General features: G+C 43.7%; 1 protein-coding gene across 1 annotated transcript; it reads right to left on the reverse strand.

Annotated features, from left to right (window-relative positions):
* Positions 1-12,196: 12,196 nt before the first annotated feature.
* DNAJA2 (DnaJ heat shock protein family (Hsp40) member A2) lies at positions 12,197-29,520 on the reverse strand. Its single transcript, XM_054452894.2, has 9 exons — positions 29,284-29,520; positions 27,686-27,745; positions 27,147-27,370; positions 23,871-23,951; positions 23,301-23,434; positions 20,431-20,627; positions 15,059-15,203; positions 14,798-14,925; positions 12,197-13,049 (listed from the first exon to the last, which is right to left on the reverse strand). The coding sequence occupies exons 1-9, from the start codon at positions 29,359-29,361 to the stop codon at positions 12,858-12,860; spliced, it is 1,239 nt and encodes a 412-aa protein (XP_054308869.1). The 5' UTR covers positions 29,362-29,520; the 3' UTR covers positions 12,197-12,857.
* Positions 29,521-69,830: the final 40,310 nt, after the last annotated feature.

The raw sequence follows: 69,830 nt of genomic DNA on the forward strand, positions 1-69,830 counted from the left end.
GAAATAATCTAAGTAGTGCGGAATACGAAAGGTTTATTGTTTATTTTGTTGTATTATAATGACATCAGAAACACATAAGAAATGTCCTTCAAAAAGTTGCATGTTGACAATATGTAGGGATAAAAATCAGTGAGGTGTAGCATTTGCTTTAAAATACTTGCAAGCCAGGGCAGTGGCTCACTCCTGTAATCCCAGTGCTTTGGGAGGCCGACACGGGAGGATTGCTTGAACCCAGGAGTTTGAGAACATCCTGGGCAACATGGTGAAACCCCATCTCTACAAAAAAAAATACAAAAATTAGCCAGTGTGGTGGCCCACACCTGTAATGTCAACAACGTGGGAGGCTGAGGTGGGAGAATCCCTTGAGCCCAGGAGTTTGAGGCTGCAGTGAGCCAAGATTGTGCTACTGTACTGTAGCCTGGGCGACAGGTGAGACCTTGTCTCTAAATAAATAACATACTTCAGGAGAGAGGGGTCAGTTTGCAAAAATAATAATAATAATAATAATAATAATAAGTAAAACAAGTGTGGCAAAATAAAAAATAATTAATGAATCAGTTGGGGCAATGGGCATATAGAGGTTCATTATATTATTCTCTCTACTTTTGTGTATAATTTTTTTGTTTTTTTTTTTTATGTTTGAGACTGAGTCTTACTCTGTAATCTGAGCTGGAGTACAGTGGCATGATCTCAGCTCACTGCAACCTCCATCTCCCCATTCAAGCAATTCTCCTGCCTCAGCCTCTCGAGTAGCTGGGGACCACAGGCACACTGCACCACACCCAGCTAATTTTTCTATTTGTAGTAGAGACAGGGTTTCACCATGTTGGCCAGGCTGGTCTCAAACTCCTGACTTCAAGTGGTCTGCCTGCCTCGGCCTCCCAGAATGCTGGGATTGCAGGCGTGAGCCACCGTGCCCAGCCTGTGTATAATTTTATAATAAATTTTTATAATAAAAATGTTTTTAAACACCCATAATCCTCAAACCAAACCCAGAGAAAATCATTACTTTCGACTTTGTGCATATCCCATCAGAAGAGTTATGAAGGCATTTTTTTTTTTTTTGAGACGGAGTCTCACTCTGTCGCCCAGGCTGGAGTGCAGTGGCACGATCTCTGCTCACTGCAAGTTCCGCCTACCGGGTTCACGCCATTCTCCTGCCTCAGCCTCCGGAGTAGCCGGGACTACAGGTGTGCACCACCACATCCAGCTAAGATTTTTTATTTTTTATAGAGACAGGATCTTGCCATGTTGCCCAGGCTGGCCTCAAACTCCTGGCCTCAAGTGATCCTCCTGCCTCAGCCTCACAAAGTGCTGGGATTACAGTCATAAGCCACCATTCTAGGCCACTGGTCTTTTCTTTCCACTAGAAAAGTTTGAATAAATAGGCCGGGTGTGATGGCTCACGCCTGTAATCCCGGCACTTTGGGAGGCCGAGGCAGGTGGATTATGAGGTCAGAAGTTCGAGACTAGCCTGGCCAACATGGTAAAACCCCATCTCTACTAAAAATACAAAAATTACCTGAGCGTGGTGGCAGGCGCCTGTAATCCCAGCTACTCGGGAGGCTGAGGCAGGAGAATCACTTGAACCCGGGAGGTGGAGGTTGCAGTGAGCCAAGATCGTGCCATTGCTCTCCAGCTTGGATGACAAGAGCAAGTCTCTGTCTCAAAAAAAAAAAAAAAAAAAGAAAGAAAAAAGAAAAGTTTGAATTTTGAATTATTTTCTTTTAGCTGTCTTGAAATATATCTCCTGGGTTCAAGTGATTCTCCTGCCTCAGCCTCCTGAGTAGCTGGGATTACAGGCATGTGCCACCACACCGGGCTAATTTTTTGTATCTTTAGTAGAGGCAGGGTTTTACCATGTTGGCCAGGCTGGTCTTGAACTCTTGACCTCAAGTGATCCCCCCGCCTCGGCCTCCCAAAGTGCTGGGATTACAGGCATGAGCCACCGCGCCCGGCCCTCCTTGTGGTTTTGATTTGCCTTTCCTTGATGACTAGTAATTAGCATTTTTTCATACACCCGTAGGCCATTTGTAGGTTTCTTTTGAGAAATGTCTATTCAGATCTTTCGCCCTTCTTAAATAATTTTTTTTTGCAATTGAGTTATTTGTGTTCCTTATACACTCTGGTTATTAATTCTTTGTCAGATGGACGGTCTGCAATATTTTCTTCCACTCTGAGTTGTCTCTTCACTTATATCTTTATCCATTCAGCCACTCTATGCCTTTTTGTGTTTTTTTCACACAGGGTCTCAACGTTGCTTTTTAATAACTACACATTATGCATTGAATGGACATAACAAAATTTAGCAGGAGATGTTCAGGTTATTTCCAACTTCTCCCCATTATTGACAATATTTCAATAACCATTCTTGTGTTCAATCTTGTTGCACAGCCATACTTCCCCATGATAAAAGTCTAAAAAGGAAACTTCTGGATGAAAAACTGTTTAAGCACCAGGGGGAGCTGGTCACCTATGTGATCCCCACCTGCAGTGCTGTGGGGTTAAAAAAAATTTTTTTTTGAGACAGGGTCTCACTCTGCCCAGGCTGGAGTGCACTGGCACGATCTCTGCTCACTGCAACCTCTGCTTCCTGGGTTCAAGCGAACCTCCCGCCTCAGCCTCCCAAGTAGCTGAAACTATAGGTGTGTGCCACCACATCTGGCTAATTTTTGTGTTTTTAATAGAGACAGGGTTTCACCATGTTGGCCAGGCTGATCTGGAACTCCTGGCCTCAAGTCATCTGCCTGCCTCGGCCTCCCAAAGAGCTGAGATTATAGGCATGAGCCACTGCGCCCAGCTTGTTTTGTTTTTAAGCAAACCCTAGTCCTCTACCTTAGCAGTTTCCGCTTCCCAAGATGAAAGTGCAAAATGTCTGGGGCACACAGCTCGTAAACAGTATCTGGCATCTAGGAATGCTCAACAGAGCCTTTCGTCTTTGAAACCCTACCCCTCCTTGCTGTATTCTTTAATGTGGACAATAGATGTTTCTCCAATGCATAAATTGCTGTGTCCTTCAAGTCCCAAACCCCTTTTACATGGAAAGGCTGGCACTGCCACTGTCAGATCATTTAGAAGAGAATAGGCCCACCTCAGCCTCATGGTTGGGCATGTGACCCAGGCCCTGCTGTTCAATGCATGATGTGCACCTTAACCACAGTGATTGGTGCAAGGGTGGCACAAAACCCACACCAGACCAATAAGACCCTACCCAGGACCTTTGCTGAAGTGTAGAGAAAAGAGTTGCTACTTCTTCGGGGTTTGTTGACTTGGTTGTAAAGCATCGTGTTGAAGCACATGAGCTTTGGAGTTTGGGCTTGAATTGGAATCCCCTCTTGATCACTTCCTGGCCATGTGACCTTTCTGAAATTCCTCAATATCTCAGATATTTGGTGTTTGTTTGTTTGTTGTGAGACGGAGTCTCGCTCTGTCTTGCCCAGGCTGGAGTACCAGTGGCATGATCTCATTGCAGCCTCTGCCTCCCTGGCTCAGCCTCCCAAGTAGCTGGGACTACAGGCATGCGCCACCACACCCGGCTAATTTTGTATTTTTAGTAGAGATGGGGTTTCACCATGTTGGCCAGGCTGGTCTCAAACTCCTGACCTCAAGTGATCCACCCACCTCAGCCTCCCAAAGTGCTGGGATTATAGGCATGAGCCACCGCCCAGCCAATATATCAGATATTTGGCTTCCTCATCCGTAAACCGGGGCAGTAATAATTTCTACCTTACAAGGTTGTTGTGGGTTTTGTGTGGTGTAACACGTGTAAAACACTAAGTGCTGAGCCTGCTACAGACAAAGTATTCCATGATGCTGGGTGGCTGTTGTGACACAGTCCATACCCCGAGATGTGGAGGCGGCCAGTATCCATCTCTTGCTCCACCTATTAGTCAATAGTGCTACTGCTCCCTCACCAAACACACACACTTGTCATTTTCCGCTGTCAGTACATAAATGAGGCATCACCAGATGGTGACCATAACCTGGCATTTTCTGGGAAACTCCCTATTTCAAATATTTGATTGCTTTAGCAGAAAACAAGTTGCAGCTTCTGGGGAAAGGAAGATAATTCCTGCCCGTCTATGATGCCATTTCTCTGGGCGGGTGTTTTTTTAAGCCAGGCCAGGAGAAAGAGTGATTTCTGCTCAGCCAACCTTGTATCAGGTAGGACTCAACTGGTTGCCAAGTGACAGAAAACCCTACTCAAACAGAAGAGGAAATTTATTAGTGGATAAATTACAGGTTAGTTCTGATTCACAAGGATTGAGAGTCAGTGAGGTTGTGGTCCCCGAGAGCAGAAGTGTTAAACCTTTCCTTATAAAGAGCCAGATAGCAAATATTTTAGGCTTTGCAGAATATATGGTCTTTGTTGCAGCCGCTCGACCCTGCTATCATAGTATGCAAGCATCATAGTAAATATGTAAAAGAATGAGCATGGCTGTTTTCCAATACAATTTATTTACAGAAGCAGGGGGTAGGCTGCATTTGGCCCCTGGACTGTGGTTTGCTGACCCCTGACTTTAGAGGAAAATCAGAATGTAATTACCCAAAGAAAGGGAATTGAATACAGGTGGCAAAAATACAAAAATAACGCCCATGTTAAGCTCCAAATTCTCCTGGCATAATCTTTTCTGTCCTCTTAAAGCAAACAAAGGGAAATGAGGTGACCAGCCTGGTCTGAGGATCCAGTTTATTTGGGTGGAACAAAGTTCTTTCTCTCTGTGGATCTATTTAGTATATCAGGGGTTTAAGCCCAGGACCTTAAAGATAAGTATGGTACATGCTGGGGAACTTATGTGCTGAGGTTTTACTTCTTCTGTGCCCACTCTAATTTCTTAGGCCAACCTCTGGATTTTTTTTTTTTTTTTTTTTTTTTGAGATGGAATCTCACTCTTATCACCCAGACTGGAGTATGATGGTGCGATCTCGGCTCACTGCAACCTCTGCCTCCTGAGTTCAAGCGATTTTCTTGCCTCAGCCTCCTGAGTAGCTGGGATTACAGGTGTGTGCCACCATGCCCAGCTAACTTTTTATATTTTTAGTAGAGAAGGGGTTTCACCATGTTGGCCAGGCTGGTCTCGATCTCCTGTCCTCGTGATCTGACCGCCTCAGCCTCCCAAAGTGCTGGGATTACAGGCGTGAGCCACCACGCCCGGCCCTAACTCTGGATTTATGATTGTCCATGGATCAAGATCCTTGGACTTTCAGTGATACAAGATAATGCATTACGGATTCCTCATCTTCCAGATGTGCCTCGCTGCTGTTATGATGGGCGTGCTTTTATTCACTGGATTCACAAGATGTCTTAGATGTAAGTATGTACTGATCAATGTTAGCAGAATGTTAATGAGCCATTATATACTCATGTTTTAGAATGTCTTGGTCAGATAAAAACTTTGCCAATATAGCACTGGCAAAGGAATTCTAAAGATTCTATGCTGATCAAATATTAAATAGTTTGAGGGATCTTGTGTTGGGCAAATGTAGTCAGTGGTCCTCTGTGAGTCAATATAAGGAAGATAAGGAAACAATGTGGACAAAGTCTTTGAGATCTAAGCCACCCTAAAGGTGAGGAGTCAGAGGATTTCATTTTATCTTTTTTTTTGTTTTGAAATGGAATCTCACTCTGTTGCCCAGGCTGGAGTACAGTGGCGTGATCTCAACTCACTGCAACCTCTGACTCCCTGGTTCAATGATTCTCCTGCCTCAGCCTCCCAAGTAGCTGGGATTACAGGCACATGACACCATGCCCGGCTAATTTTTTTTTTAGTGGAGATGGGGTTTCACCATGTTGGCCAGGATGGTCTCGATCTCCTGACCTCATGATCCACTCCACATGCCTCCCAAAGTGCTGGGATTCCAGCAGGCATGAGCCACCACGCCCAGCCGTCTTCTTTTTTTTTTTTTTTTTGAGACAAAGTCTCACTCTGTTGCCCAAGCTGGAGTGCAGTCACGTGATCTCAGCTCACTGCAACCTCCACCTCCCGGGTTCAAGCAATTCTCCTGCCTCAGCCTCCTGAGTAGCTGGGATTACAGGCACGTGCCACTATGTCCGGCTAATTTTGTATTTTTAGTAGAGATGGGGTTTCATTATGTTGGCCAGGCTGGTTTTGAACTCCTGACCTCCTGATCCACCCGCCTTGGCCTCCAAAAGTCCTAGGATACCAGGCGTGAGTCACCACGCCCGGCTGAGTCAGAGGGTTTCTAAAGGAGGCTGGGCACGGTGGCTCATGCCTGGAATCCCAGCACTTTGGGAGGCTGAGGTAGGATGATTGCTTGAGTCCAGAAGGTGAGACCAGCCTGGGTGACATACTGAAACCCCATCTTTATAAAAAAATAGAAAAATTAGCCAGGTGGTGGTGTGCACCTGTGGTCCCAGCTATTCAGGAGGCTGAGGTGGTAGGATTGCTTAAGCCTGGGAAGCGGAGGCTGCAGTGAACCAACATCAAGCCTCTGCACTCCACAGCGGAGGCTGCAGTGAGCCCAGGAGGTCGAGCCTCTGCACTTGGCCTGGGCAACAGAGCAAGAGTGGTAGTTCATGCCTGTAATCCCAACATTTTGGGAGGCCAAGGCGGGCAGATCCCCTGAGGTCAGGAGTTTGAGACCAGCCTGGCCAACATGGTGAAACCTTGTCTCTACAAAAAAATACAAAAATTAGCTGGGCATGGTGGCGGGTGCCTGTAATCCCAGCTACTTGGGAGGCTGAGGCTGGAGAATCACGTGAACACAGGAGGCAGAGGTTGCAGTGACAGGAGATCGTGCCATTGCACTCCAGCTTGGGTTACAAGAGCAGAACTCCATCTCAATCAATCAACCAATCATTAATAAAAATTTTTAAAAATGTTGAATCTCCTTTCTTTGATAGCCAGTAATGAAGCATTCAAAGCCTAAACTTCTGTAGTGAAGCCATTGTCATGAACATCTCTAAACTGTCAGGATACACATGGAAGATCCAACACTGTTTCTCTGTTATTCCTGGGAGGATGATTCTGGGTATCCAGCTACTGACTGATGTCCAGGTTCATGCTAGACCTCTCTAGCTCAGAGGTCTCTGGTCCTAAGGTCAGATCTTAGGACCTAGAACCTAGCGACTCTCAGCCATAAGACATGTCCCTGAGCCAATGAGGTGAGAAAAGAATTGGATGGAGTTTCACCGTGTCGTTCTGTCATGCCACTGCTACCCACATTAACAGGCTTGTTTGGAAAGCCTGGGAATCAGGAGGGCTTGGGGCTAGGGACAGGCTATACCTTCAGAGGGAACAGCTCAACTCTCCCAGTGAGCTCTTTGGAATCGAGCTTTAGATGCCTGGGCAAGGCCAGAACACTGTAGATGAGTCCAGCTGGAATCAGTTGCCAACAGGGGAACCCAGCTTCCCAATGACATCAGGATTAGCACATAAAGCTTGGTACTGGGCTGTCTTCGGGTGGATGTTTCTCTACAAGAATACCTGTATTTTTTCAGGAGGTGTCTATACAGGCATTCTCCTTCACTGAATCTTGCGTTCTCTAAAATTAAGTAGATCCCCTTTTAAACATAGCTCCCCATTTTATAGGCTTGATTTTGCTGTGAGTCACATCATAGCTTTCAGGACTTAAAATTGTGCCTAAATAGGTAAAAACATTAGCCGGGCATGGCAGCACGTACCTGTGGTCACAGTGACACAGGAGGCTGAGGCAGGGGGATCACCGGAGCCCAGGAGGTCCAGGCTGCAACAAGCTTTGTTTGTGTCACTGCACTCCAGTCCGGTGAGCATGAGACCCTGTCTCCATTAAAAGAAAAAAAAAAAAGTAAAAATGTAGGTAATCACTACTTGTTTGCCAAGCAAAATATTCCTGCATGAGGTCCTTGTGGTGAAGAAGTTAAGAAATCAGTGCCCAACCGTGTTGCACTATATTCTTGTAAAATATATTTTGGTTCTGTCCTCTAATCCTCATGTGCTAACAGGGATGTATTGTTTTTTCTAGAGCTCCTTTGCAGGGATTTAGATCATTATTTCAGATCTTCCAGATCTTAGATTTGGTTCAAGAGGTCAAGAAGCACTTCCTTCATTCATAAATATTTATTTAGGTTCTACTATATGCCAGCGTTCTATGCACTAGAAGCTTAACTTTGTAATCTGGTTTGAAGCATTGTGTACAAATGCACTAAGACATATGTATGAAGCTGTTATCCACAGCATTGTTTGTAATAACTGGAAACAATTTGAACATCTATCAATAGGTAGGAAATGGTTCATTCAAACAACAGAACTTTAAAATCATTAAAAATAGATCTTTATGTTATTAGTAAGCAAATATGCCAAAAGAATAATAAGACCAAAAGTTGTAAAAATAAGTTATTTTATCCCATTTTTGCATACACACACATGAGAAATTGGTAAAAGTGATTGCATCTGGAAACAGGTTGGAAAATTTAGTTCTATATGTATTTAAAAAAAAAAAAAAAAAGACCGAGGCCGGGCATGGTGGCTCACACCTGTAATCCAGCACTTTGGGAGGCCAAGGCGGGAAGATCACTCGAGGTCAGGAATTAAAGACCAGCCTGGCCAACATAGTGAAAACCCGTCTCTACAAAAACACAAAAATCTAGCCAGCCGTGGTGGCGCATGCCTGTAGTCCCAGCGACTCAGGAGGCTGAGGCAGGAGAATCGCTTGGACCCAGAAGGCAGAGGTTGCAGTGAGCCAAGATGGCACCACTGCACTCCAGCCTGGGGGACAGAGGGAGACTGTCTCAAGAAAAAAACAAAATGAAACAAAACAAAAACAAAAACAAAAAACCAACTTTGTGTTGATAGTCTCATGAGCATGTGATTTGGATTGGGGCGAGATTCATTTTTTAAAGTCGATAGTTCTATGTTTTTTTAACGATCATGTATTGCCTTCCTAACAGAAAAAAATAATTTGTATACTATTTGTAGGTATGGAAGGGGATACCTATTCACACATAGAATGGTAAGCTTCATCACTGAAGATTCTCAACCCACTGCTGGTGTAAGCTTTCTCAGGTTCTTTTCTTCCTATAGCTGGGAAGTCAGGTTTTCTTTTTTCTTTTCTTGGGACAAAGTCTCGCTCTGTTGCCCAGGCTGGAGTGCAGGGGCGTAATCTCGGCTCACCGCAAACTCCGCCTCCTGGGTTCAAGCTTCTCCTGCCTCAGCCTCCCAAGTAGCTGGGACCACGGGCGCATGCCACCATGCCCGGCTAATTTTTTGTATTTTTAGTAGAGACAAGGTTTCACTGTGTTAGCCAGGATGGTCTCGATCTCCTGTCCTCGTGATCCGCCTGCCTTGTCCTCCCAAAGTGCTGGGATTACAGGCGTGAGCCACTGCGCCCAGCAGAAGTCAGGTTTTCTAACGTGTTTAGCTTGACTCACAGTGGCACTGGCTATTGGTTCACTTTGAAAAGAGATTTAACTGAACTTTTGGAAATTAAAAATAACCAACCATACTTAAAATGTTCCCTAGAAGTCTGTGCCAGGTGATGTGGGCTTCCTAATTTTACCAAATCTTTTGTAACTGAAGATTAATTACAAGACTTTTGATGGCCGAGCACAGTGGCTCATGCCTGTAATCCCAGCATTTTGAGAGGCCAAGGCAGGCAGATAACCTGAGGTCAGTAGATCAAGGCCATGCTAGCTAACACGGTGAAACCCCGTCTCTACTAAAAAATACAAAAATTAGCCGGGCGTGGTGGCACGTGCCTGTAATCCCAGCTACTTGGGAGGCTGAGGCAGGAGAATCATTTGAACCTGGGAGGTGGAGGTTGCAGTGAGCTGAGATTGCGCCACTGCCTCAAGCCTGGGCAACAGAGCAAGACTCCATCTCAAAAAAAAAAAAAATTATGAGATGGGATCTCTGTGTTTCCCAGGCTGGTCTTGAACTCCTCTTGGGCTCAAGCTGTCCTTCTGCCTGGGCCTCCCAAAGTGCTAGGATTACAGGCACGAGCTACCATGCCTGGCCTCAATTATTATTTTAGAAAAAGGTTTTACAAATGTAGTGTATCCTAAGTGTACAGTGCTTACAATCTCTACAGTAATGGCCTAGGCCTTCACATTCACTCACTGACTCAACCGAATCAGGACTTCCAGTCCTGCCAGCTCTATTCATGGTAAGAGCCTTATCCAAGTGTACCATTTTTTATTTTTTTTTCTTTTGAGACGGAATCTCACTCTGTTGCCCAGGCTGGAGTACAGTGGCGTGATCTCGGCTCACTGCAACCTCTGCCTCCGGGGTTCAAGTGATTCTCTGGCCTCAGCCTCCGAGTAGCTGGGATTACAGGCACATGCCACCACACCCGGCAAATTTTTGTATTTTTAGTAGAGATAGGGCTTCACCATGTTGGCCAGGCTGGTCTTGAACTCCTGACCTCAGGTGATCCATGCACCTCGACCTGCCAAAGTGTTGGGATTATAGGTGTGAGCCACCATGCCAGGCCCTTTTCTCATATAAGGTACTTTTACTGTACCAAATGGTAAACAAAACTGTTTACTTACCATTGTGTTACAACTGCCTATGTTAACAAGCTGTACAGGTGTCTAGGAACAATACACTACACCATACAGGTGTAGTCGGCTACACCACCTAGGTTCATGCAAGTGCACTCTGTTTGCATGATGAAACCGCCTAACCATGCACTTCTCAGAATAGGTCCCTGCTGTTACTGTGCTGATCCATGCTGCCGACAAGGATAAACCCTGAAAACATTATGCTAAATGAATGCACCACTAAAGGCCATGTATTTTGATCTCATTTATACAAAATGTCCAAAATAGGCAAATATTTAGAAGCAGAATTAGCCATTAGTGATTACACCAGGAGTTGAGGAGAGAATGGAACAGAAAGTGACTTAATGGATAGAGAGTTTCTTCTTTGATGAAAATGTTCTGAAATTAGTGGAGATGGCTGAATATACTGAAATCAACTGAATTGTGGCAAATTTTTTAAAGTGGTAAATTTTATGGTATGTAAATCATATCTTGAATAAAGCTGTTACAAAAAATTATCTGTGCTGGTGACACTGTATGGGTGGTTCCCTAGACAGGTGCTTTACAAACTAGAGCAAGGAGAGCAAGTGAAATAACACACCTTAACAGAAACTCTCTTCCAATAGTTTTCTTGCCTATAGTCAAAACACCTGGGTAGAAATGAAAGACAGACTACACTCAACAACTGTTTTATAAACCTTTATTGGAAAGGCTACAAACTTTGTATTGCCACCACATTTCTTATGTTTAAAGTGGTTGTGGGGAAGTAAACTTGGATACAAAACTACTATGCTGTTGAATCTTGCCCAGGCTTGTTGTAAAATATTTTTTGTACAATGGAGGTAGAGTGGATAGGTCAATAATTTAAACCTCACAGGACTTGATTAGTGTCAGCACGCCTTTTTTCATTCAGGTTTTCAGGTTCTAGCAGACCTAGAAATAAACTACAAATACTAGATTTAGGCTCAGGGATGGCATTTAATACATTTAAAATTTTTAGTTTTCAGTTTTCCCCATTTGTTCCTTTATAAATGTAAAATTGTGCATCTGATGTCTCTTCCCTCAAATAAGTGTGTTCTAAAAATACCTACTGAGAGTGAAATGGTAAATACCAGATGATGGAAAGAGAAACACATCATCCTTTTCATCAATTTTACCTGATTTTTCTCAAACCAGCTTTTTTTTTTTTTTTTGCTTATTTTCTTTAGTTTGAAATATAAATAACTACAATGCATATTTCAGTTGGCTTCATTCTTAAATTCTGAATAAGCATCTTACTTTTCTATAAAACATTATAGAAACTCAAAATAATAATCAATGGCTTCTCCAATTCCAAATATTCAACTTAATGGAGACAGCATCTTTTACTTTTACATTTAATGAAAACAGAGGATTTGAACACGTTCTGTGCACACATGGTTTTACTACAGATTTGCTGTTACCTTATTTTTTTAAGGGGGTGGTGGTAGGGAGATACAGAAGTCAGGCTAACCCAGTGCTCGGGAGTTACAGCACTCAAGACACCCTGGCCTCTACAGAGCATCACTGAAGCCACTGAAGACTGTCTCTACCAGCCTTTTGCCTTCCAAGACTATAAGATGGGCACAGGCCTGAGATACAAGCTTCAGGCCAATGGGTTTTTTATGGGCTGTTTAAGAACCAGTACTAAGGATACATTCTTTATGTTTTTCCTTCTAAAAATGTGACACAAAAGAATAATTTACACCAACCGCTTTTTATTATCGAGTTTCAGAAACCTTTCACAAGATGGTAAAAAAAAAAAAAAAAAGAAAAAAGAAAAAAAAACGAAAAAAAAAAACAAAACCAAAAACAAAATAACTTTACAACCACAGCTAATGTAATTTTTTCCATTGTTCCCAGTCAGCTCCAAACCCATTGTGTGCAAAGCCCATTTTTTTCCATGCATCTAAATGATAGATACAGGCTATGAAATTCTTTATTCTATTTGTAGCAGCTTATGCAGGTGCAGCCAAACACAAAGCTTCAGGACAAATTGTACAAACTTTACAATGTGGGATTTAAATTTAAAATATGAAACATAAAAATCTACACAAAACTGATAAAAATCAAGCACAGATACCAGGATTGAAACTTATAATAATCCATGTGTGAAAGGGAGTCTTGTTTCCTTTCAAGTGCTTTATTCTGCTATGGAACAGTCGAAATGAAGATGTAAAGCCTTGTGGTTAGTTTAAATTATACACTCTGTAGATACTATACCAATTTTAAAAGTTATACATAGACCAACAGATGTCCCTCAGTTCATCTGGATTGATAAGACACTCCAGCTGGATTGCTGAGAACAAATCAGGCAAATGTGGAAAGAAAATCCACCTGTGCAATTTGTTTGCAGAGTTTACTGATGGGCACACTGCACTCCAGGTCCATGATGGCTGCTGCTTTCTTCATCAGAGCTATCATTATAGGCTTCACGCCTCTGACCACCTCCTGAGCCTCGAGTGCTATCAAATTCCTGAAGCTCCACCTCCTCTGTTTCTCCAATTATGTTAGGAACTTCCGGTCTAGATGGCAGAAGATCTTCTAGTTCCTTTATTAAAACAAACAAAAACCAGGTTGGTTGTAACATTTTCATCAACTTTCCTTTTGATACATAGAATCCAGTGTCTAAGAGTTAAAAAAGGGGCTGGGTGTGGTGGTTCATGCTTATAATCCCACCCAGCACTTTGGGAGGCTGAGGCGGGCGGGCAGTGAGGTCAGGAGATGAGACCAGCCTGGACAACATGGTGAAGCCTCGTCTCTACTAAAAATACAAAAAATTAGCCGGGCATGGTGGTGGGTACCTGTAATCCTAGCTAGTCGGAAGGCTGAGGCAGGAGAATCGCTTGAACCCGGGAGGTGGAGGTTGCAGTAAGCTGAGATTGTGCCACTGCACTCCAGCCTGGGTGACAGAGCAAGACTCCATCTCAAAAACAAAAAAGTTAAAAAAAAAAGGAATGTGGACTGGACTTTGAACTCTAACTAAGAGATCACAAACTCATCACTCACAGGCCAAATCTGCAGACATCTTTTGTGCAACCCATCTATTGCTTTAAGAACCAAAAAAAGAGGTCATTATCTGCCAATACTTAAACATTAGAAAGTTTCTACAGGAGACACGCCTTCCTGCATCCGGCACGTGCCGGACACCAGCTGACGAGAAGGGGGTAGTGGTCCTGCCCTCTGCAGATGAGGAATCTGCTCTCTCCAGGGAGTGCTACTCCTCACCACCACCCACACCGGGTCTACTTTACTCCTCTACAATTCCCTGCTTGGCCCCATCAACATTTACACCAGCAATACCCCATTTCCTAACAACTAGGAAAGCCTACCAATCACACAAATATACTTTAAAATTGAAAGTAACATGACTATTGAGAAACTTGAAGTTGGTTGGGTGCAGTGGCTCACGACTGCAATCCCAGAACTTCGGGAGGCAGGAAGATTGCTTGAGACCAGTCTGGACAACAAAGCAAGACTCCATCTCTATAAAAAGTTTTAAAAAGCATTAGCCGGTGTGGTGGTGCACACCTGTAGCAAGCCATGATCATGCCACTGCACGCCAGCCTGGGCAACAGAGCGAGACTCTCTTAAAGAAGAAACTTGGCTGGGTGCAGCGGCTCACGCCTGTAATCCCAGCACTTTGGGAGGCCGAGGCAGGTGGATCACGAGGTCAGGAGATCGAGGCCATCCATCTAACATGGCTAACATGGTGAAACCCTGTCTCTAACTAAAAATACAAAAAATTAGTGGGGCGTGGTGGCGGGTGCCTACAGTCCCAACTACTTGGGAGGCTGAGGCAGGAGAATGGCATGAACCCGGGAGGTGGAGCTTGCAGTGAGCTGAGATTGCGCCACTGCACTCAAGCCTGGGCAACAGAGCAAGACTCCGTCTCAAAAAACAACAACAACAAAAAACTTACCAGGCATCGTGGCTCATGCCTGTAATCCCAGCTACTTGGGTGGCTAAGGCATGAGAATCACTTGAACCTGGGAGGCGGGGGGTACAGTGAGCCGAGACTGCACCACTGCACTCCAGCTTGGGTGACACAGTGAGACTGTGTTTCAAAAAAATTTTTTTTAAATTAGCCAGGCATGGCAGCACACACCTGTAGCCCCAGCTCCTTGGGGGCTGAGGTGAGAGGCTTGCTTGAGCCCAGGAGGTCGAGGCTGCAGTGAGCCACGATCACACCACTGCACCCCAGCCTTTTAGATAGGGCGACAGAGACCCTATCTAAAAAACCAAAAACCAAACCCCAAACGTGGAAGTCAACTGTTGTTTAATTTAAAGAACACTTACAGAAAGCTTGTCTGGGTTGATCCAGTTGTTTTCAGGAAACTGCACATCAAACTTTATGTAAAGATCACCTTTTTCAAAGGGATTACGATACTGCGGCATCCCTTCACCTCGAACTACACGAACACATCCTATTATTTAACAGGAAATGATTAATAATTTTACCCAAAAGAGGTGTTCAATTTTTTTAGAGTTATGCAGTATAAAAAAATTACAAATTGTAAGAATACTTGAAAACCAGAATCGGACAAAATCAAGACTTACCTGGTTCAATTACTTTGCCAGGGGGGTATTTCACCACAATCTGACGTCCATCAAGGTGCTTAAATGTGAACTGAAATCCACATAGAGCTTCAACAAGTCCTATTTTATATGTCATGTGCAAATCATTCCCATCTCTCTGAAATACCTATAAATAAAGCACAAAAGAAATACATTTTCTTAAAAATTATGGAGCTACACCCTGCAGCATTATGTTCCTTGACTTAATTTCAAAACCTTATTTCTACCACTCACTGCAAATCCAAAGTGCCACTGTCCCTAGTGCCCTAAACTGCATTAGGAAAGCTAGCTATTCCCAAGTAGTATGTGAGAAACTTCCATGAGGAAGGTGTATTGGAACTGGTAAACAATGGCATATATAAGAGCAATAGAACTGAGGCCCCCAAAACAGTGCCAGGTATATTCTGCAATTATTGCCCACTTTCAGACTGCCTCTGGTGAAAAAGGTATAGAATGCCCAGAGGGCTTCTATAGAACAGGCTCATCCTGGAGTGCTCCCCAGACATGATCATAACAGGGAAGGGGGGAGGGTCCAAGATCAACATAAAAAACCTCAACCCGTAACACCCAGCCAGCAAAGTCAATTGCTTTGCTCAATTCCGTGCTTCACACACATACCAACAAGTCTCACATCTCACTAAAATGCAAAACTGGCTCATTCAATATTACACTATAAGCCCATGGACTAGGTAATGCAAAAGGTATTGAGAATAAGCACAAAGAACGTTTCTGAGCCTTCAATGTGTAGGAAAAACACATCCAATTTCACATGCCCAACCTGCAATTTTTGCTTAGATTTTACAATGGTCACTCTTCTTGTAAAGAACAATCCTGGCTGGTTCACTTATAGAAAATCTGGTAGACAGGTTCTTTTCCTATGTTACTCTCCTAAATTTACCCATTAAACAAAGTTAAACCATTACCTTAACCAATGATTCTCTAAGTGTGGTTCTGGACCAGCAGTTTCAGGAAACTTGTTAGGAACACATATTCTCGGGCCCCACTTCCATTCCTGCCAGAAACAAGGCAGGCAGGACCCAGCATCTGTAGTCCTAACAAGCCCTCCAGGCAATTCTTGTGTGTGCTAAAGTTTGAAATCCAAGAAGGTATGTTATCTATGCACATTTATTCAAATGTTCCTCACAACGGGACCAATAATTTCTTTAATGCAGGATTTTTCAACGCATTAAAAATGCTAAGTAGGCCAGGCGCAGTGGCTCACACCTGTAATCCCGGCACTTTGGGAGGCCAAGGCAGGCGGATCACAAGGTCAGGAGTTCAAGACCAGCCTGGCCAATATGATGAAACCCCATCTTTACTAAAAATACAAAAATTAGCCAGGTGTGGTGGTGCGCGCCTGTAGTCTCAGCTACTTAGGAGGCTGCAGCAGGAGAATCACTTGAACCTGGGAGGCAGAGGCTGCAGTGAACCAAGATCACGCCACTGCACTCCAGCCTGGGCGACAAGCGAGACTCCATCTTAATAAGAAAAAAATTAAAAAATTTTTAAAAAGCTAAATATAGGGTCAGAGCTTTGGAAGGCCAGTTCAAAACAGCAACATACGGAGACAAAAAATTAAAACATAAAATTGGCTAGTTGAGGCAGGACGATCCCTTGGCCCAGGAGTTGGAGCCTGCAGTTGCAGTCCCTCCTCATTAATGATCCAGCCACTGCACTCCAGCCTGGGTGACAAGGACCTCCTGTCTCTTAAAAATAATAATAATAAATTTAAAATAAAATGCTAAGTATACTGTAAAATGCCAGTGTTCTAAGAACCATCTTACCAAACATCCTTTGTTAAAGTCATATTACTTTAGGACGCATGCAGTGGCTCATGCCTATAATCCCAGCACTTTGGGAGGCTGAGGCAGGTGGATCACCTGAGGTCCTGGTCAACATGGCGAAATTCTGTCTCTACTAAAAATACAAAAACTAGCTGGGTATGGTGGCATGAGCCTGTAGTCCCAGCTACTTGGGAGGCTGAGGCAGGAGAATCGCTTGAACCCGGGAGGTGAAGGTTGCAGTGAACAGAGATTGCGCCACTGCACTCTAGCCTGGGTGACAGAGTGAGACTCCATCTCAAAAAAAATAAAATAAAAATAAAAAGTGGGGCAGGGCATGGTGGCTCACACCTATAATCCTAGCACTTTGGGAGGCCGAGGTAGGCAGATCACTTGAGGTCAGGAGTTTGAGACCAGCCTGGCCAACATGGTGAAACCCTGTCTCTACTAAAAATACAATTGCGCCACTGCACTCCAGTCTGGGCGACACGGAGAGACTGTCTCAAAAAAAAAAAAAAATAAAATAAAATAAATAAATAAATAAATAAAGAATAAGGAACAGGAAGAGATACGCATCATGTTCTTGTACAGGAGAGTTCAACTGAAAGTGATTTCAATAAAAAATGATTATCAGGATGGTTGTTGCAGTGGAGGGGGGAAGCTAAACAATTTGATGTTAAAAGTTTAAACAGAATAAACAACCAAGAATGCCAGAGTTTCTGAAAAACAAGATTAATGAGGAGGGACCACCAAGCACTAGACCAGAAAACACTTAAAAGTCATAATTTCTGAATAACAAAAGCACAGGTTATAAAGGCGTGATTAACATCACCAGGTTCTGTGGTTTGATGCTGTACAAATGCACTATGGTAACCAGACCACCAAGACACACAAACAGGCACACTGACAAGTGACATGGCAACATGATGACGATAGATGATACAGCACTCCCAAGAAGGAACGAGACAAACTTCCATTCTAACCTTTACCACCTTCTATTTTCTACTTTAGACAACTAGTTACATCTGCCTTCTGTTGAAAATTCCATGCCAATTCCACTGCTGCCAACAATTTTCAGAGATGAGTTACTTCCCAACACCTCCCCACAGGCCCCAAGAAAGAAGCTTATTCATAATCTCATTTGACTCTTTAAAATATCCAAAAAGTCCAGGGAAGCCAAAGCTAGTAAACGGGGCCCAGACCTTAAGTCCTTTGCCTCCAAATCCAATGATCTACTTTTAAAAACCCAATTTAATTATGCAGCAACATTAAAAACTAAACTTAGGGATAAAAAAAGGTTTTACCAACAGTTTGACATGCCTCAAACCAAAAAAAATCCTCTTTCCTCTGCAAATAAGCATTCCTTCTTCACTTCCTATCATGCTGCTGCACTGCCAGACATCATTTGACAATGAACCCCAAACTACTCCAAGGATTCTATCAATGAAAATGCCCAGGCACTGTCTGTACCATTTTACAACACAGTCTAACCTCCAAGCAGAATTTCCAATTATTTAGCTGTCTTGCTAACTTTCTCCCTCATATTCCTGGTATGGTGGTGTGCACAGCAGCAAGACTGAATGAATAAGGAAGTAGCTAAAATGTTAACAAATAGCAAATCTTGTAAATATTTCATCCTACAAGACCCAAAGGCAGAATTCTAAAAACTACTCTTACTTTTTGACAACCTAGGAGACGTTTGCTATTTGTAGGGTTGGCAATTTCCACAAAAAGCCAAAATACATAATTAGTAGCTTTGCTGAGTCATGAAAGCTGACTAGCACGCCCTGATTGTCCAGGAGATCAAGTCTGACCTTGTGAGGGATTACAATCAAATTCCTAAAACGTGCATCTCAATATGGCTTTGTTGTTCTCTATTGGATTCTTAAAGTGATTTTTAAAATTTACTCTATTTGAAGAAATGAGCACCACAGAAGGATGATCTCCTTCTTTATCAAATATAACCTTTAAATTATAAACGGATAAATAATCAGCTTGCCCACCTTTTTAGAATTAAAAAGAATAACCTTTCACTGAACATAATACAAATTTACCATTTCTCTGTGTTCATTGGGCTTATGCATAGGAGAAAATTTTAGGGCAAACTAAAAAGGTGGTTAACCTGTGATGTAATGACTTTCAGAGGAACACATGAGTAAATGTGATCAAGTACAAAGCTAGAGTCCTATTAAGTGCTTCTAACATTCAAGAATTTAGGTGATTACTGGAGGGGTGTTTCATGAATAGTTCCAGATATATTCTTTGAGCAAGGTCTACAGTATACAATATGGACATTAAAAATATACAAGTGCAATGTTAAAATCAAAATAACATACACTAGGCTGGGCACTGTGGCTCACAACTGTAATCCCAGCACTTCGGGAGGTCGAGACAGGAGGATCGCTTGAGCTCAGAAGTTCAAGACCAGCCTGGGCAATATGGCAAGACCCTGTCTCTACTAAAAATACAAAAAAAAAAAAACCCAAAAAACAAACAAACAAAAAAAACAGATGGGCATGATGGTGCACCAGTTGTCCCAGCTACTTAGGAGGCTGAGATGGGAGATTGCTTGGGCCCAGGGGTGAAGGTTGCAGTGATCCCAGATCACACCACTGTACTCCAGCCAGGGCGACAGAGCAAGACCAGCTCAAAAACAAAAGCCCCCCAAAACATACACTAGTGACCACATTCTTCAGAAACTTCTAAAAAAAAAATTTTTTTTTGTGAAAATCCCAGAACCCTTTCAAGTATAGCTCACTTGGCTACCCAATAAGTAAAAACCAAATCAACAGAGCAGCAGAGTTTCACAGTGAAAAAACAGGCTGCCTTAGACCAACTGGTCCAACGCCAAATTCCCTTATTTTCATAAACAAAGAAACTGAGACAGTAAGATTACCTACGGTTAAACTGTTAGTCAATGACCAGGCTAGAGGAGAATCACTTGAACTTGGGAGGCGGAGGCTGCAGTGAGCCAAGATCGTGCCACTGCACTCCAGCCTGGGTAACAGAGCAAGACTCCGTCACAAAAAATAAAAAAAAGACCAACGTCAGGTGCAGTGGCTCCCGCTTTTAATCCCAGCACTTTGGGAGGCTGAGGCAAGTGGATCACCTGAGGTCGGGAGCTCAAGACCAGCCTGACCAACATGGAGAAAGCCTGTCTCTACTAAAAATAAAAATTAGCCAGGAGTGATGAAGCATGCCTGTAGTCCCAACTACTCGGGAGGCTGAGGCAGGAGAATCACTTGAACCCGGGAGGCAGAGGTTGTAGTGAGCCAAGATCATGCCATTGCACTCCAGCTTGGGCAACAAGAGTGAAACTCCATCTTGGGCGGGGGGTTGGGCGGGGGGAAACCAAGCCAGGACTAAAACTGACTCTTACAGTGCTTCTAACTGCACCTGCCTTGTTAGTCTTTCTTACACAAGCCTGTCTTAGGAACTCGCCATGATGCCCTTAACTTCACCAATGTTCAGTGTTGCTCCAGGGACTCCAAACGGATCTAACCTATTTCTCACAAGCAAGAAAGTACTTCTGAATAAAACAAAATACAAAAAAACGTAAAAAACGAAAATCACCTCATGTTCTTTCTCCTGTAGCAAAAGAACAATGTCTCCGGGTTCCACTCCTGGGGCCTGGTCTGCTTCCCCAGTGAATGTAATTCTCTGTCCATGTTTCATGCCTTTGTCTACGTGGACTTCAAGAATCTTGACTTCTTTAATCACCTTCTTCCCTTCACATTTTTTACAGCGGTCTTTTTCATTAATTACCTCTCCTGGAAAGATAAGTCATTGAAACTTTCAGCAAGAGTACTATACTGTACTCTTAATACACTTATTCTTTAAATATACTTTCTGACCTTCTTTTAATTGCTACCTAAATTTTTATTCAAAGCAGCATTCTGAGGCCAAGCACAGTGGCTCAAGCCTGCAATCCCAGCATTTTGCAAGGTCAGGGTGGTAGGATCACTTGAGCTCAGGATCTGAGACCAGCCTAGCAACACAGTGAGACCTTGCCTCTACTACAAATAAAAAAAGTTAGCCAGCGTGGTAGTGCACACCTGTTAATCCTGGCTACTGGGGAGGCTGAGGAGGGAGGACTGCTGGAGTTCAAGGCTGCAGTTAGTTATAATCATGCCACTGCACCCCAGTCTGGGTGACAGTGTGAGGCCATGTCTCAAAACAAAACAAAAAAAAGCACTATTCTGAATAACAAAAACTTACATCTTACTACTGCAGATTGCCTGAAGGACTCAGCTTCCCACTATTTCAGAATGTAATGTATCCATACCATGTTTAGGGCAACACAGCTTTTCTAAGTATGGTATTAAAAAGCAAAACCGTGATTATACATAGTATAGTGTGAAAAAACTGCGTCACTTTCTAATGGCTAATTACTGGCACATTTGAAAGCTTAGAAAGATGTGTATAACTGATTATTTAGGGACTGTTTCTGTAACAGTACTTTTGCAAAGTATGTTCTGCAAAACACGTTCTTCAAAATGGTAATGGTGGCAGGGCATGATGGCTCACACCTGTAATCCCAGCCCTTTGGGAGGCGAAGACGGGAAGATCGCCTGAGGTCAGGAGTTTGAGACCAGCCTAGCCAACATGGCGAAACCCCGTCTCCACTGAAAATACAAAAATCAGCCGGGCGTGGTGGCAGGCACCTGTAATCCCAGCTACTCAGGAGGCTGAGGCAGCAGAATCACTTGAACCAGGGAGGCAGAGGCTGTGGTGAGCTGAGATCACGCAACTGCACTCTAGCCTGAGCAACACAGCAAGACTCTGTCTCACTAAAAAAGAAAAAAGAAAAATGTAATGGTATATGAGAAAGATTTCAGTTAACTCTGATTTCTTGATAGTGGGAGTTAGCAATTTTAATAAAATAAAAGGAGGCCAAGAGTGGTGGCTAACACCTGTAATCCCAGCCCTTTGGGAGGCTGGCGCATAATTACTTGAACCCAGGAGTTCGAGACCAGCCTGGGCAACGTGGCAAAACCCCATCTCTACAAGAAATACAAAAATCAGCCAGGCGTGGTGGCAAGCACCTGTGGTCTCAGCTAATTGTGGGGTGAGGGGCTGAGGTGGAAGGATTGCTTAAGCGTGGGCGGTGGAGGCTGCGGTGAGCCGAGAGTGCGCCATTGCACTCCAGCCCAGGCGACAGCAAGACCCTGTCTCCAAAAATAGTAATAATTTTAAAAAATAAAGTAAAATGCCAGGACTCTGCAGGAAGGAAATATCGTATGTAACTTCTCATAATTATCTCATCACTTCCGACAGCAATTTGGAAAAGGATGCTATTGAACTATACTGTCTAATATGGTAGCCACTATCTACCTGTAGCTACTTATGTTTAAATTAATTCAAATTTAAAATAGTTCCCCAGTCACACTAGCCACATGTGAAGTATGCAGTAGTCACAGGTGATTAATGGCTACTGTACTGGACACTGCAGATACAGAACATTTCCATCACCACAGAAAAAAATTCTATTGGATAGCACTGCTCTAGAATGGCAGGGGTGGGAGGAGCTGTGTGTTTTTATAATTAAAATTTTAATCAGAACACAGCCATACCCATCTGTCTGTGGCTATAAAAGCACTAAAAGGTCAGAGATGAGTAGCTGTGACAAAAACTATTTGGCCCACAAAGATTAAATTATTTACTTCTGTGAGGACAGCTTCAATCTCAATTCTGAAAAGCTAACTAAAGGTTACAGTGAAATCTTCCACTTATCAGAATAACTAAACAATTACTTGTTTAGTTATTTATTATTTGATTATTTGTCCCTTTGTAGTTTAAAAGGTTCTATGTGATAAAGGAGATAGTCCTCCTATGGTGGTCATTCCTACAAAGAGTAAATAAAAGGTTATATTTGATAAAGAAGGAAATAGCAAAAGGACAAATAATCACCTTGCTCCTCTTTTCGGAATTAAAAAGAGTCACATTTCACTAACACAATACAAATCTACTGTTTCTCTATGTTCACTGGGCTTAGGCATAATGGAGTAATTACTTTCACACTTTTATCTTTTATTTTTTGCAACAGGGTCTTGTTCTGTCACCCTGGCTGGAGTGCACTGGTATGATCATGGCTCACTGCTCCCTCGAACTCCTGGGCTCAAGCAATCCTCCCGCCTCAGCCTCCCAGGCAGCTGGGACCACAGACATGCCCTGAGCCCCTCATTACATATTTTTCTACACTTTTTTTCCTATAGTAATGAGGTCTCCCTATATTGCCCAAGCTGGCCTCGAACTCCTGGGCTCAAGCAATCCACCTCTGTCTCCCAAAGTGCTGGAATTATAGGAATGAGCTAACGCATCCGGCCTTTTTCTTTAATAAGATGTATACAAATACCCTTTGAAATAAAAAATTGTAAACCTCTCCAATAGCTGCATTCTCAATCCATTCCAACATAAAAGCAGAGAAGTACTGGCACACATACCTTCTCCATTACAATCAGAGCACACAGACTGCATCTGTTGTACCATCCCTGGAGCCAGCTGTCTGATCATGATGCGCACACCTCGACCTCGACAAGCACTACACTTCTGGACAGCTCCAGACTTTCCACCTTGGCTAAAGCAAGCACAAGTTATGCATTAGGTTTTTGTCCACAGACCACTCCAATAAGCTATGACACACAGAAATTGTGCTTTTACCTTCATCTTCAACCCCAATAACTTGTATTTAAATTGCCTTCCAGAAGTATCAGAAAACGTTCCACTAAGATTTATTTATTTATTTATTGAGATGGAGTCTCACTCTGTCACCCAGGCTGGAGTGCAGTGGCGCAATCTTGGTTCACTGCAACCTTCACCTCCCGGGTTCAAGCGATTATCCTACCTCAGGTGATCCACCCGCCTTGGCCTCCCAAAGTGCTGGGATTACAGGTGTAAGCCACTGCACCTGGCCGTAAGTTTTAACTTATAACAATTTTTACGTGGTACAGACATTCAGTGTGATACTTAAAGAACAGACAAAATGTACCCAATAAACCAGAGAACACACTTACCCACTGCATGCACTACAGAGTACATTCTTGCTAAGTTGTAGTTTGGTTGTCTTGCCATTATACAGATCTTCTAAAGATACTCTGGAAAGAAAAGAATCAGCTTCAATCAAATTTTGCCACATTTTCTCAAATACAAGATATAAGCAACAGCTGATACAGCAAATTCGTTATCAACTTTTAAAACAGAATCCAAAAACACCTCATAATCTCACATTAAATCAATTAAACTGAGGTTTAATTTATGGCTCAAATTAACAGAAATATTTTATGACTACAGACAGTATATATGAGATACCCAAAGCCAGAGCCTATAGCATCAGGCCAACAATTTGCCGTGGTGGAATTTCTGATAAAGCTGATGACTTCGCAAACTCAAACATCACAACCTTCTGTTCTGAGGCATAAGCCCTCCACCTAACTCCTAATAAAAACCCTTCAGAAGAGGTACAATTATTATTCCCATTTTATGTGATAAAACTGAGGCACAGAACAGTCAAGTAACTTGCCCAAGATCACATAGGTGTCTGGCTCCAGAGTCCCGGTTTCCTCCATGGACAATTTAGAAAGGCTACAAAGTTATATTTCGGCTTAAGGGAGTCACTTAGATGGCACATGTCTTAAAAAAAATAAAAGTGGCCCTACCTATAGTATGACAGAAAGGAGGGAAAGAATAGTTTTTCATGCCAGGTGCAGTGACTCATGCCTATAATCCCAGCACTTCGGGAGACTGAGGAGGGAGGATTGCTTGAGCCCAGAGTTCAAGACCAGCCTGAGAAACTTAGAGAGACCTCATCTTTACCAAAATAAATAAATAAATAAATAAATAGCCAGGTGTAGTGGCATGTCTGAAGTCCCAGCTACCCAGGAGGCTGAGGCAGGGGAATTGCTTAAGCCCTGGAGATTGAGGCTGCAGTGAGCTGAGATCGCACCACTGCACTCCAGCCTGGGGGACAGAGTGAGACAAGTACTTATGTATGGAGTTTTCTACTTGTGGCATCATGATGGTGCTCAAAAAGTTTCATATTTTGGAGCATTTCAGATTTCAGATTAGGAATGGTCATCACGTAATGATTTACTTTAAAATCCTGGGAGTTAGAGGAACAAAAAAATAGTTTAAAGTATTTTACAAAGCACCTATACTATTTTGTGATATTCAAACTTTCTTAAAATTGTTATTCTCAGAAACTTAAAACTGTTGTAGGCAGGATAAGAATACCACACATATGGACAAAACATTACCAACAACACTGTCAAATAATGACCTATCAACAGTTGAGCTTAGACAAAAACACTTGTTGCATCTTGTATACTCTCCTAACAAATCATTTAAAGAAAATCGGCTTTCTTCCCCTACATATTAAATTACAATTGGTATGCACAACCAGTATCCTAAGCCAGAAAAAAAACCACATTTCAACATAGAAGGCCAAGGAAGGAAAAATGCAGGTAATGGTTTGGCAAGGCTGGGACTCTCCACTAGTGGGGCCTAAACTGGCACAATCCCTCTGCAAGGCAATTTAGTTGTATTTATCAGCCTCAAAACACTCATGCCTGCCTGGGAATCTCTGCCAAGGAGAAACAAAGCTCTACATAAAGATAGTCATAGCAGCAGTATCTATTACAGAAAAAAAACCTGGCAATACCCTATATAAAAGGTAAATAAATCATAGAATACAGTATTATAAACATAGTATTTGTAATAACAGGAAAATTTGAAATGTTAAAACAGCAGAAAACTGTTTCACTAAACAGCATAACTTTTTTTTAAACATGAAGAACTATAAAGTACAGAGAGCACTCTTTCGATCCTATTTTCTTTTTAGACCATTTCTATATTAAAGAAAAATACAAACCAATTAACCTGCACTGCACAAATATTACCATTGGAATGGTATCCAAATGTTAATTTCTAAGGGTAAATTCTTTTAAAAAACCAATTTAAGGATTCAATGAGACTCAAGTTAACAGATAACATGACTTCCTCTAATTTACTCAAGTGTATAAACTAGGATATTATGAAATATTTTAAATAAGTACCTGAACTTCAGCCACTGACATTTGCTAATAAAATCATTTATCGGCCCATGAAAAAAAGAATGGGAAAAAAGACCTCCCAGATTTTGCAAAGTGAAACAGCTATTTTCATACTGGAGAGGGCTTGTGGATTCACAGTCTAAGACCAAGGTCAGGCACCATTCATGTGTTGGCAGGTTAAGGTCAGGCTGGAAGCCAGCAAGCTCCATGGAAACCAACTTAGAAGAGTTCACACTGAGGATCAAGTAATGAGTGACTCTAACATGTACACAAAGTAGGCAGACAGTCACTCATTTTTAGTTTTTAAATAAAAGGTAACTTGGAAGATTCATATATTCAAAGAAAATAGGCTGGGCGCAGTGGCTTATGCCTGTAATCCCAGCACTTTGGGAGGATGAGGCAGGAAGATCACCTGAGTTCAAGACCAGCTTGGCCAACATGGTGAAACCCTGTCTCTACTAAAAAATACAAAAACTAGCCGGGCATGGTGGCGGGTGCCTGCAATCCCAGCTACTTGGGAGGCTGAGGCAGGAGAACTGCTTGAACCTGAGAGGAGGAGGATGCAGTGAGCCTAGATGGTGCCACTGCACTCCAACCTGGGCAACAGAGTGAGACTCCATTTCAAAAAAAAAAAAAAAAAAAAAAAAAAAGGTCGGGCACAGTGGCTCACGCCTGTAATCCCAGCACTTTGGGAGGCCGAGGCAGGCAGATCACCTGAGGTTGGGAGTTCGAGACCAGCATGACCAACATGGAGAAACCCCATCTCTTCTAAAAATACAAAATTAGATGGGTGTGGTGGCACATGCCTGTAATCCCAGCTACTCGGGAGGCTGAGGCAGGAGAATCGCTTGAACCCAGGAGGCAGAGGTTGCAGTGAGCTGAGATTGTGCCACTGCACTCCAGCCTGGACAACAAGAGCAAAACTCGGTCTCAAAAAAAAAAAAGAGAGAGAAAATGATCTTCACGCTTGAAATTGTGAGTCCTATAATAACAAGCAGCCTCAGAACCGTATAAAACCACCTTCCTCTCATTAAAAAATATCGACTGTCCTTTTAAGAGCTACAGTGAAACAGAAACATTCAGATAATCAAATTCAATTTAGTCACCAAAAGAAGACAAGGCAAATGGAAGTTTTTCTAATGAAGGACAGAACATTCTATGAGTTTTTTTTCTTCTACTGAGTCATTATCCCACTTGACAAAAAGTACTTAATTTTTTAAAACAACAAAACAAGATATTCACTTGAGTGGATGCATCATGTCCTCTCCTCTTCTTCTGCCATTTCGACTTCTACTCTGATTGCCCATGAAGCCGAACAATCCCCCACCAAAAATGTGAGAGAAAATATCATCCATGCCACCACCTCCGCCGCTGCCTTCCCGAAGACCTTGCTCTCCGTATCTGTCATATAACTCACGCTTCTCAGGATTTGATAGTACTTCATATGCAAAACTTATTTCTTTAAACTATAAAGAAAAGGTAAAAATAAAAATAATTGCATTTTCAAGTAGAAGAGTGGGGAGAAGCTACAGGAATCCAGAATCCATTTAATTCTAAAAAAAGGGACAAGTTACCTTTGACTTGATTCTGGTTCTATTTACCACCCACCACTCCTCAGAATGGTAGTACTCTTATTCTAAAACTAAAATACTCTTGACATTATGAAAATGTGGCTGTGTGGGCATAGCTGGATTTTTTTCCTGCAACATTCCTTTTTTTCAAGGAGGGCAATTTAAGTTAAAGCTAAAACCCCCGGAATAAAAAAGTTGCAAATAACTTACTTTGTCTCCTGCATTTGGATTCTTATCAGGATGATATTCCTTGGCTAACTTTCTGTATGCCTTTGAAAATGGATAAAAACAAAAAAGGTTATAACTAAACACCAGTTTAAAGTTTTGTAATAACTTAATATCCACTTTTCTGAGAAGTAATGTTCTAGAGTTATAACCTTCCAAAAATATTTTCTATTCGTAGGGATTCTTTGGCACTTTCTTGCGATACTGTTTACTAATGTAATATAACCAAGTAGACAGTAGCTATACTTGAAAACAGGTTACAGTGATGTGAAAACCAGATAAAACAATGAAGCAATGCCACAGGGAAAAACAAAACGTTGAAACATTATCCATATTTTCCCTATTGTCAAGTGTCTTTGATGGCCAAGTAACCAGACCAAGACGACCCTAATAAATTCGAGATAAATGACTGTTAAGCTTTACGGACTGCAAAACATTACTATAAATCAAGCTAAAGTCACAATTCCTGCTCCCGATGGCTCATGCCTTCCTTCTAACTGTAACATCATGAAAAAGTAAAGGTGGTCCTAGGTAGCATCTTTAGGTGTTTTATTTGCACGTGGTGGTTAACCGGGGTCGTGGTGGCAACTTCGGTGGTAGAGAAGTTACACACACTCTCAACGAGGTGTTTGGGTCCTACAGCACTTAAATCTTCATTCACGGAGGCTCGTGAATTATATAATACAGACTAGCATTTCCGGTAAGGTAACAGGAAGTCCACTGTACTCTTCTCACTGCCTAAGGAGCATTCTCGTTTTTCTCGGCTTACAAATCCGGATGCTCTTAGCCTGGTGAGGATGCTGTGGGGCTTAAATGCCTCGTGTGCTTTGAAATCCTGAGATGAAAGATATCGCTGCATTGCAAACAGCGATAATAAGGCCTTCTATTTATGTTTACTGTACACTCAGGCGTTTGGCTGGGACCCCAGCTTATTCCTAAGCAGGTACAGGACATTAGCATTACCTGCCCAAAGAACAATGCATCCTAACACAGACCCAGCTACCTCCGGGTCAATGGGCGAGGGAGGAAGAGAGGGAGGAGCTCCCGCAGCCGGCGGCCGCGGAACCCAGGAAACAACTCCATCTGCCCGAGGCGCTCTGTGGGGTCGGCCTCGACCTCCCCGCCGTTCCTCCCCGCGGAGAACCAGACCCGGGGCCGACGGCCGCGGGGCGGACAGCTTCTCTCCCGGGGCCGGGATGCGCTGAGCACCTCGGTCCAACCTGTTTTTCCGGGGTGGTGACCTCGACGCGGAGGACCGGGAGAGCTGCTGCCTCCCGGGGGATACCGGCCCCCGGCGCTCGCCAGAGGAGGGAGGAAGGAAGGGTTCCCATCGTGTTTGCGCAGGAGTGAGTTTTATTTGCTGCATCTGCGGGCAGGCGGGGCCGGCGGCCCAAGGTCAGCCGAGGCCGGAGTGCGCGGCTCGCGGCAAGGCCGGTCCCGCCGCCGCCGCCAATTCCCAGCCCGGGCCAGTCACGGCCGGCGCCGGCTCGCGGGCAGCCCAGTAGCGCGGCCTGGCTGAGGAAGATATCCCTGGCCGCGCAGGCCCCGCGCCCCTCACACCCGCCCGGCCCGCTCCCGGATACCTTCTTCAGCTCGTTCTCGCTGGCGCCGGGCGGGACGCCCAGGATGTCGTACAGCTTCGTGTCAGCCACGTTAGCCATGGCGGCCGGCCGGGCAGTGCTCGGGAAGAAGGTGGCGGAGCAGACGGAGCGGAGTCGGGCCCACAAGCGGCGTCGGCGGCGGCACAGGCCGAGGGAGACAGCGAGGGGGAAGCGGGGGCGGGGCTGAACTTTGACCCAGCGCACGGTGCGCCGTGACGTCGCTGTGCGGAGCCCGCCCCCGAGCGCCCGAGGCGCGGCCACTGGGGTCGAAGTAGTGAAGAGTGGGCCAGGTGCTCTTTTCTCCAGGTCCAGGCTGCTGGGCAGGGCCAACGTAGGAAATGAAGAACTCTGCACGGCGCACCCCAGGAATTCAGCTTCCTCTCAAAAGCCATGGTTGCGAGGTCGCGTGTTTAACCTCGCACTGGGTGCTGAGGGAATTAACAGGCCTGCGCAGCAGCTTCGTTAGCTTCGAAAGAAAATGGGCCCCGGCTCCCGCAGGAGGCCCGCTTGGCGCGCAGAGGTCATTATTAGAATCCGGGACGTCGGTGGACCCTCTGGGTCTGGCTCCCTCGGGGCTTACGATGAAAAAAACTGGGGGGGAGTGTCTGTGTGTATGTTGTGTTTTATATTATGAGAATTCTGAAACATTCAGCAAAAGCAGTATATTACTCCCCATAGTGCAGTTAGCTACATTTTACCTGTTTCATTCGCTCCCCCATACATTTCTAGTGTTTTAAGGGAAACCGTTTCATTCATAAATACCCTGTGTATATATTTAATATCTAAGATACAACTTCTAAAGGCATAACGATGTAATCTCATCTAATGAAATTAACAATTCCTTAATCTAATTCCCAGTCCATATTTAGGTTTTTCAAAAGATCTCATGTCCTTTTACAATTGGTTTGTGGCATCCGGGTCCAAACCAAGGTCCACATGTTGCATCGACCACGTGTTTAAGCCTCTTACTTGATAGCTTTAAAATTAGCTAACACCAGAGGTTTAGATGGTGTAAGGCAAGTCTGGCCACCAGGTGACTTGATTTACATTCGTTTTAGTTTCGCTCAGAAAGTGTATGCTGTGCATCTACCAAGTGCTATGATGTACAGAGGCCTGGTCGGGGGAGAGGAGTGTTACAAAAGTGCCTGCCTTCAACCCATTTACGGTTTATGGAGACAGAAAAGATTTTCTGATCCCTTGGAACCTGAACTGATAGCAAAGGCTTCAGCATAAGCATCTCACTCAGGATAATGTTTCTTCCTTGGCGTTCCCTTTGACCTAGTTGTGGAGGGCCTGAATGCCATGACAAGGACTCTGAAATTTAGCCTGAAAACCCTAAGAGTAATCAGTGATAAGTCATTAATAGTCCTTAAACCCTTTTCCTCAAATCCCATCTGAAATCCTGCTCCCTCTGTGAAGTCTTCCTTTATTGGACACTGGTGAACACTGCTATCTCATTCGAGTTCCCACCACCCTTCGTTTGTACCTTTTGTGGTACAAAAAATGTGGTAGGATCTCGAACTCTTTTTTTTTTTTTTTTTGAAACAGCATCTCGTTCTGTCGCTCAGGCTGGAGTGCAGTGGCACGATCTCAGCTCACTGTAACCTCCACCTCCCGGGTTCAAGTGATTCTCCCACCTCAGCCTCTCGAGTAGCTGGGATTACAGGCGCCCACCACCATGCCCGGCTAATTTTTGTATTTTTAGTAGAGGTGGAGCTTCACCACGTTGACCAGGCTAGTCTGAAACTCCTGATCTCAAATCATCCACCCACCTTGGCCTCCCAAAGTGCTGGGATTGCAGGCCTGAGCCACTGCCTCTGCCAACCACCATTGCCGTGTAAATGCTGACGTCATCCTCATGCACGGCTGTGAAATCCAAGTCTCTACTTTTCACATTTTGAGATGTTCATAAGAGACGGTGTAAAGTTATGGTGAGGTTAGACTGTGTGGGTTGGTAGTCTGACTCTGCCATTTAGGAACAATGTGACCTTCAGCAAGTTACTTAACTTTTCTGAGGTTGTTTCCTCAGGTGTAAGATGGGGCTTATTTTTTTTTTATATCATTGGTTTAAAAGAGTTAATACATTTCTATTACTTAGGGCTGGGCATAGTGGCCTGTAATCCCAGAACTTTGGGAGGCTGAGGCGGACGGATCACTTGAGGTCAGGAGTTCGAGACCAGCCTGGCCAACATGGCAAGACCCTGTCTCTATTAAAAATACAAAAATTAGCTGGGGGTGGTTGCACACGCCTGTAGTCCCAGCTACTCGGGAGGCTGAGGTGGGAGAATCCCCTGAGCCCAGGAGGTGGGGGTTGCAGTGAGCCAAGATCACAACACTGCACTCCAGCCTGGGTGACACAGTGAGACCCTGTCTCAAAATAATAATAAATAATTAAGATTTAAAAAATTACTTAGAAGCTAAAAGAAATTAAGTATTAACTATTGTTTTTGGCCCATTTGCTTACATTGTCTTTACTCATTTAAATTTCTGGCTTTTCTGCTGGGATTCCCTGACTTCCTCCATTACCTATGGGGAATGCCCCTCCATCCCTTTTCATGACCTCATCTTCCCAGATCTCCTTGCTTGTCAGTTATCATTTTTCTCGTCTCATTTCTCTGTTAGTTGCTGCTCCACGTGAGAATATGAACTGAAAATCTGTCTTTATTGCAACCTTCATATTAATTTATCTTATTTGTTTCATATTGTTTTATCTTATTTTCCTTCTGCCCATGAACAGTTTAAAAGGGCTGGAGTTTCCTATTTGTTTCAGTTTTACTCAGTTTTTTTTTTTTTTTTTTTTTTTTTGCAAGAGGAAAAAATTCTCTCTGGATGCCATTTTAGCTGCTGATATTGTAATGAAGAGTAGCTGGGTAAATTCCCTCTTTTGTTCTTGTTATTATTTTTTTTTTTTATCTGACTAGACCAGTAACCACAGTAACTATTTTTGAATTTCATTTTCATTTCTTTGCAATGTTTTCTCCATTTCTGAGTATTAATTGTAGTCAGCATAATTTGCTAATTTTATAGCTTGAGTTATTTCAGAAGAACTTTGTGTGCTTAAACTGACACAGGCTCTCCTCCCAAGGATCACAGACTGAGATAAACCTGTGTCAGCGTGAGCACTGAAATGTTTCAGCCACTAACTGTTTTGAGGTAGCATATTTATTTTGGCTTCATATTTAGCCAATGCTATGAAGGGAAAAGGACCTTTATCTCATTTCATGTCTCAGGCACTGTAAAATGCTGAGTCACAGTACACCTGAGCGCTGCAGTGATCTAAAGTTTGAGGTGGCAGTGATTTCAGATTTCTGCCAGGCTTATATTGGTGTTCAATTCCTTTGCTTTGATTTAGTATACTTGTGTAACTATGAGGGGTTGGGGTGGAGAGGAGGTGGATATGGACTGGGATGGGGGGTATAGGAACTGTAGTATTTTTGAAGACCATTGATACTGTTCACAAGTAATTGGGAACTGTGTAATCCATTACTTAGACAACTCCAGATATATCATTCAGGCAGTTCAGAAAGTAGTTTTGCTTTCTGCTTTAACTAGGTTTGAATGTATAGAGTAAGTGATGCAGGTTAAAATATTTTGGGGGAATACAGAAGAAGGTACTGATGGTTCTTGTTATGAGAGTGTCAGGACATGTAATTTGATGATTGTTGGTACTCTGGAAAGAAAAAATTATGGGACTTGGATCACTGAATAATCTCTGAATTTCTTTCAGTGCTTAAAGTAGATTATTCAGTGATGGGGCAGCACAGTTGTATGTGGTATTTCTAGCCCCACTGCTGGCCTTTCAAACGCAGTTGTGTCAAACCCTGCCTTATTAATTAGCATTTTCCAAAGGTTCAGTTTGCTTATATAATTGCAATGGTATAGTAAGCAGAGAAATTGACCCAATAAACTTGGCCATCTAACAATTAGTGTGGGAAAAATAGTGGAGAAGATATGTCTATTGTGATAATATGAGATATGAATATGAATTATATATGTTCTCCACATATATGTGTATATACACACACACACACACACCTCATATTACCACTGTAATATATATATAATATATACATAATATACATAAAGGCCAGGCGCGGTGGCTTATGCCTGTAATCCCAGAACTTTGGGAGGCCGAGGTGGGTGGATCACGAGGTCAGGAGATCGAGACCATCCTGGCTAACATGGTGAAACCCCGTCTCTACTAGAAATACAAAAAATTAGCCGGGTGTGGTGGTGGGCACCTATAGTCCCAGCTACTTGGGAGGCTGGGGCAGGAGAATGGCATGAACCCGGGAGGCCGAGCTTGCAGTGAGCGGAGATCGTACCACTGCACTCCAGCTTGGGCAACAGAGTGAGACTCCGTCTCAAAAAAAAAAAATTTCAGTTAGCCTGGACAACATAGCAAGACCCGTCTCTACAAAATTTTTTTTAAATTAGCTGGGGCTGGGGAGTGGTGGCTCATACCTGTAATCCCAGCACTTCAAGAGGCTGAGGTGGTAGGATAATTTGAGAACAGCCTGGGCAACATAGCGAGTTGTTTTTTTGTTTTTGTTTTTGTTTTGAGACAGAATCTCACTCTGTCACCCAGGCTGGAGTGCAGTGGCACGATCTTGGCTTACTGCAATCTCTGCCTCCCAGGTTCAAGTGATTTTCCTGCCTCAGCCTCCCGAGTAGCTGGAACTACAGGTGTTTGCCACCATGCTGGGCAAATTTTTGTATTTCTAGTAGAGATGGGGTTTCACCATGTTGGCCAGGCTGGTCTCGAACTCCTGACTTCAAGTGATCTGCCCGCCTCGGCCTCCCAAAGTGCTGGGATTACAGGTGTGAGCCACTGTGCCCGGCCCGCAAGATCTTATCTCTAAAAAAAAGAAGAAAGAAAAAATTAGCTGGGTGTTGTGCACCTGTCATCCTAGCTATTCGAGAGGCTCAGGTGGGAGAATCACTTGAGCTCAAGATTTCAAAGTTACAGTGAACTATGATTGTGCCACTGCCCTCCATCCTGGGTGACAGAGTGAGACCCTGTCTTTAAAAATATATATTTTTAATTATGAGAAGTAATTCTCTGACCTATCTTGTCTGATTGTAGGTCATGAGACTTCCATTTCTGAAGGGGTCCTGTTCCGTATCCTCAAGAAGGGAGTGCTGCACAGAGAGGCCATGAGGAATCTAAGCAGACAGGCCTTGCTGGGTTTCCCCACTCAATCTGTCAATATTAGATCATACCTTTTTGTCCAGTCACATTTTTACGTGGTTGTCAATTATGCCTGTCCAGTAAAGTCTCCATAAAAGGCCCAAGAAGACAGAGTTGGAGTTCCTGGATAGCTGAACATGTGGAGGTTCCTGGAGGGTGGGGCACCTGGGCATAAAAGCTCCAAGCCCCTTCCCTCATACCTTGCTCTGTGCATCCCTCCATCTATATCCCTTGTAACATTCCTTATAATAAATTGGTAAATGTGTTTCCCAGAGTCCTGTGAGCCACTGTAGCAAAATTAATCAAACCCAAGGAAGGGTTCATGGGAACCCTAATTTCAGCTGGTCAGAGACACAGGTGAAACAACCTGGGGCTTGCTATTGGTATCAGAAGTGAGGGGACTGAGTCCTCAACCTGTGGGATCTGATGCTACTGAGTAGATAGTGTCAGAATTGAGTTGGAGGTCACCTACCTGGCATCTACTGTATAATTGATTGCTTGCTTGTTGGTGGGGAGAAATCCCCACATATTTGGTCACAGGAGTCTTCTGTGTTAATTGTTGAGTGCGAGAATCTGAGTTTTTTCCACTTATCTATAGATTCATTCATTCAACAAATGTGTGTTGTGGACCCTCCTATGTGGCAGGCACTGTTTGGTAGGATAGGGGACAGCCATAAACGAAACAAAATCGCTGCCTTTACAGAATGTACATCTAGTGGGGAAGGCAGGCAGTAAATGAGTAAATACATAGCGTATCAGATGGTAGTGTGTGCTGTGGAGAAAAAGAGAGTATTGGGGTTGGGAACCATTTTTATTTAAGGTGTTTGAGGAAGGTGACCTTTGAACAGGGATCTAGAAGAAGCAGGGCCATGAGGATATGTGAGAAAAGAATTGCCGAGGCCGTGGGCCTGCAAAGGCCCTAAGGCAGAGCATGCCTGGTTTGTTAGAGGAAGGAGGCCAGTATGGCTGGGTAGCAGCAAGGTAGGGAGATCTTGGAAAGAGCTCACATCAGAGAGGTTGTCGGGGACTCAATCAGGTCCACTATAAAGACTTTGATGTTTGCTCTGAGTGAGCCGGGAAGCAGTTAAAGGATTTTGATTTTTTTTTTTTTTTTGAGATAGAGTCTTGCTCTGTCACCCAGATTGGAGTGCAATGGCGCCATCTCCGCTCATTGCACCCTCCACTTCCCAGGCTCAAGTGATTCTCCAGCCTCAGCCTCCTGAGTAGCTGGGACTATAGGCATGTGCCACCAATGCCTGGCTAAATTTTGTATTTTTTGTAGAGACAGGGTTTTGCCATGTTGCCCAGGCTGGTCTGGGAACTCCTAAGCTCAAAGCGATCTGCCTGCTTCAGCCCCACAAAATACTGGGATTACATGTGTTAGCCACCACTCCTGGCTATGCTATTAAAGGATTTTGATTAGAGAAGAGACATAAGTGCATTTTAAACACATCATTCTGTTAGCTGTGTTGAGAACCTATTGTAATAAAACCTACGTGAGAGGTGACTTGGGCCAAGATAGAAGATGTTAAGTTGGCAAGGAATCGGCTTCTGGATATATTTTCACCTTTGAACTGAGAATTAGATGTTGGGCAGAAATGAGGGCAGGGTGAAAATAAAAGTACATGTTAATTTATTAACATTCAAGGATATATTTTTTAAATTAAATTTATTTTTGAGACAAGGTCTCACTGTATCACTCAGGCTGGAGTACAGTGGCAAGATCAAAGCTCACTGCAGCCTCAAACTCCTTAGCTCAAGCAGTCCTCCCACCTCAACCTCCTGAGTAGCTGGGACTACAGGTGTATGCCATCACACACTTGGCTAATATTTTTGTTTTTTGTAGAGACAGCCTGTTGCCCAGGCTGGTCTCAAACTCGTACAGGTTTTTTTTTTTTTTTTTTTTTTTTGAGACAGAGTTTCGCTCTTGTCGCCCAGGCTGGAGTGGAATGGTGTGATCTCAGCTCACTGCAACCTCCACCTCCCGGGCTCAAGCGATTCTCCTGCCTCAGCCTCCCGAGTAGTGGGGATTACAGGCACCTGCCACCATGCCTGGCTGATTTTTGTAATTTTTTTTAGTAGAGATGGGGTTTCACCATGTTGGCCAGGCTGGTCTTGAACTCCTGACCTCAGGTGATTCGTCCACTTTGGCCTCCCAAAGTGCTGGGATACAGGTGTGAACCACTGTGCCCGGTCCAATGTTTTAATATATGTATAATATACATTGTGGAATGATTATACCAAACTGACATATCCATCACCTTACATACTTATTTTTTTTTGTGGTGAGAACATTTAAAATCTGTTCTTTTAGTGATTTTAAAATATACAATACATTATTGTTGACTACGGTTACCATGTTGTACAACAGATCTTAAAACATTATCTTCCTGTCAAACTGAAAGTGTATACTTTGGTCAATATCTCCTCATTCCTCCTCTCCTCACAGCCTCTGATAACCACAACTATACTTCCATAAGATTTTTAGATCCCATATGTAAGCAAGATCATGTGGTATTTGTCTTTCTGTGCCTGGCTTATTTCACTTAGCATAATGTTCTCCAGGTTCAATTCTTTTGTTACAAATGACCAAATTTCCCTCTTTTTTGTCCGGGTGTGGTGGCTCACGCCTGTAATCCCGGCACTTTGGGAGGCCAAGGGGGCCGATCACCTGAGGTCAGGAGTTCAAGACCAGCCTGGCCAACACAGTGAAACCCCATCTCTACTAAAAATAAAAAAATTAGGCTGGGCGTAGTGGCTCAGGCCTCTAATCCCAGCACTTTGGGAGGCCCAGGCATGTGGATCACCTGAAGTCAGGAGTTTGTGACCCGCCTGGCCAACATGGTGAAACCTTGTCTCTACTAAAAATACAAAAATTAGCTGGGCGTGGTGGCACACTTCTGTAATCCCAGCTACTTGGGAGGCTGAGGCAGGAGAATCGCTTGAACCTGGGAGGCGGAGGTTGCAGTGAGCCGAGATCGCGCCACTGCACTCCAGTCTGGGTGACAGAGCAAGACTCCATCTCAGGAAAAACAAAACAAAACAAAAAAATTATCCGGTTGTGGTGGCACGTGCCTGTGAACCCAGCTACTTGGTAGGCTGAGGCAGGAGAATCACTTGAACCTGGGAGGCAGAGGTTGAGTGAGCTGTGATTGCATCACTGCACTCCAGCCTGGGCAACAGAGCAAGACTACATCTCAACAAGGCAGAATTTCCCTCTTATTAATAACTGAATAATATTCCATTTGTGTTTGTGTGTGTGTGTGTGTGTCACATTTTCTTTTCCATTCATCCATTGATGGACACTTAGGTTGGTTCCATGTCTTGGCTATTCTGAATAATGCTTCAGTGAACATAGGAGTGCAGACATCTCATTGACATACTGATTTCCGTTCTTTTGGATATACGCTCAGAAGTGGGATTGCTAGGTCTTATGGTAGTTCTGTTTTTAGTTTTTTGAGGAACATTCATGCTGTTCTCCATAGTGGCTGTACTAATTTACATTCCTACCAACAGTGTGCAAGGGTTTGCTTTTGTCCACATCCTTGCCAACACTTGTTATTGGATAAATATTAAGCAGTTTGATTTTTTTTTTCCATTGCCCTGGCTGGAGAACAATGGTGCAATCATAGCTCACCGCAGCCTCAAACTCCTGGGCTCAAGCAGTCCTCCTACCTCGGCCTCCCAAAGTGTTGGGATTACAGCCACTGCACCCAGCCAAGCAGCTGGGCTTGTAAGAATAGAGTTGAAAGGGGCATATGTTCAAATTGGAGATAAAAATTTGGTAATCCCCTCAACATATTGCCAGTGTATAAAGAAGTAAGACCTAGGACAGTTCACTGACTGCTCATCAGAACCCCTAGGGGAGCTTTTAAAAAGTGCTATTTTCTGGGTCTCTCCTCCCAGAAATCGTGACTGAATTGATCTGAGGTAGGGTGAGGGCATTGTATTTTTTAAAATAGTCTGAGGTTATCCTATATTTGAACATTTTTGAAAAAAAAATTTTGCACATGAAGGAAACATGATTTTGTTCTGACATACAGTCTTTAAAATATTTATTTATTTTTTTGAGACGGAATTTCACTCTTGTTGCTCAGGCTGGAGTGCAATGGCTCGATCTCGGCTCACTGCAACCTCTGCCTCCCGGGTTCAAGCAGTTCTCCTGCCTCAGTCTCCCGAGTAGCTGGGGTTGCAGGCATGTGCCACCACGCCCTGCTAATTTTGTGTTTTTAGTAGAGACGGGGTTTCTCCATGTTGGTCAGGCTGGTCTCAAACTCCTGACCTCAGGTGATCCACCCGCCTTGGCCTCCCAAAGTGCTGGGATTACAGGTGTGAGCCACCGTGCCCTGCCTAAAATATTTGTTTTAAAGTCAGAATAGGCTGGGCATGGTGACTCACGCCTGTAATCCCAGCACTTTGGGAGGCTGAGGCAGGCAGATCACTTGAGGCCAGGAATTCAAGACCAATGTAGTCAACATGGAGAAACCCTGTCTCTACTAAAAATACAAAAATCAGCCGGGTTTGGTGGTGCGCACCTGTAATCCCAGCTACTCAGGAGACTGAGGTATAAGAATCACTTGAACCTGAGAGGTGAAGGTTACACTGAGCCGAGATCGTGCCACTGTACTCCAGCCTGGGTGACAGAGCGAGACCCTGTCTCAAAAAAAAAAAAAAAAAAAAGTCAGAATAAACTTGCTTAATAAGATTTCCATGCTTTAAGCATTAGAACAATCATCCAAATCTGCAGTGACATTTTAAGTGCCAAATCTTTCTCCTAGCTATAACACTAAGAGGTCTCAATATTGCTTAATCAGAAAAAAAGGAAAGCTATCATAGCTAAGAAAGAGAAAAAAAGAATGGAATACAGAAAGCTCCTTCACTTCTGAATTAGTTGTGAAGGTAGTCACAATCTGGAGTTCAGTTTTTTTGTATCAGGCACTTTTTCCTTAGTGAATTTTATTGGGTTAAAACAAATCACAGTATCAAAGAGACACAAAATAAAATGTTGGTAAATCAACCATCAAGGAAACAATTAGGAAGCTCAATTACAGGGGTCCAGATGAAGACAAGAGAGACAGATGAAGATAAACAGCTTAGACTAGGATAGCAAATGTGAAAATGAGGAGGAATAGATGGATTTGGACTATATTTTGGAAGTCTACTAAAGCCTGGAGATGAGATACCTGATCCTTATTGCTGTTTCCAGATATTTCACCCTCTCACATTCCTAAAAACGTATAGCTTTTACTCTCAGGTCACTAGAATATACCACCTACTATCTCTTGTTGCATTGTCAATTTATCAGCTCCCCCAAAGTCACTCCTGCTTTCTCAAAAATACTGGTTTCTGGCTCACTGTCTGTCCAACTCCATTCCTGTCTTAATTCTTGGCTTTTTCAGTGTATATGTAAATGGTCCTTCCAACACCCTTACCTCCCTGTTCCTTCAACTCATATCCAGTGGTCTTGTCCTATACTCCTCAGTTATTCACTTCCATGATCATATAACTTTGTCATTGTCAAACCCTCCTTAATCTCATTCTCTGACCTCTACCTCTTATCTTTCCACTCCCTCTAATACCGTGACTCCAGCAGTCCTTCAACTACATCAGGATTGGATTTAGCAAAGTGGAGGCCATTGGTGAGAATGAGAGCAAGTACTTTTGAGAGTGTGAAGGGAAGAGATGATAATGTTTGACAGTGGGATTTTAGTGAGAATGTGGTACTATTAATAGATTATGGGTCTTGATCCTATAGGACTTGCTGATGGATTTGATGTGGGTGTTGGAAAGGAGAAAAATCAAGATGACTTCCAGATTTTTCACTTGAGGCACCAAGCCAGTGGTAGAGTCATTTATAGAGTTGAAAAAGATTGGAGGAGGAGCAGATTTGGTGGTTGTGTGAATCAAGAATTCTATTTTGGGGCCAGGTGCCTGTAATACCAACACTTTGGGAGGCCGAGGTGGGAGGATCACTTGCGACCAGGAGTTTGAGACCAGCCTGGCCAACATAGGGAGACTCCATATCAACAAAAAATAAAAAATTAGTGGATGTAGTGGTACACGCCTATAGTCCCAGCTACTGGGGAGGCTGAGGTGGGAGGATTGCTTGAGCCCAGGAGGTTGAGGCTGCAGTGAGCCACGATGGCACCACTGCACTCCAGCCTGGGTAACAGCAAGACCCTGTCTCAAAAAAAAAAAAAAAATTCTATGTTGGCAGAGTTAAATTTGAAATTTAGATATCTAAGTAGAGATGTAGATTAAGGAATTGGACCTAATCACTTGGAGCTCAGGGAAGAGGTCAGGGCTGGGAAATAGGTTTTGCAGCACTTACTCTAGGGTGGCATTCAAGGTCTGGGGACTGGTTGAAATCACCCAAATTCTCTGAAGGGTGAATTAGGGTTACAATATGAGAAGGCTGTAGGTTTCCACTTGAACAGAGAAATTAAGGCTTTTAGGATTTTGATAGACAGTGAATTCCAGAGGGCGTGGAGCAAGATTTTCAGGCTTGTGATAATTTTGGACCCAGTCTATAAGGACTATAACTTGTGCTAGTACCAGCCAATATTGCTTTGAAACAGTTTCAAATCTAGTGTGATCTGGCTGCACAAACCCCAAGGATGATTTATTATAAACCTTTAATTATATTAAAATATATCAGATATTTTTCCAGTTCTAATCTAGTCTTGTCCCAATGTTTTCTCTCTAAATTTCTGGATCTGAAGGATTTATCAGTTAAATGGAAAAGGAAAGCAAACAAAATACCTTGATTTAATCTACATTAGAAAAATGTCATTAAATGACTTTCAAGATCAACTTATTTTTCATAGTTTTATCTCACCTTGAATATTTCCTAGACCTATGAGCATATGAATCCAGACATCTTGCTTTCAAAGGAAATTAAGATTTTTAAAATTATTTAATTCATTTATATGATTCAAAAGTCTAAACTATATAAAAATTATACAAAGAGAAATCTTGATCCCACCCCTGTCTTCTCCACCCCTGTTGACCTCACCCTAACCCTTATAGTTCTTGCATAGTTCTTACTTATCCTTCCATTGTTTCTTTTTTTGGGGAAGGGGGCGGGGATGGAGTCTCGCTCTGTTGCCTAGGCTGGAGTGCAGTGGCACAATCTCAGCTCTCTGTAACCTTTGCCTCCTGGGTTCAAGCGATTTTCCTGCCTCGGACTCCTGAATAGCTGGGATTACAGGTGCCTACTACAACGACCAGCTAATTTTTGTATTTTTCGTAGAGACGGGGTTTCACCATGTTGGCCAGGCTAGTTTCGAACTTCTGACCTCAGGTGATCTGCCTGCCTTGGCCTCCCAAAGTGCTGGGATTACCAGTGTGAGCCACAGTGCTCGGCCTTAACATTTATATTCTTATCCCTAATACAAAAGTAGCATATATACTGTTCTGTTCTGGATTCGTTCACTTAATGAATCTTGAAAATCTTTTCATATCAGTACATATAAATTTTCCTCATTCTCATTCTTTTTTTTATTGTTATTCACTTAAGAAAATAGCAACATGTGTTGTGAAGATGTACCATGGTTTATTTAACCCGTACTTTATTGCTAGGCACTTAGCTTGCTATCTGGTAATTAAGATATGTATCTGTGCCAGAGATGAAAATCCCTTAGAAGTTAGTCTTTATCTCCCAGCTTTTAGAAAACAGGATCTAATGCATTGGGGCCTTCTACAAAGCTGAATCAAATTCTGAATTTATTTTTAATAATTTAATTTTTAAAGAAAGTTGCTTTAATAAAAAAATTCTGAATTTTATTTAGAAAAGAAGGAATTAATTTCAAATTATTGCAGAACTAAAGAGCTCCCAGTGGACTATCTAGTCAGTAGCCATCAGCATCAGTACTTGCCATTTGAGCTCGAAGTCATTAACTTTCTTCTATGATTCAGGGAAAGATACCTCGAAATTGTAAGAACAGTAGCATTGAATTACAGTTTCTAGGTCAAAGTAATGGAGACATTACTTTAGCTGTGGTTAGCTGTGAACTTGGCTGGCAGATTTTCCCTACTAAAGAAACAAGCTACTCAGGTCCAACTGGAAAAATACACAGAAATCCAGACTGTTGGCCTTGGCAATGGAAGCCCTATTTTCTTCTGAAAGAAAGCACAGTAAAATAGTCTTTAGACAGATCTCAGCTGGGCGTGGTGACCCACACCTGTAATCCCAGCACTTTGGGATGCTAAAGTGTGCAGATCACTTGAGTCCAGGAGTTCAAGACCAGCCTGGGCAACACAGTGAAACCCTGTCTCTTCAAAAACATACAAAAAATTAGCCAGGCATGATGGTACACGCCTGTACTCCCAGCTATTCGGGAGGCTGAGGTGGGAGGATCACATGAGCCTGGGAGGTCAAGGCCGCAGTGAGATGTAATGCCACTGCACTCTAGCCTGGTTGACAAAGTGAGACCCTGTCTAAAAAGAAAAAAAAAAAAAAGATCTCCATAAGGGATGAAGTACAGTGAAATGATTGTAGTGTAAATCTGTCTCTCCTTGGGAAAAAGATCGCATTCTGAAATTTTCTTTCAGCAAACTAAAGCTAAGCCATTTACATACTCTTTTCCTGCCAGATTAGTGGACTGACTAAGAGGAATGAATAGCCCTCCTTATCTAGAAAGCCATTATTTAATGGTGGCCTTAAGTGAAGCTGCATGCCTTAACTTCTGCAAGAATTCCTGAGTTTTTGTATCTCTCTTCTCAGCAGGACTAATGAAGTTCTAAATATTAGTTGTGACTACTCTTTTAAATGCCACTCTGGGGAAGGCCACATGTTGTGGCTCTTCTCCTTTGCTGAGCGAGTCAACAACTCACATTTATTATACAATAATAAATTCCCTTTTTGCCAGGCACTGTAGAATAGGCATGGTCTCCTTCCTCCAAGCCCCATGCACAGTGAAGGTAGCTTTCAACACTGCCAGTATTTTACAGCAATTGGATTCCAGATTTGGATAGACATTGAGAAGTGAGTGTGGTTTACCACTAATAAGATTTCATTGCTCTTTAGAGATGTGTGATAAACAATACTATAATTGTTAGGTTTTAAGATGGTCTGTAAGGGTGTATAGATTTGTGCAGAATTTAGGTTTTTTTTTTTTTTTTTTGAGACAGTCTTGGCTGGGCGCAGTGGCTCATGCGTGTAATCCCAGCACTTTGGGAGGCCAAGGCGGGCGGATCATGAGGTCAGGAGATCGAGACCATCCTGGCTAACACAGTGAAACCCCGTCTCTACTAAAAATACAAAAATTGTAGCCGGGCATGGTGGCGGGCGCCTGTAGTCCCAGGTACTCGGGAGGCTGAGGCAGGAGAATGGCATGAACCCGGGAGGCAGAGCTTGCAGTGAGCCGAGATCGCGGCACTGCACTCCAGCCTGGGCGACAGAGCGAGACTCCGTCTCGAAAAAAAAAAAAAGAAGACAGTCTTAGCTCCGTCACCCAGGCTGGCATGCAGTGGCACAGTCATAACTCACTGCAACCTCGAACACCTGGACTCAAGTGATCTTCCTGCCTCAGCCCCTCGAGTAGCTAGGACTACAGGCATGTACCACCATGCCTGGCTAAAGAACTTAGGTTTTTATGTCCTGTTGTGCAGTAAATTTTTTGAGTGTGAAAATTGTTTAAAGATTCATTCTCACTTTTCTGTAAGTTTCTTGGAAGTGCAAACTATTTCTCTCTTATTTCCTCTCCTTTAAAAAGTGCTTTGTACATAATAAGCAGTCAGTAAATATCTATGGATGGAATAAATGAATTCCTTGTATAAAGTATTTTCTTGTTCATCCATTTGTTCATTCCACAAATTTATTTATTTATTTATTTTTAGACAGAGTCTCACTTTGTCACCCAAGCTGGAGTGCAGTGGCACGATCTCGGCTCACTGCAACTTCCGTCTCCTGGGTTCAAGTGATTCTCCTGCCTCAGCCTCCCGAATAGCTGGGATTACAGGCAACTGCCCGGCTAATTTCTTGTATTTTAGTAGAGATGGGGTTTCACCATGTTGCCAGGGGTGGTCTTGAACTCCTAAGCTCAGGCAGTCCGCCCGCCTCGGCTTCCCAGAGTGCTGGGATTACAAGTGTGAGCCACCTCGCCCGGCCTACGAAATTTATTAAGTTAAATATTTATATAGTTTTAGGCACTTGGTGGAAACATCAGTGACACACATCTATATTTGATCTCTGCCTTCATGGAGTTTACTGGTAAACAATAAATATATAATAAGTGAGATAGTGATCAATGCTAAGGGGAAAAATATCAGGAAAGAAGAAAAGGAAATATTGGGGGAGGGATATACAAGTTTATGCATGCTATTGAAATTTTAGATATGGTGGCCAGAGATCTCTCTAAGATGGTGATATTTGAGTAAAGTCCTGGAGGAAGTGAAGGAGGGAGCTATAAAATATCTGGGGGAAGAGCATGCCAGTCTGAGCGGAAGGAACAACAGGTGAACAGACACTGAGGCAGAAGCAGGCTTCTTGTAAGTAGAGCAGGAGGCAAGGACAGAAAGGTAAGTTAAGGTAGGTCATGTAGAGCTTTCTTTTTATTTTACTTGAGACAGAGTCTCACTCTGTTACTCTGGCTGGAGTTCAGTGGCATGATCTGGGCTCCCTGCAACCTCTACCTCCATGGCTTAAGTGATTATCCTGCCTCAGCCTCCCCAGTAGCTAGGACTACAGGTGCGTGCCACCACACCCAACTAATTTTTTGTATTTTTAGTGGAAATGAGTTTTCGCCAAGTTGGCCAGGCTGGTCTTGAAGTCCTGACTTCAAGTGATCTGCCCGCCTCAGCCTCCCAAAGTGCTAGGAAGTGTGAGCCATCGCGCCCGGCCATGTAGAGCTTTCTGTGCATTGTACAGACTTTGTCTTTTACCCAGGGTGAGATGGGAAGACATTGGAGGATTTTGAGCAGTGAAGTAATGTGATGGGATAGATATTTTCAAAGGATTCTCTGACTGCTGCATTGAGAATAGATGGAAGAGCAGTAAGTGTAGAAGTTAGGAAGCTACTACAATCATCCAGGCAAGACATGTCCAGGGTGGTACTGGTACAACATATTTAGCAGTGGCTGGATTCTGGATGTATTCTGAATGCAACATAGAACATAACAGCTTATAGATCTGTTGTGAAAGAAAGGAGTTGAAGGGTGAGGACCAGTGTGGGCAAATGCATGTACGGTTGATATTGAGTTGTATCTGCAAACATACTCAGTATGTTGTATTGAAACACTGTTCGTATATGTAAAGCAAAAATGTAAGACTCCCTGGAAAAAGGTAGTGCAAAGCAGCATGCCCTGTTCAATGTCTTGTGCAGCTTAGCACTTCCCACACTGGAATATGTGCAACTTCAGGCTCCTTATGAGTAGGGTTGTGGCTTTTGTCTTTATTTCTCTATTTCCTAGCAAAGTACCTGACACAGAGTAGACACCGAATACATGTTTGCTGAATAAATGAAGTTTTTTGAATATATTATGTTCCCAAGAATTTTCCATATGTCAGTTTATTTAAAAATCCTTGTTTGCAAAACAGAAAGGTTTTTAATGTTTAAACACACACTGCAAGTGATAATAGGGTTCTGCTCAGAAACATATGCTTCTGTGCTTTTTATTTTTTCTTTTTCTTATGCTTTTAAAATACATATTATAATTCAATAATGATTTCTATTTATTTATTTATTTGAGACAGAGTCTCTCTCTGTCGCCCAGGCTGGAGTGTGGTGGCGCAGTCTCGGCTCACTGCAACCTCTGCCTCCTAGGTTCAACAATTCTCCTGTCTCAGCCTCCTGAGTAGCTGGGATTACAGGTGCACACCACGCCTGATTAATTCTGTATTTTTGGTAAAGATGGGGCTTCACCATGGGGCCAGGCTAGTTTTGAACTCCTGACCTTAGGTGATCTGCCCACCTCGGCCTCCCAAAGTGCTGGGATTACAGGCGTGAGCCACTGCACCTGGCCTATATTTATTTTCTTTTTAAAAAATGTGGTCTTTTATTTGAAAGTCTTCAAGCATATATGTCAAAGTAGAATGCACATTTGATCACTTAAGTTATAGTAAAAAGGTCATAATGGATCTTTCTATGCTCAGTATAGATTATATTGTAATGTACTGTATATAGTAGATAGTGTGTACTGGTAATTATACTGTAATCTACTGTATATGATAATCTATACTGTATACGGTAATGCTGGAAGCTTACAGTTCAGATTTAATCATTGCTTTCTAATACCTGTGTTATAACAGGTTCTTTTGATCTATGATTATGGAGTCATAATTTTTTTAAGCCTCATCAGAAATAATGCAGATTTATTTGGAACTACCATCCCTTTCCCAAAGCTCTTGACTTTAGATTTCTTCCCATTTCAAAAGGCAAAATCTCTGGAGAACTTGCATCCAAATATATAGAAACCTCTAATTAACAAATAAGAACACAAATAACCCAATTAAAAATGGGTAAGAAATTTGAACAGATCCTTAACCAGAGAGAGTATACAGATGTCCAAATAAGTGCATAAAAAGATGCTTACATCCTTTGTCATTAGAGAGATACAAGACTCGGCTTGACGGCTCATGCCTCATATCCAGTGTTTCAGGATCTTTGGGGTGTCAATTTAGGGTGTTGATTTTGGCTTTGGTGGTCAGGTTTCCAGAAAGAATGAGGTACACAGACAAGTGAAGAGTGAACAAGATGAAGATGAACTTATAACAGCTCAGAGGAGACCCACAGTGTATACAGCTCCTCTCTGCAGGTAGATCATCTGTGGAGTGTTCAGTTCTCAGCAGGGAGGAGGCCCTGGAGAGGGTAGCTGCTCTCTGCAAGTGGTTGTCTCAATGCAGCTCTCAGCGGAGAGAGGACCCTGGAAAGAGTGGCTCCTCTCTATTGGCAGGTCATCTCTGCAGCTCTCAGCAGAGAGAGTAGCTCCTCTCTGTAGCAGGCGCTGGAGAGAGTGGCTACTCTCTGACGGCAGGTCTGCTCTACAGCTCTCAGCAGATAGGGTACTCCTCTCCTTCCTCTTCCTCTGCTGGCCCTTCTCTGCCCTGCCCTTGGCTGAGCCCAGGGCTTTTATGGACCTCAGAGGGGAGGAAGTGCATGCTGATTGGTCCATGGGTGGCCATGGGCGGGCCCAGAAGAGGCACCCCGAGTCCCCACTCTGGTCATCTGGACTGGCAGCCCAGCCCCCAACCTTCAGGCCCTCCCTAGTCTGAAGATGGGGCCTTACCTGGGATCCACCCCCTTCACCCAGGCCTGCCGCTGCTATTCAGGGCTCCAACCCAACTCAACTCCCTGATCAGAGCAGGTACCGAAAAGGAAAGGGACCAGGCAGTGGAAGCAGCGCAAACCTGCAGAGAAGCGGGTGGGGGGCCTTCCCAGCCCGAGGGTGCAGGCTGCAGAGACTCCCCTGTCCTGCAGCTGGGAGGGTGGCCGCAGCTACACCCTGGGAACTCCCGCCCACCAACGTGGAAGTGGGGGGGATTCCTGCTTTTCCCCGGCTCCTGCCTGCTCTGTGGAGTGGGAGGCACAGGTCTGCAGCCGAGGGTCAGGCATTGCAGCTGCACAGAGGAGGGTAGACCCTGCGTGCTCCTGGCCCCCTCCAAGAGCACAGGGAGGCTCGGATCCACAGCCATAGTTTGGGTGGCTGTAGTCCTACCCAGGAGTGTGGGATTCCTGCCTGCTCAGTACAGCAGGAGGCCTGGGTCTGCAGCCTCCGTATGGGTGGCTGCAGCCGCACCCAGGGAGCTCCCACTACACCTTAGAAGGGGTGGGGCACCCACAGGCTCCATGGAGTGTGCAGCCCCAGCTATGCCTTCCTGCTGCAGCCAGCATGATGGCAGCAGCTACTGCCATCACTAGCACTTTGGGAGGCCAAAGCAAGTGAATCACTTGAGCCCAAGGGTTGGAGACCAGCCTGGGCAAAATGGCGAAACCCTGTCTGTACAAAAAAAAAAAAAAAATAGTCAAGTGTGGTGGTGTACCCCTGTAATCCCAGCTACTTGAGAGACTGAGGTGGGAGGATCACCTGAGGCTGAAGTCAAGGCTGCAATATGCCTTGATTACACCACTGCACTCCAGCCTGGGCAACAGAATGATATCCTGTCTTAAAAAAAAAAAAAGAAAGAAAAAAATAGAAAAATACAAGTTAAAACCACAATGAGATACCAGTACACACCAAAACCAAAACCATCTCCCAAGAAATCCCCCAAAACAAAGAAGGTAAAAGAGTGACAACACCTTGGCCAGGGACAGTGGCTCACACCTGTAATCCTAGCACTTTGAGAGGCTGAGGCAGGAGGATTGCTTGAGTCCAGGAGTTTGAGACCAGGCTGGGCAACACAGCGAGACCCTGTCTCTACTAAAAATACAAAAATTAGCCAGGCCTGGTGGGTGTACTTGTAGTCCCAGCTGCTCAGGAAGCTGAGGTGGGAGGATCACTTGAGCCTAGGAGGTTGAGGCTGCAGTGAGCTGTGGTCATGCCACTGCATTCCAGCCTGGGTGACAGAGTAAGACCCAGTCTCAAAAATGAAATGAAATAAAATAAAAAGAGTGACAAAACCAAGTGCTGGCAAGGATATGGTGCAACAAGAACTCTCATACATTGCTGGTGAAAGTGCAGAATGGTACAAACCCTTTGGATAATGGCTTCCTCTTCATTTAAATCCTCTTCATTTAAATAGGGCAGGCACAGAGTAAATGACTTTGTAACTTCATCTTCTTCATTTACATAGTAACCAATGGAAACCTGTAGAGGGTATTTAAACCTCAGAAAACTCTGTAACTGGGCCCTTGAGCCGCTTGCTCGGGCTGCTCCCACCCTGTGGAGTGTGCTTTTATTTTCAATAAGTCTCTGCTTTTGTTGCTTTATTATTTCCTTGCTTTGTTTATATGTTTTGTCCAATTCTTTCTTCAAAACGCCAAGAACCTGGACACCCTCAACTGGTAACACAGGTGCTTATAGAAGTTGATATCTTATGGCTGGGTACTGTGGCTCACACCTGGAATCCCAAAGCACTTCGGGAGGTCAAGGCAAGAGGATTGCTCAAGGTTAGGAGTTTGAGATTAGCCTGGGCAACATAGTGAGACTCCGATCTCTTTTAAAAAGTTTATTGTTTAAACAGCAAATACAAGCGTTTCTAACATAACTGCTCAAAACTGGAAATAATCCACATGTGCTTTAACAGATGAATGAATAAGCAAACTGCGGCACAACCATATAATAGAATACTGCTCAACAATAAAAACAACCTGCTGGCACACACAGTGTGAGTGATTCGGAAATGCATTATGAAAGTAAAAACATGCTGTTTACTGAAAGCCAGTCTCAAAGGGTTAAAGACTGCATAATTCCATTTATATGTTATTCTGGAAAGGCAACAGTATAGGGATGAAGGGCGGATCAGTGTTTGCCAGTGGTTAGATGGTGGGGAGGGTTTGGCTACAAAGGGGCAGCCTGAGGGAATTTGGGGGGTGATGGACCTTTCCACATCTCGATTGCTATTGTGCTGACATGAATCTATGCCTGCTTTGGAATGTATAGAACTGTACACCAAAGGAATCAATTATAGTACATGTCAATTTTTTTTTTTTTTGAGACAAGAGTCTCACTCTGTCACCCAGGCTGGAGTGCAATGGTGCGATCTCGGCTCACTGCAACCTCTGCCTCTGGGTTCAAGTGATTCTCCTGCCTCAGCCTCCTGAGTAGCTGGGATTACAGGCACCCGTTACCATGCCCAGCTAATTTTTGTAATTTTTTAGTAGAGACGGGGTTTCACCATGTTGGTCTTGAACTCCTGGTCTGGTCTTGAACTCCTGACCTCAAGTGATCTTCCCACCTTGGCCTCCCAAAGTGCTGGGATTACAGACATGGGCCACCGCACCTGGCCTATATGTCTTTCTTAAAAAAACCTGCAATTGGTGTGTGACATAATAAGGAACAAATATTTGGTCTCTGCCCACCTTTCCTGGCACACTGCTCCTAAAACCCTTGGAATCTCTAAAGTGAGAAGTGCTTTTGTATGCTAATGAGATGACTGGTGGCCTGAAGTTCCTGAAGAGCCTCAACACTGGGGCTGGTGTTCAGGGAACCAACCATGTGATTAGGGTGTGGGAACTTTCAGCATCCCCCATCTCTGTAGAGGGGAGGGGGATGAAAGTTGACCACCAATGGCCAGTGATTTAATCAATCATGCCTATGGAATGAAGCCTCCATAAATACCCCAAAGGACTTTAACAGATGAATGGTTAAACTGACTATGGCACAACCATACTATAGAATACTGCTCAACAATAAAACAACAGCTACTGACACAGCATGAGTGAATCCAAAATGCATTATGAAAGTAAGGACATGCTGTTTTTACGTATGGACAGAAGCCAGTCTCAAAGAGTAAAACAGGGTTTAGAGAGTTCCTTGTCAGTGAACACATCCAAGTTCTGGGAAGGTGGTGCGTAGCAACTCCACCGGGACAGAAGCTCCTGCACCCCGGACCCTTCTAGACCTCGTCCCCTGTACCTCTTCAGCTGGCTGGTCCTCTGTGTCCTTTATCATATCCTTTATAATGAACCAGTAAACATTACATACGTCTGTCAGCTGGGGTCACTGGCTCACACCTGTAATCCCAGCACTTTGGGAGGCAGAGGTGGGTGCATCGCTTGAGGCCAGGAGTTCGAGACCAGCCTGGGCAACAAAGTGAGATGCCATGTCTACAAAAAATTAACTGGGTATGGTAGCAGGTACCTGTAGTCCCAGCTACTCGGGAGGCTGAGTTGGGAAGATCACTTGAGCCCAGGAGGCTCCAGTGAGCTATGATCATGTCATCATAGCAAGTGATAAAACTCGAGGAGGGGTTGTTGGGAATCTCTGATTTGTAGCCAAATTGGACGGAAGTGTGGGTAACTGGGAACTGATGTTGTCAGTGAGGGCAGTCTTGTGGGACTGAGCCCTTACCCCATGGGATCTGCTAAGTGCAGGTAGTTGGGGTCATAATTGTATCCTCGGTCACCTGTGTCCAGAGAATTGGGGAACTGGTTGGGATGGGAAAACCAGCACACAACTGGTATTGGAATTGAAATTCTGAAAGTGTTGAGAATGGTAGTAGAATAGAGAGGAAACACAAGTTTGTTTTTTCTTTTAGATGTATAGGAAAATTGGCCTTAAAACATGTTGTGGCAATTTCAAAAAGGCAGAATGGACCCCTACCCTAAATTTGTTTCGGATATTATGACTGATGACATCACACGCACACACACACACACACACTCACACACACCCCAGGAGGGTATGAACATTTTATTTCTCCCATAGTAAGTGTTTCTGGAGAGAACAGGGCAGGCTTCCCAAGATGGTCTGCAAATGACCTGAGAGATCAGAGGCAGCAGGGGAGCTTGGGGTTTTTCTAATGGTTATGGAGTGGGGCCAGGGTGTCTCCCTGTGGTGTTTGAACCAAGGGAGGGAGCACCTGCTTTCTTAGCTTGCTCAGATGTGGGGTAGGAGGGGAAAACCTTAAAAGATAGCAGCAGCCAAACACAAAAAGTAAAGTCAGACTCTTTCTTAAAAAATAAAACAAGCAACATAAAAATATCACAAATCTGCATGACCCTGGCTTCAGTTCAGGACCTATGTGGAAGAAACGGATGCATTTCCAGACTAGGAAATTAGAGTAGACATTAGAAGACTGTTTTGATTCAAAGGATTGTAAACGATGAACATTATTTATATTTTTTGACTTTTAACAAATAATACACAAATATTATAAATTATAGTATTGTTGTAAATAATTCAAATAGCACAAAATTTTTAGAGCCCTGGCTGGGTGCGGTGGCTCACACCTGTAATCCCAGCACTTTGGGAGGCTGAGGGAGGAGGATCACTTGAGTCCAGGAGTTCGAGACCAGCCTGGGCAACATGGTGAGATCTCGTCTCTATAAGAAATACAAAAAATTAGCTAGGTGTGGTGGTGCACGCCTGTAGTCCCAGCTACTTGGGAGGGGAGAATCACCTGAGCCTGGGAAGTCAAGGATGTGGTGAGCTGAGATTGCACAACTATACTCCAACCTCAATGACAGAATGAGACCTTGTCTCAAATAAATAAATAAATAATCATAAAAGTGGAAGTTCCCTTTTCCCCAATCCCTGGCCTCTGCCTCCAGCTTCTTATCACACTGTGACTAATTCCTGAGATAACTACTTTCAGCAGTTTGTTGTGTATCTTTCTGACCTTTCTCCACATACACAAGAATGCTTGTGCACACAAATATAATTTTGTCTGTTAAAGGCATTATATTCTTTATATTACATCTATATTGTCTTAGTCTGTTTGGGTTGCTATAACAAGATACTTTAGACTGGGTAATTTATTTTTTATTTTTATTTTTTTTGAGACAGAGTCTTGCTCTGCCACCCAGGCTGGAGTGCAGTGGCCCGATCTCGGCTCACTGCAACCTCACCTCCCGGGTTCAAGAGATTCTCCTGCCTCAGCCTCCCGAGTAGCTGGGACTACAGGTGTGCACTACCATGCCTGGCTAATTTTGTGTGCGTGTGTTTTTAGTAGAGATGGGGTTTCGCCACGTTGACCAGGCTGGTCTCGAGCTCCTGACCTCAGATGATCCACCTGCCTCGGCCTCCCAAAAAGCTGGGATTGCAGGCATGAGCCACCATGCCCAGTCATAGACTGGATAATTTATAAACAATAGAAATGTACTCTCAGTCCTAGAGGCTGGGAAGTCCAAGGTCAAGGTACTGGCAGATTTGGTGTCTGGTGAGGGCTAGTTTCTCCTAGATGGTGCCTTTTATGTGTTCTCACATAATGGAAGGAACAAATAGTTCTCAAACCTCTTTTATAAAAGGACATGAATCCCATTAATAAGAGCAGAGCCTTTATGATCTCATCACCTCCCAAAGGCCCCACCTCCTAATACTATTGCATTGGTGATTAAGTTTCAACATATGAGTTTGGGTGGGACACAGACGTTCAGGCGATTGCATGTGTTTTGCCATATGCACCTCCACTATTAAAGTATTTTGAAAGGCTTTTAAAAGTTCACTAGCTGGGTTTGATGCATGTTATTTGCATGAAACATCCTCTGGATTCCATAAGCTCCAGAATGTGACCCATATGAGTCTGGTGATTCTGGATGTTGGTTGCAAGTCTGAAGTTGAATTATTGTGGCAATATAGCCAACTCAGATACACTAAAGAGATTATTTAAAAATAGGCTTAGCATGTAATCCTAGCACTTTGGGAGGTTGAGGCAGGCAGATCACTTGAGGTCACGAGTTCAAAACCAGCCTGGCCAACATGGTGAAAATCGGTCTCTACTAAAATCTTAGCCGGCCATAGTGGCGGGTGCCTGTAATCCCAGCCACTCAGAAGGCTGAGGCACAAGAATCACTTGAACCCGGGAGACGGAGATTGCAGTGAGCCAAGATTGTGCTACTGCACTCCAGCCTTGGGGGCAGAGGAAGATTCTGTTTCAAAAAAAAAAAAATTGGTTTAGCAATGTTTGTCAAAATGAAAGTCGGTCTATAAGAATGTATCAGTTAAAGTGTGGTGGCGCATGCCTGTAATCCTATGTACTTGAGAGGCTGAGGTGGGAGGATTCCTTGAGCCCAGGAGACTGAAGTGAGCTATGATCATTGTACTGCACTCCAGCCTGGACAACAGAGCAAGACTCTGTCTCAAAATCAATCAATCAATCAATCAATCAATCAATAATATATATATATGTGTATATATACACACACATATATAAACTATGGCCTGGGCACAGTGGCTCATGCCTGTAATCCTAGCATTTTGGTAGGCTGAGCTTGAGCTCAGGAGTTCAAGGCCAGCCTGGCAACATAGTGAGACCTCATCTTTACTAAAAATCAGAAAAATTAGCAGGTGTGGTGGCACACACCTGTAGTCCCAGCTACTTGGGAGGCTGAAGAAGGAGGATCACTTGAACCCAGGAGGTCTAGCCCTGGATGACAGAGTCAGATCTTGTCTGAACCAACAACAAAAAACTGTGTATATAAAATTATAAAAGTAGGCCAGGCACAGTGACTCACACCTGTAATCCCAGCACTTTAGGAGGCCAAGGCAGATGGAGCACTTGAGGACAGGAGTTCAAGCCCAGCCTGGTCAACATGGTGAAACGCCATCTCTACTAAAAATACAAATATTAGCTGCTGGGCATGGTGGTGTGAGCCTATAGTCCCAGCTACGCAGGAAGCTGAGGCCGGAGAATGGCTTGAACCCAGGAGGCAGAGGTTGCAATGAGCCGAGATCGTGCCACTGCACTCCAGACTGGGTGACGGAGTGAGACTCTGTCTCAGAAAAATAAAAAATAAATGCTTTGTTTTTTTTCTTTAAAAAAGTTTGCCGTGTCTTATGGTGCTGAAAACATAATGTTTTTAAGCAAGCACACCAGAACATAGACCCTGGATGAGTGCTGGCCTCCAGACTGGTCATCTGGGTGGTGTGGGTGTGTGGGGGGTGGAGGAATGTTCATTTGTTTCAGTGGTGCTGATGTTGTTTTTACTTAAAAAGGTATTTGTGTACTGTTTCAAAATGTCCTCAAGAGGCCACGGATAACTATCCATGAAAATCAGACTTTAGACTCAGGTTTTAAAAAAATCCAAAATAGTATTGATTGGCTCAGTTATATTTATTTCAGATTGTAAACATAACCAAAATTCTCCATCCTTTCCTATCTTCATCCCCCTTTGCAATGTGACTTTGCAGTTCCTCCCATCAAAATGTGGGTTCTGTTTTTTTATCCCTTGAATCTGGGCTGGTCTTCTGTGTTGCTTTGGCCAATAAGATATGGCAGAGTGATGTTCCAGTTCCGTGTGTAGCCCTTAAGAAGCCCTGGCATGCTTCTACTTTCGTTTTCTTTCTTTTCTTTTCTTTTTTTTTTTTTTATTTTGAGATGGAGTCTCACTTTGTTGCCCAGGCTGGAGTACAGTGGCATGATCTTGGCTCACTGCAACCTTCGCCTCCCAGGTTTAAGCAATTCTCCTGCCTCAGTCTCCCCAGTATCTAGGATTAGAGGCACATGCCAGCATGCCCAACTAATTTTTGTATTTTTAGTAAAGGCAGGGTTTCACCATATTGGCCAGGCTGGTCTCAAACTCCTCACCTCAGGTGATCTGCCCGCCTTGGCCTCCTAAAGTGCTGGGATTAAAGGCGTGAGCCACTGCACCCAGCCTACTTTCTTATTTGGAACCTGCTGAGCTGCCATATGAACAAGTCCAGGCTAGCCTACTAAATAATAAGAGACACATGGCCTTGTCACCCATGTCATCTCAATCAAAAGTTGAGTCAATTGTTAGGCATGTCAATCAGACCTGCCCTCAGGCTAACTGCCATGATTATTAGCTGCAGATTTATGGGTGACCCTGGACAAGACCAGAAGGACCACTCAGCTCAGCCCAGCCTGAATTGCCAATCCACAGAATCATGCACTAGCTATGGCTGTTGTTTGGGGTAGCCACAATAGATAACTGGTATACCACTGTATACCCCAGTCTTGTCCTGGAATACATTTTGTTTTCTGCAAAAAATTAACTCTTGGCTGAGCATGGTGGCTCATGCCTGTAATCTTGGCACTTTGGGAGGCCAAGTTAGTGGGATCTCTTGAACCTAGGAGTTCAAGACCAGCCTGGGCAACATAGCAAGACCCCATCTTGAAAGAAAGAAGGAAAGAAGAAAGAAAAAAAAGAAAGGAGAAAGAAAGAAAGAAAGAAAGACAGAGAGAGAGAGAGGGAGGGAGGGAGGGAGGGAGGGAGGAAGAACCCTTTCAATTAACTCTCTCATCCAAGGATAAAGATTTATCAGCTGGAGGCTGGGTGCGGTGGCTCACACCTGTAATCCCAGCACTTTGGGAGGCCGAGGTGGGCAAATCACGAGGTCAGGAGATCGAGACCATTTGGCTAACACGGTGAAACCCCATCCCTACTAAAAAAAAAAAACACAAAAAATTAGCTGGGCGTGGTGGTGGGCGCCTGTAGTCCTAGCTACTCAGGAGGCTGAGGCAGAAGAATGGCGTGAGTCCGGGATTCGGAGCTTGCAGTGAGCTGAGACTGTGCCACTGCATTCCAGCCTGGGAGACAGAACGAGACTGCATCTCAAAAAAAAAAAAGATCTATCAGGTGGATGAGATGGCTAATGCCTGTCATCTCAGCACCTTGGGAGGCCAAGTTGGGAAAGTGGCTTGTGTCCAGGAGTTCAAGACTAGCCTGGGCAACACAGTGAGAACCCATCTCTACCAAAAAAAGAAAAAAAAAAATTAGCCAGGCCTGGGCATGGTGGCTCATGCCTGTAATCCCAGCACTTTGGGAGGCCAAGGCAGGTAGATCGCTTGAGCCTAGGAGTTTGAGACCAGCCTGGGCAATATGGGGAAATCCTGTCTCTACAAAAAACTACAAAAAAAAAAAAAAAAAAATTAACCAGATGTGGTGGCACGTACCTGTAGTCCCAGATCCTTGGGAGTCTGAGGTGGGAGGATCACTTGAGCCCAGGAGGGCAAGGCTTCAGTGAGCTGAGATTGCACCACTGCACCCCAGCCTGAGCAGCAGAATGTGACTCTGTCTCAAAAAAAAAAAAAAAAAAATTTGGCTGGGCACAGTGGCACATGCCTGTAATCCCAGCACTTTGGGAGGCCAAGGCAGGCGGATCACTTGAGGTCAGGAGTTCAAGACCAGACTGGCCCACAAGGTGAAACTCCGTCTTTACTAAAAACACAAAACTTAGGCTTGGTTGTGCCTGCCTGTAGTCCCAGCTACTTGGGAGGCTGAGGCATGAGAAGCTCTTGACCTGGGAGGTGGAGGTTGCAGTGAGCCGAGATTGCATCACTGCACTCCAGCCTGAGCAACAGAGTAAGACTCTGCCTCAAAAAAAAAAAAAAATTAGCCAGGTGCAGTGGTGGCATACGCCTATAGTCCTAGCTACTTGGGAGGCTAAGGCAGGAAAATCACTTGAGCCTAGAAGGTTGAGGCTGCACTGAACCATGATTGTGCCACTGTACTTCAGCCTGGGTGACAGAGAGAGACCCTGCCTCAAAAAAAGAGAGACTTGGCCGGGTAGGGTGGCTCAAGCCTGTAACCCAGGACTTTGGGAGGCCGAGGTGGGTGGGATCATTTGAGGTCAGGAGTTCAAGACCAGCCTGGCCAACATGGTGAAAACCTATCTCTATAAAAATACAAAAATCAGCCAGGCATGGTGGTGGGCGCCTGTAACCTCAGCTACTGGGGAGGCTAAGGTGGGAGAATCACTTGAACCCGGGAGACAGAGGTTGTAGTAAGCTGAAATCACACCATGGCACTCTATCCTTGGCAACAGAATGAGAATCCATCTCAAAAAAAAAAAAGACTTATCACCACTAAAGATATTTAAAATAAAATTTAAATAAAGTGATATGCTCTCAAGAATCTAAAATTGGCACTTTCAGATTGTTTTATAAAAGGAGAACGTTGTTAGCATTAAGTGATTGTCCTAAAATGACTGCTGTGGTTAAGTAAGAGAGGAAGATAATTAGTAATTGGTATGTTTAAGTTGTTTGTTGAAGTGCATTTGTGTTACACTGCTTTGTAGGCACGCCTTGTGCTTCCATAGAATTGTCAGCCTCTGCAACAGGAAAGAGCAGCTCTGGGGAAGTCGCTGGTGCTGACAACCTTTGGTCACACCCCTACTGGGTCCCCCTCTGCATCCTCCAGCACCCTCATCCTGCTTCCTTTACATAGAGTTCATTCTCAAGGAATCTTTTGGCCTGATAGTGAGGCCTCCTGCAAGGAGAAGGAAAGTCAGTGTCTGAATCCGTTTGGGCGGCTATAACAAACACCACGGACCAGGTAATGTATAAAGAACAGAAGTTTATTTCTTACAGTTCTGGAGGCTGGGAAGTCCAAGGCACTGGCATGTGGTGTCTGTTGAAGGCCTTCTTGCTGCATCCTCCCTCATGTGGTAAAAGAGATTGGAAGGCAAAGAAAACGGCACAGATGCTGTGTTCTTACATAGTTTCAGGGCAGAAGAGAGTGAACACCTGCCCTCACCCTTTTATAGGAACCCTAATCCATCCCTGAGGGCTTCATCCTCATGACTTAGTCATCTCCTGAGGCCCCACCTCTCAATACCATCACATTGGCCAGTAAGTCTCAATGTATGAATTCTGGCGGACAGAAGTAATTGGCAAAAATCACAATTACTTTTGTACCAAACTAATATCTATCTATATTTAGCTATATACACATATACACACACGTATTTTTAAAGTTATTGTTTTATTATTTATTTTATTTTATTTTTTGAGACAGGGTCTCACTCTGTTGCCCAGGCTGGAGTGCAGTGATACAATCATGGCTCACTGCAGCCTCAAACTCCTGGGCTCAAGTGATCATCCCACCTCAGCTCCCAAAGTAGCTGGGACTACAGGCAGAAAGTTATTGTTTTATATAAGCCATACTGATTCATTATAGAAAAATTGGAAAGTACAGATAGGTTTTTTTTTTTTTTGAGACGAAATCTCGCTCTTGTCCCCAGGCTGGAGTGCAATGGCATGATCTCGGCTCACTGCAAACTCCGTCTCCCAGGTTCAAGCGATTCTCCTGCCTCAACCTCCCGAGAAGCTAGGATTACAGTCATCTGCCACCACCATGCCCGGCTAATTTTTGTATTTTTAGTAGAGACAGGGTTTCGCCATGTTGGCCAGGCTGGTCTCAAACTCGTGACCTCAGGTGATCTGCCCACCTCAGCCTCCCAAAGTGCTGTGATTACAGGTGTGAGCCACCACACCCAGCCCAGATAGGTTTTTTAAAAACAAAAATAAATTACATTGTCATACTCTTGCATTTGTACTTTATAACCTGAATTTTTACTTTATATATAATGAATTTTTTTGGTATTAATATAATTCTATTATTTTGAATAGTTAATACATTTACATTCTTCAGAATGTAAAATATTTGTAAAGGTACACAGTGAGACATCACTTTCTCACTCTAGCTCCCTGCTCCACCCCACTTCCAATACATGGCATTCCTTTTGAGTTTCTTTATGGATATGCCAGAAAATATAAACATATGTATTCTGATTTTTTTCTTTTTTTGCACGAAAGGTAAATACCACATCTTGTTCTGCACTTAACAATATATTTTGAAGTGCTCCTTGTATCAGAACGTAATGTGTTTCTTCTTCTTCTTCTTTTTTTTTTTTTTTGAGACAGGTTCTTGCTCTGTCACCCAGGCTGGAGTGCAGATCACAACTCACTGCAACCTCCACTTCCTGGGCTCAAGTGATCCTCCCACCTCAGCCACCTGAGTAGCTGGAAACACAGGCATGCACCACCTTTTTTTTGTGTGTGTGTGTGTGTGTGTGTGTTTTTGTATTTTTGTAGAGACAGGGTCTCGCCAAGTTGCCCAGGCTGATCTCAAAATCCTGGGCTCATGTGATCCGCCTGCCTCAGCTTCCCACAGTGCTGGGATTACAGGCGTGAGCCACTGTGTCTGGCCGACACCTATTTTTTTTTAAGTTAAAACATACCCCTAGGAAACCCCATCTCTACTAAAAATACCAAAATTAGCTGGGCATACTGGTATGCGCCTGTAGTCCCAGCTACTCAGGAGGCTGAGGCAGGAGAATTGCTTGAACCTGGGAGGTGAAGGTTGCAGTGAGCAGAGATCATGCCACTGAACTCCATTCTGGGTGACAGAGTGAGACCCTGTCTCATAAATAAATAAATAAATAAAATTAAATAAAAAACATAACCTGTTGGGCGCGGTGGCTCACGCCTGTAATCCTAGTACTTTGGGAGGCCATGACAGGCAGATCACTTGAGGTCAGGAGTTCAAAACCAGCCTGGCCGACATGGTGAAACCCCATCTCTACTAAAAATACAAAAAATTAGCGAGATGTAGTGGTGCATGCCTATAATCCCAGCTACTCAGGAGGCTGAGGCAGGAGAATCGCTTGATCCCAGGAGGTGGAGGTTGCAGTGAGCCGAGATCCAGCCACCGCACTCCAGCCTGGGTGACAGAGTGAGACTCTGTCTCAAAAAAACAAGAAACAAAAAACATATCCCAGCACTTAGAGACATAACTAGAAATGTATCCTGAGAAAATAACCATGTATGTGCACAAATATTTAAGTAAAATCATGTATACAGCAGCACTAATTATACTAGCAAAATAGACACAGATGCAATAGGGATTTGTTAAATAAATAATGGGGTATCCATACAATGAAACATACCCCACTATTTTTTAAAAGTGAGGAAACAAGTGAGGCACGGTGGCTCACACCTGTAATCCCAGCACTTTGGGAGGCTGAGCAGGCAGGTCGCTTGAGCCCAGGAGTTCAAGACCAGCCTGGACAACATAGTGAGACCCTGTCTCTACAAAAAGTAAGAAAAAATTAGACAGACATGGTGGCGCGTGTTTGTAGTCCCAGCTACTCATGACATTGAGGCAGGAAGATCTCTTGAGCCCAGGGGTTTGAGGCTGCAGTGAGCTGTGATCGAGCCACTGTACTCTAGCCTGGGTGACAGAGCCAGACCCTCTCTTAAAAAAAAAAAAGTTTATCAAGTCTATTAGCTATTTTTAAATTGCTTATCCATGTCTTTTGCCCACTTTTCTATTTGGTTGTTTATGTTTTCATACAGATTTATGAGTGTTTATATATAATTAAATATATTAACGCTTTGTCTTATATATCCAATTCTTTTCTCAGTTTATTGCTGGCCTCTTAGTTTTTTTTTCATGTTCAGACATTTTTTGCAGTCAGATCTTTTTATCTTTCCCTTTAATGGTTTTTGACTTTGGTGTCTTGCTTACACAATTGTGAATTTCAGGGATGCTGGTAGAGTGAACCTGAGATCCCATGGTGCATTACAAGCCAATGAAAGTTGATTTAATTGGCCAAAGTAGAGAAGCTAGGCTGGGTGCAGTGACTTGCACCTGTAATCCCAGCACTTTGGGAGGCCGAAGTTGGAGAATTGCTTGAGCCCAGGGGTTCCAGACCAGCCTGGGCAACAGAGTGAGAACCCCTGTCACAAAAAAAAAAAAAAAAAAAAAAGGTAGAGAAGCTGTCAAGACATGAGTTTTGCTTTCGTTTGTGCTACCTTGGTATCTGTTTTAATTTGGAGGACTCTTAGGAAAATCCCAGCACTTTGGGAGGCTGAGGTGGGCAGATCGCTTGAGGTCAAGAGTTCAAGACCAGCCTGGCCAACATGGTGAAACCCTGTATCTACTAAAAATACAAAAAATTAGCCAGGCATGGTGGCACGCACCTGTAATATTCCCAGCTACTGGGGAGGCTGAGGCAAGAGAATCACTTGAATCCAGGAGGCAGAGGTTGCAGTGAGCCGGATTACACCACTGCACTCCAGCCTGGGTGACAGAGTGAGACCCTGTCTCAAAAATGAAAATAAAAATAAAAGAAAAGAAAAAATAAAATAAAAATAAAATATAAAATATAAAAAATAATAAAATAATAAAAATAACAATAAAAGAATGTCTGGAAATGTAAAGTGATAAGGCAGTCAGGGCAGGGAACTCCTGTCTGACTTAACACAAAGGCATTTCCTTGAAGCTTTTTTTAATGTTTCTGGTCAGTTTCACTTTCTTGTAATTAATTGATAAATATCTACTGTGTGTTTGATGGATAAAACAGAGTAAAAGAAAAAAAGCAGGGAGGCAACAGGGACATTTCCAAGGGATCAAGTGATAACAAACAGATGCAGAGAAGAACCCAGCTGTGTGCTGAGGGAGTGAATTCAGCAGGATTTTCTGGACCTACAATGGGTGCTCAACTGTGAAATCAGTTAGCGACATCTCTGTGTACAAAGGTGTGTGTGGATTTCTCCAAGTTCAGCTGGGCATGTCTAGTCCCTTTTAAGGGCTCACCTGATTAGATCAGGCCCACCCAGGATAATTTCAAGCATGCGGTGAGCCCATAAAACCCATTCATGTTGTTTTGCAACTGTTGATCCTGAAACTAATAACTGCACCTCTGCATTTCTTAGCTATCCTCTTCTCCTTCTCCATTTTTTTGTTTTGTTTTGTTTTTGTTTTTGTTTTGAGACAGAGCCTTGCTCTGTCACCTAAGCTGGAGTGCAGTGGCATGATCTCGGATCACCGCAGCCTCCACTTCCTGGGTTCAAGCAATTCTCCTGCCTCAGCCTCCCGAGTAGCTGGGACTACAGGCACCCACCACCACACCTGGCTAATTTTTGTATGTTTTGTAGAGACAGAGTTTCATCATGTTGGCCAGGCTGGTCTTGAACTCCTAACCTCAAGTGATCCACCCACCTTGGCCTCTTGAAATGCTGGGATTACAGGAGTGAGCCACAGTGCCAGTCCCCCTTCTCTTTCCTGCTTCCTCCACTTCACAGGTGTTACTACCCACTAAGACCTTCAACTAACATATGGCTTTCTATGCCCATCCCCTAGTGACTGTCTAAAAAAAAAGTATGCATATTTCAGGATATCCCTTTAAAAATTTTTTTATTTAATATTTATTTATTTTTATTTTATTTTATTTATTTATTTTTGAGATGGAGTTTTGCTCTTGCCACCCAGGCTGGAGTGCAATGGCATGATCGAGGCTCACTGCAACTCCCGCCTCCCGGGTTCAAGGGATTCTCCTGCCTCAGCCTCCCAAGCAGCTGGGATTACAGGCGCCCACCACCATGCCTGACTAATTTTTGTATTTTTAGTAGAGATGGGATTTCACCATGTTGGTCAGGCTGGTCTCGAACTCCTAACCTCAGGTGATCCATCTGTCTTGGCCTCCCAAAGTGCTGGGATTACAGGTGTGAGCCACCACACCTGGCCTATTTTTCTTTTTTTGAGACTGAGTCTCACTCTGTCACTCAGGCTGGAGTGCAGTGGCGCAATCTTTGCTCACTGCAACATTCACCTCCCCAGTTCAAGCAATTCTCCTGCCTCAGCCTCCCGAGTAGCTGGGATTACAGGCACCCACCACCACGCCCAGCTAATTTTTGGTCAGGCTGTCTCAAACTCTTGATGTCAGGTGATCCACCCACCTTGGCTCCCGAAGTGCTGGGATTACAGGCATAAGCCACCGTGCCTGGCCATCAGCTAATTCTTATAGGTCTGAGGTCTGGGCGCAGTGTAGCTGGGGTGTTTGCTCAGGGTCTCACCTTGCCATCAAGGTGTCAGCCAGCAGCCTTCATCTGGAGGCTCCACTAGGGAAAGATCCACTCCTGGTTTCCCTCAGGTTGTCAGAACTAATATCCTTGCAATTGTAGGACTAAGGCCCCAATGGTTTTGATAGCTGTTGACTAGGGACCACTCCCAGCTCCTAGAGATCATTGTTATATTTGCAATGTGGCCTCTTCTCACACTTTAAATCTCTGACTTCCAAAAGGACTCAGGCCTTTTAAGGGCTCAACTGATTAGGTCAGATCCACCTAAGATAGTTTTTTTAAATTAACTCAAAGTCAACTGATCAGGGACCTTAATCATATCTGCAAAACCCCTCTTTCTGTATAAAGAAACATAATCATTATTGTGATATCTCATTATATTCATAAGCCCACTCACACTCAGGCTGTGTACAACAGTGGGTGGGAATTTGGGGGCCATCTTAGCATCTGCCTTCTGCAATATAGCATGGCACAGTGGAATGGCTAACAGCAAGGGCCCTGGCGGAGGCTGCAGGAGTTCAGGGCTGAGCATGATTTACAAGCCATGTGACCTAACCTCTTCATGTCTTGGTTCCTCCATTTGTGAAATGAGGGAGTGGTAGGTACCTACCTTGTAGAATTACTAATTGTAAGTCAATGCAGGTAAATCCCTTAAAAAAATTTCTGATGCTTAGTAAGTGTTGACTCTTATTAATACAGTTTACCTAAGCATTTGTAAGAGTTATATATTCTGAGATGTTATTACTTTATCAAATACTTAAAAGTAAGAAGTACAAATATAGTAGAATAAAGCTGGACACATTGGCTCACACCTGTAATCCCAGCATTCTGGGAGGCCGAGGCAGGAGGATAGCTTGAGCCCAGGAGTTCAAGACCAGCCTGGGCAATACAGTGAGATCTCATCTCTTTAAAACAAATTATTATTTAAAAAAATAGCGGAATGACATGTAACAACTCTGAGAAGCCATGGAAGAAATGCTAATTAGAGGAAATATCAAATAGTCTGTGAGACTCAAGTGGAACACCAAAATGACATAGAGTGAGAACACTGAAGGAGAAGAATGACTAGAAAAGGAGAGAGTAAAATGTTCTAGGACTAATCAGATGCAAATAATCCACCCACTATTGCTGACCTAGAAACAAGATACATACATCCCAAATTGTCTGTATAAATATGTTCTTCTTGTTCAAAAAAGAAATCTTTCTATATATTTAAGTGTTTCAATGATCATCTTAGTCTATTTTCTATTTTAGAATACCCCAAACTGGGAAATCTAGGAAGAAAAGGAATGTTTTTCTTGTAGTTATGGAGGCTGAGAAGTCTAAGGCCAAGGGGTTGCATCTGGTGAGGGCCTTCTTGCTAGTGAGGACTCTCTGCAGAGTCCCAAGGTGGCGCAGGGCATCACAGGGTGTGGGGCTGAGTGTGCTTGCTCAGTTCTGTCTTACTCTTCTTATAACGCCACCAGTTCCCATGATAGCCCATTCATCCATTAATCCAGTAATGGATTAATCCACTCACACAGGCAGGGCCCTCATGACCCAGTCACCTCTTAAAGGCCCCCCCGTCAGTACTGCCAAATTATTGGAGATTATGTTTCAACATGGGTTTTGGAGGGAACAGATATTCAAACCATAGCAATGACTGGGAGAGTTTTCTTATTTCCTATTTATTTATTTATTGTTGTTGTTGAGACAGGGTCTCACTCTATTGCCTAGGCTGGAGTGCAGTGGCACAATCACGGTTCATGGCAACCTCTATATCCCAGGCTCACGAGATCCTCCCACCTCAGCCCCCTGAGCAGCTGGGACTACAGGCAAATGCCACCATGCCGATCTAACTCTTTTGTGTTTTTTGTAGACACGGGGTTTCCCTATGTTTCCCAGGCTGGTCTCAAACTCCTGGGCTCAAGTGATCCTCCTGCCTTGGCCTCCCAAAGTGCTGGGGTTACTGATGTGAGCCATCATGCCCAGCTGGAACATAGGTTTGAGAAAACTTAATCTTCCAAAGCCCACATTTAGCCATTGACAATATACACTGTCCTCTTGGGAATTCGATTCTTGCTCTCCCTGTGGGTGCTTTTTATTTTGTTTACAATAAAATATATCAGAGATCAGCAAACTACAGTCTGTGGGCCAAATCCAGCTTTCTGCCTGTTTTTGTAAATAAAGTTTTATTGGAACACGGCCATGCCTATTCATTTAGTATTGTTTGTGGTTGTTTACACAGCACAACAGCAGAGTTGAGTAGTTGTGACAGAGCCCAAAGGCTTGCAAAGCCTAAAATATTTACTAGCTGGCCCTTTACATAAAACAAATTACCAGACCCTGAAATATATTAATAAGTAAAATGCACCATCATATTAGCAACTATACAGATCTGCCAGAACAGAGCTTATAAGCCACATGATACAGAATTCAGCCCGTCTGTTAGAATTGTGGCCAAGGGAAGGCAGGCGAGAGGTAGCTTTGCATCCCAGCCATAAAGGGCGAAAAACACAGAGTAAAAAATGAATCCAATTCTTCCTATTGCTAATACGGAAAGCTGGTGAGCTGGAAGTGCTGGCTGAGACATCTCGTTTTCAAGTCAGCCTTCCTTCTCAAAAGATCGAGGACTTTAGTTAGGGCTCTTTGGATGGTAAGGAGCAGAGATCCCTTGAGCCTACTCGTGTAAAGGTTTTGTTGGACCGCGGCTCACGGCGGTGAGCGGCGTGGAGAAGAAGCGTGGCCCTCTGGCTACCTCCCTTTCTCCAGGCCCCAGGACACCCTCCCCGGTTGGCACCCGCGGCCCCAGGCCTGGGTCCCGCCCGCGCGTCCCGCAGACCCCGGCTCTCCGTGCCTGGATCCTTCCAGGGTCTGTCTCTGCTCAGGCAGCCCACGTGCAGTGACACCGCCTCCAGAGCGCACCCCCTGGGCAGGAGCCAGGAGAATAAGGAGAAAACCTCAACAGGGCCTCTGTGGCTAAAGGAGGCCAGAAGACCCCAGAGAAACCCGCGCCAGAGGAAGGTCCCCCAAGCGCTGAGGCCCACGCGCCGCCTCTGGCCCAGGAACTGGCCGAGTGCATGGAGCAGATGGTGCAGAAGCGCATCCTGAAACAGGGAGAGCAGGCTATTGCGGCATCCGAACCCTGGCAGCGAAGGAACTTCCTGCCCCGGAAGAGACAGGGTCTCCCAGGCTGGAGTGCAGTGGCGCCATCTGGGCTCACTGCAGCCTTCACTTCCCGGGCTCAAGCGATTCTCCCACCTAGCCCCCTGAGTAGCTGGGATTACACGGGTCTGCCACCACGCCGGACTAATTTTTGTATTTTTAATAGAGATGGGGTTTCACCATGTGAAACCCAGGCTGGTCTTGAACTCCAGGGCTCAAGCGATCTGCCCATCTTGGCCTCCCAGAGTGCTGGGCTTACAGGTGTGAACCACCGACCTCAGCCATGTTCAATTTATTTTTGTTTTTCCCTTATCCTGGAACGATCCCTCTCCCTCGGGGTGGCCTAGGGGCTTGTCTTGAGCACAGAGCCTTTCCAGGACTTCCCTTGGCAGAGAACCCTGGAGTTGGCCTGTCCCTGACCAGACCCAGGGTCTGGGATTGTTGGGGAGGTGTGAGACTGTCAGAAGGGCACAAGACCCCATTTATTTGCTAATGAAATGTCCCTGCTGCCGGAAGGAAGAGAGGTACATTTAGAAAAAATACAATAAATTGAAGTGAGTATTCAGTGCGTTGCAGAAAGAATATTGTACTCCATCTTCAGGATTAGATTAAGTAGCTGTTGGTAACAAGGATTAGTGGGGAAGCTATATAATCATACACTGCTTTTCACTTTTGAAAGGATGCCCTGTCAAATGGTGTAGTGCTTTATGCCATTATGGCACATTGACCTAATAAATCTCTATTTTTGATAAAAATGGGAAAAAAATAATGTTTTGTTATAGGATTTACAAGGTTTGAACTCTGGGATCCAAGACTAGAAAACACCATACTATGGTTGGAAACTTTGTGTCCTCCCCAAATTCACAGGTTGAAGCTCTAACCCCCAAGGTGATGTTGGGAGATGGGCCTCTTGAAAGGTGATCAGTACTCTCATACAATTGGCCTGAGGGAGCTCATTCAAACACAGCAAAAAGTCATCATCAATGAATCAGAAAACAGGCCCTTGCCAAACACCAGATCTGCTCGTGTCTTATCTTGGACTTCCCAGCCTCCAGAAATATGAACAATACATTTCTGTCATTTAGAAGACATCAGTTGATGGTATTTTGTTGTAGCAGCCAAAATGGACTAAGACACATCACCGGGAATCTGGAACCAAAACTGTAGGAGCTGCATGCCTGCAGTTCTGGCATCCTCCTTTATCCTACTCTTTGCTCATTTGCTTCCTCAGCCTACTTTCCTGATAGTTTTGACCTACAGATGACCTTGGCTTTTTCTTTGGCTAATTGCTGATGTTGCTTTTAAAATTAAAGTAATACATGCATAAGCAGAAAATGATTTCTCCTCCACTCTGCATCCTTAGTCCCCTCCACCAGGAAGCAATTTCTGTTAATAATTATCTCTTAGACATCATCTCAGGTATTTTCTATGCGTATATATCCCCATTCTGTATACAAATAGGGGCATGCAACGTACATCTTTCCATTTTCACCAAACTTTAATAAAAATTATACCCCAAAACAGACGGGCTTATTATTTTACCTTCTTTGGCCAATGCAGAGTTCATATTAGAAAAAATCCAATAAAACTCTTTGTATTTTTTCTGTAGTCTTATTCATTCTTCAGATTTTCTTTTTCTTTTTCCAAATCAGATGATCCCTTGGGAGGCATATTAAAGGGTTTAAAATTTAGATCATACACAGCCAATATCATACTGAATGGGCAAAAACTGGAAGCATTCCCTTTGAAAACTGGCACAAGACAGGGATGCCCTCTCTCACCACTCCTATTCAACATAGTGTTGGAAGTTCTGGCCAGGGCAATTAGGCAGGAGAAGGAAATAATGGGTATTCAATTAGGAAAAGAGGAAGAAGTCAAATTGTCCCTGTTTGCAGATGACATGATTGTATATCTAGAAAACCCCATTGTCTCAGCCCAAATCTCCTTAAGCTGATAAGCAACTTCAGCAAAGTCTCAGGATACAAAATCAATGTACAAAAATCACAAGCATTCTTATACATCAACAACAGACAAACAGAGCCAAATCATGAGTGAACTCCCATTCACAATTGCTTCAAAGAGAATAAAATACCTAGGAATCCAACTTACAAGGGACGTGAAGGACCTCTTCAAGGAGAACTACAAACCACTGCTCAAGGAAATAAAAGAGGATACAAACAAATGGAAGACCATTCTATGCTCATGGGCAGGAAGAATCAATATCATGAAAATGGCCATACTGCCCAAGGTAATTTACAGATTCAATGCCATCCCCATCAAGCTACCAATGACTTTCTTCACAGAATTGGAAAAAACTACTTTCAAGTTCATATGGAACCAAAAAAGAGCCCGCATCGCCAAGTCAATCCTAAGCCAAAAGAACAAAGCCGGAGGCATCACGCTACCTGAATTCAAACTATACTACAAGGCTACAGTAACCAAAACAGCATGGTACTGGTACCAAAACAGAGATATAGATCAATGGAACAGAACAGAGCCCTCAGAAATAATGCCACATATCTACAACCATCTGATCTTTGACAAACCTGAGAAAAACAAGCAATGGGGAAAGGATTCCCTATTTAATAAATGGTGCTGGGAAAACTGGCTAGCCATATGTAGAAAGCTGAAACTGGATCCCTTCCTTACACCTTATACAAAAATCAATTCAAGATGGATTAAAGACTTAAACGTTAGACCTAAAACCATAAAAACCCTAGAAGAAAACCTAGGCATTACCATTCAGGACATAGGCATGGGCAAGGACTTCATGTCTAAAACACCAAAAGCAATGGCAACAAAAGCCAAAATTGACAAATGGGATCTAATTAAACTCAAGAGCTTCTGCACAGCAAAGGAAACTACCATCAGAGTGAACAGGCAACCTACAAAATGGGAGAAAATTTTCGCAACCTACTCATCTGACAAAGGGCTAATATCCAGAATCTACAATGAACTCAAACAAATTTACAAGAAAAAAACAAACAACCCCATCAAAAAGTGGGTGAAGGACATGAACAGACACTTCTCAAAAGAAGACATTTA

Source organism: Pongo pygmaeus, chromosome 18, assembly GCF_028885625.2.
Source record: "Pongo pygmaeus isolate AG05252 chromosome 18, NHGRI_mPonPyg2-v2.0_pri, whole genome shotgun sequence".
In the NCBI taxonomy this organism is placed as follows: domain Eukaryota; kingdom Metazoa; phylum Chordata; class Mammalia; order Primates; family Hominidae; genus Pongo; species Pongo pygmaeus.

Coding starts and splice junctions, on each gene's coding strand:
- DNAJA2 (XM_054452894.2), bottom strand. CDS start 29,361: ATGGCTAACGTGGCTGACACGAAGCTGTACGACATCCTGGGCGTCCCG. Junction 27,746..29,283: donor GCGAGAACGAGCTGAAGAAG/GTATCCGGGAGC, acceptor CCATTTTCAAAG/GCATACAGAAAGTTAGCCAA. Junction 15,204..20,430: donor TACAGGAGAAAGAACATGAG/GTGATTTTCGTT, acceptor CTTTATTTATAG/GTATTTCAGAGAGATGGGAA.